This window comes from Desmodus rotundus, chromosome 2 (assembly GCF_022682495.2).
Source record: "Desmodus rotundus isolate HL8 chromosome 2, HLdesRot8A.1, whole genome shotgun sequence".
NCBI lineage: Eukaryota > Metazoa > Chordata > Mammalia > Chiroptera > Phyllostomidae > Desmodus > Desmodus rotundus.
Genome location: NC_071388.1, coordinates 183,605,277 through 183,677,365, shown reverse-complemented (window position 1 = coordinate 183,677,365; position 72,089 = coordinate 183,605,277). Strand labels below are relative to the sequence as shown.

Genomic DNA, 72,089 nt, shown 5'->3' with positions numbered 1-72,089 from the left:
AAGTTTTATGAAATTACCTTACACATGATGAGGCAGAATACCTAAGCACAAAGGACACAAGTGATTAAAAATACTGAATTAGGAAACGGGAACAAATTATAATTAAAAGTTCTGGTTTTTTAAATCATTAACTTGAGCATGCTTAATTATGGGAAACTGAGAAACTCAAATAAATTTGAAGGAAGTCAGGACTCCTGCTATTTTTTCAATAGTCAGAAACCTATTTAAAAGAAATGTGCTATACATTTTTAAAAAGAGGATAAACATTGATCAAATATTGGTTCTGATGTGAATGATTACCAAGAAAATCCAAGAGAACGAACTAGAAAAGTATTATGATAATTAAGGAAATTAAGTAAGGCAGAAATCAAGTAAGGCAGTTGAGAATAAAATAAATATTAGAAAAACCAAAGGAGATCCAAGGTAGCAGCAGAAGGAGATCCAAGCTGGCAGTGGAGTAGGTAGAAGCTACACTAACCTCCTCCCAAGACCAAACTGGAATTACCACTAAATTATAGAAAATCATTCTGAATAAACAACTGAAGACTAACTGGAGAGAAGCCTTATATCCGAGGACTTACTGAAGAAACCACAATAGCACATCAAGTCCAATAGGAAGTGCTGAGGCACAAGAGGGCTGGCTGGGCTTCCACAGGCAGCAGCTGGAGTTCTGAAGGGATATTTTAAGAGCTGTGGGTTCCCCTTGAAAAGTGTGGTGTCTAAACCCCGAGCTGGGTTCCCCAGCCTAGAACACCAGAGCCAGGAAAGAAACCCAAGTAACATCCAGCTGTGAAAAGCAACAGGGTTTCTGTCCACTAGGGAGAGACAGCTAGAGACACAGACAGCCTCTTGAAGAACCAACACAATAATTTTTCTTTGCAGCCACTTACCCTGGGCTCCAGCAGAGTGATGGCAGAGTGGACTAGAGCCATGTGAGGAGAGTCTGGGGTTAATGGCTGTAGGGAGAGAGCTGAAGGGTCAGCCTTCAAGATTCATTCCCCATACTGCTGAATCATTCCCCATACCGCAGAAGCCATTTTCCTCAGGTAGGATACTCCCCTCCAAGTGACATCAGCCTGGAGAGAAGCAATAGCCCCACCTATAGGAATCCCTCTTGCCCCACCCTATGTAGACTAATTCCTGCTGCTGAGGATACCGCCAGAGGCTCTTCGAGTGACTAGCCTAACGGACAGCCTGCAAGAGGAAGCAGATCTCTTGGAGCTTTAAGACTGTAGCTGACCAATCCCTGGGCCCCATGCAGGTAAAAGCTGGCCTTGGTGTGCACCTTGGTTCTTTCTGCACACACCAGACCCAGCAGAGGAACCAAATGCCATGGATTACTGATAGTTCCAAATAGGTTGCCCACAGCCACTCACAGGCAGCATCTGACATAGGTCTGAAGCAGTCTTTGCAGATTTACCTAATATATAGAAACAAACACAAAGAGGCAGAAAAGTGGAAGACAAAGAAACAGGCCCCAAATGAAAGAACGAGAGAATTCTCCAGAAGAACTTAATGAAATGGAGGCAAGCAATTTATCAGATATAAAGTTTAAAGTAATGATTACAAGAATATTCAACAGCATAAAAAAGACATAGAAACCACAAAAAGGACCAGTCGGAAATAAAAAATGCAATATCTAAAACAAATGATACACTGGAAGGAATAAACACTAGATTATTTGAAGCAAAGGGTTGAATCAATGATCTGGAAGACAAGGTAGAAAAAAAAAATGCCCAAGCAGAGCAGCAAAAAGAAAAAAGAATTTTAAAAAAAGGATAATTTTAGGGACATCTGGGACAACATGAAGCATAACAATATCTACATCATGGGGATACTGGAAGGAGAAGAGAGAGAGCAAGGGAATAAGAACCTATTTGAAAAAATAATGACTGAAAAATTCCATAACCTCGTGAAGGAAAAAGACACACAAGTCCAGGAAACACAGAGAGTCCCAAACAAGATGGACCCAAAGAGGCCCACACCAGGCCACACCATATTAACATGGTGAAACTTAAAACAGGGACAGATTCTGGAAAGCCACAAGAGAAAATCAGTTATTACCAACAAGGGAGCTCCCATAAGTGTGACATCTGATTTCTCAAAGAAACATTTCAGAGCAGAAGGGACTGGCAAAAAATATTCAAGGTGATGAAAAGCAAAGACCTATAACCAAGGCCACTTTATCCATCAGGATTATCATTTAAAATTGAGGGTGAAATCAAGAGCTTCCCAGACAAAAAAAGGTTAAAGGAGTTTGTTACCACCATACCAATATTGCAACAAATGTTAAAGAGTTTGCTTTAAGAAGAGAAAAAAAGGACCAAAAAAAAGGAACAAAAGAGAAAAATAGTTAGATACATATTTATTGCTATTCTATCCATAATCACTTAAATGTAAATGGATTAAATGCTCCAATCAAAAGATACACAGTAGCTGAATGGATAAGTAAATAAGACCCACTTATATGCTGTCTACAAAAAATTCCCACTTCAGAACAAAAGACACACAGAGACTAATAGTAAAAGTATGGAAAAAGATACTTCATGCAAATGGAAAGGAAAAACTGGCTAGGATAAAAATACTTATATCCAACAAAATAGACTTTAAAACCAAGGCTATAGTAAGAGACAAAAAAGGGCACTACATAATGATAAAGGGAACAATCCCACAAAAGGATATAATAATTGTAAACATTTACACACCCAATGTAGAAGCACTGAAATATCTTGGTAAAACAAATTATGATAGACCTAGAGGGAGAGGTTGACAGAAACACGGTCATAGCAGGAAGTCACTCCACTGACTTCAATGGATAGATCTTCCAGACAGAAAATCAACAAGGAGACAGCAGCCATAAATGACACACTAGATCAAATGGATTTAATTGATACCTTAATAGCATTTCATCCCAAAGCAGAAGAACATACATTCTTTACAAGGGTACATGGAATGTTTTCTAGGATAGACCACATGTTAGGACATAAAACAAGTCTCTATAAATTTCAGAAAACTGAAATCATATCAAGCATTTTCTCTGACCATAATGCTATGAAACTAGAAATAAATCACAAGAAGAACACTGAAAAATACAGACATTGAAGCTAGAAAACAATGAATGAGATCAAGTAAGATCAAGTAAGAAATTAAAAGATACCTTGAAACAAATGAAAATGAACAATTATATGCCAGCAAATTGGACAACCTGAACAAAATGCATAAATTCCTAGAAACATACAATCTTCCAAAACTATCAGGACGAATCAGAGAATCTGAATAAGCAGATTACACCTACTGACATTAAAGTAGTAATCAGAAAACTCCCAACAGACAAAAGCCATGGACCAGCTGACTTCAGAGGTGAATTTTACCAAACATTCTGAAAAGAACTAACACCTATTTTTCTCAAATTATTCTGAAAAATTCAAGAGGAGGCAAGACTCGCAAACTCATTTTGTGAAGCCAGCATTATCCTAATTCCAACACCAGAAAAACACAATACAAGAAAAGGAAATTATAGACCAACATCCCTGATGAACATAGATGCTAAAATACTCAACAAAATACAGCAGTACATCAAAAAGATCATACACCATGATCAGGTGGGATTTATTCCAGGGATCCAATGTTGGTACAATATTCTCAGATCAATAAATATGATTCACCACATAAAAAATAAAGGATAAAAACTACATGATCATATCAATAGATGAAGAAAAAGCATTTGATAAAAATCTAGCACCCATTTGTCATTAAAAACTCTCAGCAAAGTGGAAATAGAGAAAACATACCTAAACATCATAAAGGCCATATATGACAAACTCACTGCCAGCATCATACTCATTGGGTAAAAACAAGCTTTCCCCTTAAGATTGCAAACAAGACAGAGATGTCTGCTTTTACCTCTCTTATTCAACATAGTACTGGAAGTCCTAGCCACAGCAATCAGACAAGAAGAAGAAATGAAAGGCGTCCAAAATGGAAAGGAAGAAGTAAAACTGTCTTTATTTGCAGATGACATGATACATACATGAAGAACTCTAAAGATTGTACCAAGAAACTACTAGAACTGATACATGAATTCAGTAAAGGAACAAGATACAAAATGAATATCTGGAAATCAATTGCATTTTTTTTTAAGTCAATTGCATTTTTATATGCCAATGACAAACTCCCAGAAAGGAAAATTAAGAAAACAATCCCATTCGCAATTGCTTCAAAAAGAATAAAATACCTAGGAATAAATTTAACCAAGAATGAAAAAGACCTGTACAAGGAAAATTATAAAACACTGAAGAAAGAAACTGAAGAAAATACAAATAAGTAGAAATATATACTATGTTCATGGATAGAAACAATTAACATCATTAAAATGTCCATACTATCCAAAGCAATCTATAGATTCAATGCAATTCCTATCAAGATACCAATGACGTATTTCACAGAACTAGAACAAATATTTCAAAAATTTATATGGAACTACAAAAGACTCTAGATAGCAACAGTGATCTTTAGAAAGAAGAACAAAGTTGGAGGAATCATGCTATCTAATATCAAACTATACTATAAGGCCATAGTAATCAAAACAGCATGGTACTGGCATAAAAGCAGACACATGGACCAGTGGAACAAAATAGAGCAACCAGAAATAAACCCACACTTTACAGTAAATTAATATTTGGCAGAGAAAACAAGCACATACAATGCACATATAAGCAGAGATAGCTTATTCAATAAATGGCATTGGGAAAATTGGACAGATACATGCAGAAAAATGAAACTAGACCACCTTCTTATGCCACACACAAGAACAAATTCCAAATGGATTAAAGACTTAAATGTTAGACCTGAAAACGTAAAAATCCTAGAAGAAATAGGCAGTACAATCTCAGACATTGCTCATAGCAGTATTTTTTTCAGATATATCTCCTCAGACAAGGGAAACAAAAGAAAAATAAATAAATGGGACTACACCAAACTAAAAAAGTTTTGCACAACAAAGGAAACCATCAACAAAATAAAGACAACACACTGACTGACAGAACATATTCGCCAATACATCTGATACAAGTTAATATCCAAAATTTATAAAGATCTTATAAAACTCAACACCAAAACAACAACAAACAATCAAATTTTTTAAAAAATGAGCAAAGGACCTGAATAGATACTTCTCCAAAGAGGACATGAGAGGGGGTGTTGGGGGTAGAGGGATGGAGCAAAAAACAAAAAGGACTCATGGACATGGACAACAATGTGGTGATTGTGGGGACAGAGGGTGGGTGGAGGTGAAAAAGGGTATAAGGGGGATAAATGGTAATGGAAAAAATACAATAAAAATAAACTATTAAAAAAAAGAAAGGCCAATCTTTTTTTATATGTCAGAGGGAACATGAGTAGTTAAAAAACTGTAAGGGAACAATAACAAGGGGTATACATAATCTTATCAAGAAAGCTATGAAACTTGCTAAGGGACATACAAAAGATTTAAATAAATGGAAATGCACACAATGCTTCTGGAAGACTCTCTGTTATAAAAGTATCAATCCTCTCTAAATTAATTATAAGTGTAACATTTTTCAAACCAAAATACCAATTGGATTTTTCAAGTTTGAGATTCCATCCAAATAATCCAAGAGTTCTTTTGAAAGACAAAATCCAGGAGCAGATCCACATAACAAAATAATTTAGTAAAATGATAGAGACATGGAATTTGAAGTCGGTGGGGGAAATTTGTACTTTTCAGTAAATAAGAATTAGGAATAATTAGCCAACTATTTGAAAAAATATTAAGTTAGAGTATTACATGATATAATACAATATAGCAAAACAAATTCATGATTCAATATTAAATGTAAAAAAATAAAATCAAAAAATAATTTGAAGAAAATTTAGATTAGAAAAGTATACCCCAACTGCTTGGAAGGATAAACGCCTTCATAGTTATTTCTCAGGTATTTTCCTAATATGTATCATCTTTTTTAAAAAATCAAAAATTACATGTTAGAAAAAATAATAAAGTCATTTTTTGACAAATATATAGATAACTTTTTGCCTCTGCTCAGTGCAAAGAAAGTATCCTAAACCAAAAGCAAAGAAAAATTTTTAAATGTTAAAAACTTGATAAATTAAATTTATAAAAACTCACAAATTTCCATGCATCAAAAAAACTAAAATTAAATTCAAATGGTGAGGGCAGAAAAATATTTGCAACTTATTTACAGCAAAAGACCAATGTGATCAATATATAAAACTTCGTACAAATCCTTCACAAAATGGACACTCTAGACCCAGCAATTCCACTTCTGGGAATATGCCCAAAGAAGCTCAAAACACTAATTTGAAAGAATATACGCATCCCCTATGTTCATTGCAGCGTTATTTATAATAGCCAACATTTGGAAGCAGCCGAAGTGCCCATCAGTAGATGAATGGACAAAAAAAGTGGTAGTATATTTACACAATGGAATACTACTTGGCCATAAAAACAAAGGAAATCTTACCTTTCCCACAGTATGGATAGACCTGGGGATTATTATGATAAGTGAAAGAAGCCACTCGGAGAAAGACAAATACCATGTGATCTCACTTACATGTGGAATCTACTGAACAAAATAAACTAACAAAATAGAAACAGGCTCATAGATACACAGATACAGAGACTGACAGCTGTCAGAGGGAGGGGGTAAGAGGGCTGGGTGAAAAAGTGAAAAGGTTAAGCAAAAAAACAGGAAAAAACTCATAGACAACAGCATGGTGATTTCCAGAGGGAAGGGAGTAGGAGAAGTAGGAGGGGGTGAAAGGGGGATAAATGGTGATGGAAGGAGACTTGATTTGGGGTGGTGAACACACAGTACAATATATAGGTGATGTATTATAGAATTGTACACCTGAAATCTGTATAATGTTACTGATCAATGTCACCCCAATAAATTTAAAATAAATAAATAAAGTTTTTTAATAAAATGGATACTCTAACTTTAAAAAATAGATAAAAGATCTAAGTAAAGTAATTCACAAAAATAAGAAAGGCAGAAGTCCAAATCCACATTAAGAAAAAAAAAAGGTTGAAGCTCACTAGTAAGCAAGGGGAAATGAGATACATAAAACCATGAGATACATTTTTGTCCTACCAAGTTAGCAAAGATATTTAAATAACATTTTAAAGATATTAAATAATATTTGAAAGATATTAAATGGTATCTAAAAGATATTAAGTAAAATCTAATGTTTGGTTTTGGTAAGGAAGTAAGTAATGGCATTTTTATCCATAGCTAGTGGGAGTGAACACTGATACAACCTTCTGAAGGGGAATTTGATTATAAATATCAGTCTTACAGCACATTATACAGTCACCTAATCAAGCAGCACCCTCCCAGAGGCCTGCTCTACCACTTTATTAGACACTTCAGACAGGTGAGGGCCCCACTGAAGCTCCAATAGACCCCAAACCTCTATACAGTAATGCAGCTACATTACAAGTTATGTCTAAACAAACTCCAAACATTTAATTGTTGTTCAGGTACAGTTGTCTCCATTTTCACCTCACCACACACACCTGCCCCACCCACCCCTGCCTCCCATCTTCAAACCTACCCCCTTTGGCTTTGTCCATGGGTCCTTTATACATGTTCCTTGATGGCCCTTCCCCTATTTCCCCCCATTATCCCTCTCCCCCTTCTTCTCTGGTTACTATCAGTTTGTTCTTTGTTTCAGTGTCTCTGGTTATATTTTGTTCACTTGTTGGTTTTGTTGATTTTTTAATCTACTTTATATCTATTTGGAATCATCCAAATGATTGAATGAATTTTATTTTTTTAATTGTTTAGTGTTGGATGGACAAGGCCTGAACAGTAATGTGGCAGAGTGTATACCTATTCCACCTTTGAAAATTTGCATTGGAAATAGCCTTAGAAAGGTGTCTATGACCTGAGAGAATAATAGCAGCACAAATAGAAATTGTAACAGGAACTATTGTTTCCTTCCCAGACCGACTGAAGGAGGTCTTGGAGTATAGTTAATGCAATGCAACTGAAAGACGTGTGATAAACACAAGCCACTTCTAAATGTGCTATAGTTTTAATTGCTCCAGTAGACTTGTTGCTATTATATTTTTTAAAAAACTAAAATTAATGCCACATATTCTTGAGGTGGCCCATATCTGCATTTTACATTATCTCATCAAATAAGTATCATATTCTTTGCATTTGATAGGTGGCTTCTATTTCCAAGAAAACATGCCAGCCAATGGCCTGTAAATAATTTTATTTTTGTTAACAAATGTATTTTAAGCAGTGCTAATGCCCCATCCCTGCAGCTCAACACTGAAACACAGACCAAGCCATCCAATAGTAAATAAGATATGCAGACCTCAATGTAAAGTAATATTGACTTCAAAGTACAGAGAATATATTGTTCAGGGATTTCTATTATAAGTCACAGAAACCCAGATTGGCTTAAGAAAAGAATCATGAGTCATGAAACTAAAAGTTCGAGAGAACTTCAGGTATAGCTAGATCCAGGAATTGACCATTCAATTGATCCAGGAACTGAAGCAGGTTGTTCCAAGGAACTCCTGCTTTATATCCTTCCACCTTTTCAACTGTGACAGTTTATAAAAAGAGCATATAGCACTAGCAGAAGTCCTATGTCTGATGCCCTACACTGATGGAGCACATGTCCTTCCTTTTTTAATAATCCCTGTGGCAAAGAAGATGTAGAGCCCTTGACTGACATTACAGTGATTGCAGTCTCAGAGACAGGAGCCCACAGGTAACGGCAGCCTCATCCCAACACCATGAACACAGAGTTGGGAAAATGTGGCCCCTAAAGGAAAATCAAGGTGCTGTTACCAGCAAAAAGGAAAAGGAACTTTGGGCAGACAAAAGCAGCAGAAGTCTACAAAGATGGGAAAATGTTTCCTTCACCTTGACACTGGGGACAAAATAAATGTTCAAGGCACAGTATGACAACTCATTGTGGTAGGATGTAGAACCAGACATCTAGACTAAATCACTGACAGTGATTAACAGAAACCTTCTCTTAGTCATTTCATCATTCAAAATAGAGAAGGAGAAAATGAGAACTTATAATTAGCACTCTTTGTTTGTTCCAAGGCCTTTAGTTTACCTCATTTGCAACAACAACAACAACAAAATGAAACATTGAGGAAAAGGATCTTTTCCACTCTTCTCTGTGCTTTAGGAGGTTGAACCTACGACCGCATCAACTCTGTCGGCCTCTGGCTTCCATTAGCTTTCAGCTGTGGGAACACTGCTGGGAGACTGCAGGGCAGGAGGAAAGTCAAGTCGAGCAGCTGTTCCCTAGGCCTCCCTTCAAAACCATAGCTTCCAGTACAAAGCCATCTCTCGCAGCTACAGCTACTCCTACAATTCTGTCTGGATTCCGGTAACATTCCCTCTCCTTGGCCTTCAGATCTAGAGGTGGTGATGGCTTCCTTCTGCTGCTTGCCCTGGTATGTTTCTCCATCTTATACTGGTTTTCTTTAACCCTGCTTATTTCTTTCTAATAATCTCTTTATTAAACTTCCTTCAGTTATTCCAGCTTGAGTTTACTGCCTATTTCCTTTGAGAGGGAAGGTGCCCCATAGATCTAAGGACCAATTTTGTAAAGAGATTAATAGTAAGTGCCTGGCTGCATATGTATTGTTAGTTCAGGAGTGAGGCAAGGGAAAGGCCTTCATCTCACCGTGCCCACCCCACCCTCCGCACCCCCATCCTATTGACCTGCTCATTAATGGGTGAATTTCCTTTAAGTGAAGATTAAGCCTTTCCTTACACTATTATGGAGAGGAACATAACATGCAAATTCTCTGGCTTAAAGTTTCTTCACTCTGTAAATGACTGCTATCAGATTCCTTCTTGAGGGATAAGACTGAGACAGAGGGAGACAGAGCAGTGAGGGGGAATCAGATAAAGAAAATGGTGACAACACAATGAAGGATCCAGGGGCAATAAAGAACTTTGTGCACTAAAGATGGGCTTTTTCAACTTAGAATTTTGAAGACTAACTCTAAAGCTAAGAATCTCTTCCCTACCCACCTAGAATAAATGAGGCTACCCATGGTCAGGGACTGAATTGTTTCTCCCTGAAAACTTGTATGTTGAGGTCCTATCCACATCCCCGCTCCTGGACCTCAGAATTTGACTGTATTTGGAGACAGGACCCTTAAAGAGGTAGTTAAGGTAAAATGAGGTCATGTAGGTGTGCTCCAATCCCATATAACTGGTGTCCTATACGGAGAGGACATTAGGACAGACATGCACAGGGGAGACACGATGTGATGACACGGGGAAATTAGCCATGCTACCTGAAAAGGGGTGCCTGAGGCATTGTTCTGGGTTCCCACCCTAACATAAAGGGAAGCTTTCACAATGTCTACAGACCTTGATGTCCTGCAAATCGAAGAGGATTTCCGCCAATTCCTTGCAGCAGGAACCCAGTTAGGTGTCACCAACCTTGACTTCCAAAAAGAACATGCATCTACAGAAGGAAAAGTGATGGCATCTTCACCATAAAGAGAACCCGAGAGAAGCTTCTGCTGGCGGCTCATGCCATTGACCTGGCTTGGGTGTTGTCACATCCTTCAGGAATCCCGGCCAGCATTCTGTGCTGAAGTTTGCTGCTGCCTCTGTAGCCTCTCTGATTGCTGCCACTTCACTCCTGAGACCTTGGCTAACCAGGTCCAGGCAGTCTTCTGGGAGCCACAACTCCAGTAGTTACTGATCCCCATCAAGACTGACCACCAGCCTCTCACAAAGATGTCTTATGTTAATACACCTACCAATGCCCTGTGTCACAATACGCTCCTCTGCACTATGTAGACATTGCCATCAAGTACAACAACAAAGGACCTCACTCAGTGACTGTGATGTGGTGGATGCTGGTCTGGGAAGTTCTGCACTGCATGGCCCCATCTCCCAAGAGCACCTATAGGAAGTCATGCCTGATCTCTACTTCTACAGAGATCTTGAAGAGATGGAAAAGGAAGAGCAGGCTGCTGCTGAAAAGACTGTGACTGAGGAGGAATTTCAGGGTGGATGGACTGCTGCAGTTCCTGAATTTACTGTGACTCAACCCAGGGTTGCAGACTGATCTCAAGGCATCCAGGTGCCCTCTGTGTCTGTTCAGCAGCTTCCTACTAAAGACGGGAGTGCTCAGCCGCCACTGGAGACGGGTCTGCAGCTCCTACTGCTCAGGCCACTGAATGGGTGGGAATAACCACTGAGTGGTCTTAAGCTAGTCTTCCACAGATTCTTAAACAGAAAATGGAAAGACGGTTAATGGAAAATAAAGTTACTAAAAAAGAATTTAATTAAAATAAAAACCAAGGATCGAGGCCTAGAAGAGTGCCTTTCCTCATGATTCTCACAAGAAGCCTATCCTGCCAACACATTGATCTGGCACTTACAGTGTCCAGAATTGTGAGAAATTTCTGTTGTATAAGCCAGCCAGTCCATGACACTGTGTTAGGGCAGCCCCAGCAAACTAATATACCTAGAACCTTCCTCCACCATATTGACAAAACCAAATCAATCCACTCTTTTAGCTTCGTGAAGCTGCAACTTTCACATATAAATCCTAAGGGGAGGTAATCATTTTTAAAAGTATATCCATCAATATGCGTCATTAAGTCCATCATTCCAGGCAACAAAATTGCTAGTGCATTTATTTCCTGGCCACTTTTTCAAATTAAATTATGGTTGGACTGCTGTCTATCCTACCAAATACTAGAAAAAAGCTCCACTCCTAAGCAAGGATTTGGCATTTTAGGACTTAGCATGTTTTCTCTTCTCAAACAGTGCTCACTGAACAAAGAGGAAATTCAACTGATGTGAAGAGCAAGAAACAAAATAGAGTAAGATGAGATCCCTGGAATATTGAGATCAGTTCCATACCTAACTCCAACAAAGCGTGGTTATAAAGCCTTATCTACAACTTCCGGGTCTCCTTCAGCCCATACCCTGAGCTACCCCAAACCCCTTAATTTGCAAGGATTTGCTTGCTAAAGATCGGTCTGTTCAGTTTGTTTTGGGTCAGTGCGTGACATGAATAGGGAAATTCTACCTCAACAGCAATGGAAAGCAAAGCAAAGAAAGAGCTGCACACAGTCACATTTGTTTTTTCTCTCGGTGGGAATAAATACTGCCAGGGTCTCCCCTGCTCCCATGGCAATTGTGAAAAATTAATAGAACGCTCCTTTGATATTTTTGCTTGGGAACTCATTGCCTTAGAAATAAATGTAAAAGCATCAGGTAGATTTGGAGCTGATTAAAAAACAAAACCAAAACCAAATTGCTGAAGTTTTAGAGAATTCAGCCTCAGAAATGGCAATAACATATGTGACAGAAACCCCATTAATGGAGTCATTTGTTTCACTGTCTCATTTTAGTCCCAAGTTCCAGAGTTGTTCATTTTTATTTAATTTAGTGAGGCTCCATGTTCTTAACAATAATTTCTAGGAGTCAGTTTTTCTTTCAACTACATGAAATTAGAAGTTTTGTCACATTCTTAAATGTGCTATTTATTACACCCCATGCCAAGGAATGTTTCCAATAAAATACAACTTCATTTCAAAACACAAAAACCGGATTCCCTTCACAGACTGTTGTTAGCTCTCAGCTCGGTTGGTGCAACAGTGCTTCATCCAGGGGGTCCGCCTGCCTGGTGCAGAAACTGAGATTTGCTTCTGGAACCAGGCCTTCGGGATTCAAACCCACCTTCTGGTCTTACTAGCTGCTGGCCCATAGATGGGAGACAGCTTCTAAGTTTAGTTTTCTCATCTATAAAATAAAGATAATGACAGTACCTGCCTCATTTGTTTGTTGTGGGTATTACATAATGTAACGCAAATAAAGTACTTCCACTAGTATCTAATATGGTTTATTTGCTCAGCAGGCATTGGCTGCTGCTGGTGTTAAGGGAGCAGGGAAATAGCATGAGTTCTCACCTTTTATCTGCAGGCCTCAGCTCCACCTCCTACGGCAGTTAAACAGCCAATGAAAGGACTGGGAATGCCTGTGTGAATCAAGGGGTGACTAGTATGGTTAGCCGGTCAAACCTCTAGCTGTCTCTGAGGGGCCCTAACCTAGGCCTGTGGTGGCGGTGAGGTTTTGCGGCACCAGCATTCTTAGTGGGTTTTGTTTTGAAGATGCAGAAGTGAATTACCATTTAGAAAAGTCACGTCAAACTTTCTCTTGCTTGACTTGTATTACTTAGTAAAAATTTAAAACCGCTTCTTATTATGTGTACTCAAAAGCTGAATATAAAAAGATGACTGATATGAAATGTAAGAAAGGAGAAGAGTTCGTGAAAGAAGCTAAAAGCAGAACTTGATATTACTTTCAGGTCTGAGATGGAAAGTTCTCTTATATTATCTCATAGCGGGAAAAGTTTCATTGAATCTTTCCTTTCTATCATACTCCATCCATAACTGGTAGAAGAGAGAGAAATTTTTTTTTGCCTAAATCATTTCCAAATCCACTGCCTTGTTGGATATAGTGAGTTTTGCATTAACATTGGTTTCCCTACATATCCCCAGAATTTGACACAATAATATCCATCAAGGACATAAGTTATCCAAGCCAGATTCTAGAAGTATCATTTTGCTGCACCTTGGTGCATAAAATAAGGAAAACAACGTGCATCATAACCTGGAAAACCCACCTGTCTGATCCAGGGAAGCCATGGGAAGTGTTTCCCTGTATGGAGAACAGTACCCTCCAGTGGCCCAGAATTTGAACCCAGAAATTGTTAAAGTAAGCTCAAAGGGATTTTTAAAAAAATATCCAGGATCCTCTTTTAAAGATGACAGAGGAAACAGAAAGCCCAAGGATTCAGGAGCTGCATCCTGATCTGTCAGATGTCAGAACACAGAAAGTCAGAAGCGAGCAGTGATTGGTGGGTGAGGAGAGTCAGAACTTTGGCCAGAGGGTGGGAGACGAAGGAGAGGGCCGTGCGGAAAAGCACACCAGGGAGGAGGAATAATGTGAAACCGGGGGTTGGAGGGGAGGGGAGTGGGAGACTATAACATGGAAGGGAGGACTGTAAGAAAAACAATCTTTCTAGGAAAAAATTCGATGAGGGAGCTAATTTGTTCAATCACCCCATTCTGCCTCCCCAGACTTAATTGTTTTCTTAGAGGTTTCTTTAAGGGGGCATCTCTGAATCTGAGAATTGATCTACAAGTTCCCCAAATTTTAAACATTCTTGTAGTCACTTGATGATTTGAGGAGGGGTGTTGGTTTTGTTTTTGCTTCTGTTTTTGCTATTTCCCAAGGCCACTTGGTTTACAATTATCTTAACATTTTTCTCTGTATTAAATTCATTCCTATATTTATATTTTATTTAAAACTTAAATAAATTAATTTCATATCCGTAATTAAATGGAAAGCATTGAGGAGGTGCTAAGATATAAGGGCACTAAGTGAGACTTGATCTTCGGTATAATCACAAGGAATAAAAGAGAATTGAAATAGGAAAAAAAATTCTCACGTTGTGAGTCAATGTAATTTAGTGGAATGTCTACATACCACCTGAAGTCATTTTTTTTACACACCTCTTAAAACTAGTGGTATTTATCCCACACTTTTTTTTTAAGATTTTATTTATTTATAGAAAAAGAGAGGGACAGAAATATCAATGTGTAAGAGAAACATCAATCAGTTGTCTCTCACACACCCCCAACTGGGGACCTGGTCTGCAACCCAGGCATGCACCCTGACTGGGAATCAAACCAGCAACCTGTTGGTTACAGGTCGGTGATCCTGCGGGTGAGCCACACCAGCCAGAGCTGTTTATCCTATACTTTAGAAAACACTGGAGCTGTGAGCACTTCACTCCCTAGAAAGGACCATGCTCTTTACAAATTAATACATTTTCTCATTAGACCAGCCAACAATGTTATGAGACTTAGGAGCTAATCACGTCTGGGAGTTCTAAGAGTTACAGGGGAAGGCCCAGGGCCAGAGTTGAGAGACACGTTACTCCAGAGAAATGCTAACAAGGAGTCGATGGAGCCCTAGATAACGTCCACCACTGCATCTACCCATGTGCTGTCCAGTACGGCAGCCTCCAGACACATGTGGCCACTGAGCAAATTGAGGGTTGAGGTCAGTGTAAAACACACCAGATTTTTGAAGACAGTACAAAAAAATGTAAAATCTACTACTAAGAATTTTATGCTGATGACATTTTGAAGTGATAATACTTGGGATATATTGGGTTAAGTAAAATATATTACTAAAACTAAATTCACCTGTTTCTTTTTAATTTTTAAATTATTTTATTTTGAACCAATTTTAGACTTATAGAAAGTTGCAGAATTGTAGAGTTTCCATATACTCTTCAGCTAGCTTCCTTTTAAGTTAAGATATTATAGAACCACAGTGTAATGACCAGAACCAAGAAATTAACATCAATACAGTGCTATTAACTAAACACCAATCTGTAACCAAATTGTGCCACTTTTGTCCACTGATGTCCTTTTTGGGGTTTCAGGATCCCAGTCAAGATACCACATTGAATTCAGTTGTCAGTCTCTTCCAGTCTATGACAATTCCTCAGTCTTTCTTTGTCTTTCGTGACCGTGATGGTTATAAAGAGTGCGTATCTGTCACCTTACAGAATCTCCCTCAAATTATGTTGGTGTTTTCTCATGGTGGGAATGAGGTGATGGCTTTGGGGAAAGAAAAATCACAGCTTAGAAATGTCCTTTCCAGTGCATCCTTTCAAGGAGTTTATGATGTCGCTATGTCTTGTTACTGCTGGTTTTTACTTTTATTTAACATGGCGACTATAAACATTTTAATTACATACATGACTGAGAGTATTATTCTATAGACAGCACTAGTTGATACCATACATAAAATAGTAAGTATATGACTTAAAAGAGCATGTTCATAACAGAAATACATGTATTTAATTGTTTTTCTACACTGTTTTGACATTTTCACCTTTTAATACTAACAACAACTAACATTTATTGAGAACCTACTCTATGCCAGACTGTTTTATAAACACTTCCCTCTAATAAACCATTTAATCTCTAAACAGTCTGATAAGATAGATGCTGTCCTCATCCCTGCTTTGCAGCCAAGGACCCTAAGCCGCAAAGAGGCTGCAAGTTGCACAGAGTCCCTTGGCTTGTTCAGGGGCAGGTCCAAAATTTGACCAGGAGGAGAGAATTCCAGAGCCAGGGTCTATAACCACTATACTTTTTTAATGCCACGGCAGCAGTTAAGTCACATCCCATAGCTCAAGCTTTCCCAACAGTAAATTCTTTTAGCTTTTCTCTCTTTTTCTATGTGACATAGATAAGGAGAATTGATACTTAAGCTTCTATACACTGTGCTAAGAATTCAACACACAATATTTCATTGCTTATAACAATTCCATTTTACAGATAAGAAAACTAAGGCTCAAGAAAATAGTAACTGTCAGAGGCTGTGATTCACCTACTTCACTCACTCTCTCTCCATTATACTCCACATTCTCCAGCTGGATCAACCACTTAAGTTAGGGGTGTCAAACTCATTTTCACTGGGGGCCACATCAGCCTTGCAGTTGCCTTCAAAGGGCCAAATGTAATTTCAACTCCTTAACAGTTAAGGAGTAGTTACATTTATACAGTCCTAAAATTATTTTGGCCCTTTGAAGGCAACTGCAAAGCTGATGTGGCCCCCGGTGAAAATGAGTTTGACACCCCTGACTGTTTCATTTCATCAGATTTTAATGTTCAATTTTTTTTTTAAATCAATGCTATATTATAGACATTCTATCCGACAGCAGGTTTTATAACAAAAGGTAATGACCCTGATGCACCTGTTCGGTTACCAAAGGGAAAAAATGGTGTCCGTTTAGTACAAAGTACAAAACGGGTTCAGCTCCGAGTATGGAATTCACCTGGTCGTCCGTGTAGGCAGTATAAGGTAACTCTTAGTTAGCTAGAAAGTCTAATGGAGAAACCAGAGCATCTGGCCTATTTGTAATTATCTGGGATAATTCTTTTTGCAAGTAGCACCAATACTTAGCAGCACAGCTTGGAAAGTGATTATCAAAACAGAGCTGCCTGTGGTTGCATACAAAGTCCATTGTGCTCACAAGGCCTATTCCAGTGGCTGAATGACAGAATCTTCTTTAATAAAGGAGTAGAACTGGGTACCACTTCCTGGGGCTGTGCTGCTTTAGTGGAGACAGAGAAATGTGGCCCAAATGGAATGTTCTGATGACTCCTGGGACCAAAAGCACAGGGATGCAGTTGTTCCTCTTTGTTCAATTGAATCACTTTACAAAAAGTAATGAGGTGATTAAAAAGAGTTCTATATAATTAGACATACTTGGAGTGGCAGCCATGGCTCATATTATGAAGTGTTAAAAAATATTTAATTTTTCTCTTAGTTTCCTGCTTTGAAGTCCCAAGATTCTTTCACATCTCAGAGCCTTCTACAGTTCCCAAATACGGCCACTAGGGAGTGCTGCTGAATCGTAGTTCACACAAAATTCCAAGCTTTAAACTGCTTTTGTTTCTTTGCGGGTGGGGGGAGTGGCTCATTTCATAAGCACGCGCTCAGTGCAGTGTAAGGAGCAAGACTTGGAAAAAAAACAAAAAACAGTTTCAATACAGACCGGTAGAGCAAATTTTGTAAATTCCGGAACTGCCATCAGAAGCAAGCAAATCTCAGCAAAAGATGAACACACTATTTCATGTAGTGATATCCTACCTTGAATTATTCCCTCAAAAATATTTTGTGTTTGCACTGAAGGAAATGACTGCCTGTGCAGTTTTTGTCTTGGTTTGCTTTGGGGATTAGTGAGAGAGCTTCCCCTCAGATATTTGAGAAGAAAACTGAGACCTTCTTGGAGGGCTGCCTATCCCAGTGAGAGCAAGAAAGCCAGATGAAATGGGCGTGCATGCAGCAGGCTCGTCTTGGTCCCACTCTCACACCCTCTAACTGCAGGCACACCTCCTCCTCCTCCTGAGCTCCTCTGACTGCAGTGAATCTGTTCCCCACACAGCAAGTTGAGTAACTTGAAATAAAACGCATATTCACACATACAAGAAGGGAACAAAAGGAGGAGGCAGGGGCTGCTGAGGACAGCACGGGCCCCCAGTGTCCACTGGGCTGTGTCATGACCACGTGAGAATGGACAGCCAGGAAGCAGGTATGCCCCAACTCACTGAGAACAAACATTCCGAACGTCCACTGGCAGGCCCAAGCGAGGTGTATCATTGCCCTTGTTTCACAGATGAAGACGGGGACCACACAACGCATCAAAATTCACCCCAAGTCACACAGCCAGCAAATGGCGGACGGAAGCCGATTGGCTTCAAAGCCTGTACCCTTTCACGGTACTCGCCCGTTCCTTTCGAGTGCTTTCAGTGTCCCAGGCACTCTTCCAAGTGCGTCACATGCACCATTTCATTTACACCCACGATAGGGCTAACGGATAAGTACTGTTATTATTTCCATTTTAAAAATGAAGCAATTGAAACGCAGAGAGGGTAATAAACTCGTCCAAGGTAAGGAGTGTCGTGAGGAAGTCATGGAGATGGATTCAAAACCAGGCCATACGCTCCAGGAGTGCTGCACTGAACCAAACCACCACCCAGGGTACCTTCACATCAAGTTCTCAGGCATGGGCTGAGTTATGAATGATGGGGCCAAAACCATGACTGCCACAAGGGAAAGGAAAGGTCGCTGCCCCTGAGTGTAGCATGAGATCAAGTAACACTTGTTTAGAGCCAGATTCCATGTTTACTACTTTATATACAAGGGGGGACTGAAAACACTGGAATTTAATTATAAAAAATCGTGTATGTTATAAAAAAAACTGTGTTTAAACTTTAGTCACTTTCAAAGTACTCTCTGTTTGATGCAATACACATATCAAGACCTTTTTTTCCATTGCTCAAAACAGTTTTTGTACTTGTCAGTTTTGCTGCCTTTTAGTGCTTCTGTCATTTTTTGTTTTACCTCTTCCACATCAGCAAAACAGGTGGGGTTTTTTTTTTTGAAGACTTTTTTCATCTAGGGAAACAAAAAAAAAATTGCTTGGTGTGAGATCCAGTGAATAGGAAGGGTGGGGCATGGGAATCATGAGTTTTTTGTCAAAAACTGCTGAACACTCAGCTTGGTGTGGGCAAGCATGCTCGTAAATCACTTGTCATGAAATGCGCAAACACACTGAAAGAGTTTTCCAAAAAAAATTTACTAAAGCTGAACACAGCCTCTCACAACAACGCCAGCTGGCACACTGATACATATGGGTTCCTAGAACACACCTAGCAGGGAATGCCTGTACTACAAGGACTATAAGGGACCCACTTTCCAGAAGATAATTCCTTTTTTTTGGTCCCCCACTGCCTTATATGGTATCCTGTGGTTCTCACAATAGTCCTGGGACAGAGGAATAATTATCCTCATGTTCAGTTGGAAAACATGTACCGGAAAGGTTACTTAACCTACCCAAGGACACGCAATTAATAAATAGCAGAGGCAAAACTAAAATGTAACATTTGTTTAACTTGGAAGGATTTCCAAGTATTGTTGTATGAGAAAAGCAAATTCTAAAACAGTATAGACAATGCACGTATACATAGAATTACATCATTATGGAAAAAACATGGAAGAGTATATCTGAGGTTGTTAGTCTAGGTTATAGGAGAAAATGTGGTAAGGATGTAAAAAGTACATATACCACACATTTATGCATCTAGGAAAATTACACATATGCATAAATAAATGTACATATAGTTATAAAATTCATACAAAAGTTACAATAAATAAAATTAAATAATTTAAATTAATAGATATTTGTTAATTTCCATAGTCATTTCTAATGCAATCTCTTAGTATACTTTATTCTTATGGATGTGTCTTTCTAATCCTGAGCTGTCAACAGAAATAAAAAGTAAGCATTACATTTCAGATTGAAACTCTGTATGTATTCAAATTAAAGTCAGGAACAAAGCTAGGAATACAACATTATTCTAGAAGTTCTAGTTAATGTAACAAGAAAAGAAAAGGAATTGAGAGGGAAAAGTATCAGAAAGGAAAACACAAAATTATATGTGCTAATGGTTGTGTTATAGAAGGATATACATACATCAAAACAACAATCGCATTGCATGACATAGGGCCAACCCTAGACACCATATTTAAATTGGCAAAAATTAACATCAGTGCCATTTTAACTCCTCTACTTTGTACCACTTACTAATTTCCCCTCTAAGTCTCAGTGCTATTATGTTTCTCTAAACTCTAAAATTACTATCTTCTTCCTTTCACTACCCGTAATCAAGCCCACTTTTCCCTGTGGTAGAAGAAAAATGAATCCCCCTCCCACACAAACTAATTCACACTAATTTGTGAATAACTATCAAAATTCCCATACTATCCCAAATGTGTACATGTTACAGGTATGTGTGTATACACATATGTACATATGTATGTATATATATGTACATATATATACATGATTAATACACTTTATTTTTAGAGAACTTTTAGGTCCACAGCAAAACTTAGTGGAAATTATAGTTTTTACATCACCCACATTCCCCACACATAAACAACCTCGCCTACGATCGCAATCTCAGAGTGATACATTTGTTAAAAATCAATGAACCCCCATGGGCACATCATTCTCACCCAAAGTTCACAGTTTACAGCAGGGTTCACTCTTGGTGCTGTACTTCCTATGAATTTTGACGAATGTGTAGTGACATGTAGTAACATTTTAGCACTATATAGATTAATTTCAATGCCCTACAAATCTTCTAAGCCACGTCTATTCAACCCTCCCTCTCCCGTAACCCTGGGCACCACTAACCTTTTTATTGCCTCAGTAGTTTTGCCTTTTCCAGAGTGTTGTACAGTTGAAACCACACAGTATATAGCCTTTAAAGATTGCCTTCTTTCATGTCATAATATTAATTTAAGTTTCCTCCATTTTCTTATAGTTTGATAGCTCATTTCTTCTTTAGTACTGAATAATTTCCATGGTCTGGATGTGCCACAATTTATTTATTCATTCACCTACATGACAGCTTGATTGCTTGCACATTTTGACAATTATGACTAAAACTGCTATGAACGTCTGTGTGCAGATTTTTTGTAGACATAAGTTTTTGATTCATTTGGGAAAATAACAAGGAATACAACGGATGGATTATATGGTAAGAGTATGTTTAATTTTGTGAAAAACTGCCAAAGTGTCTTCCAAAGTGTTGGCAGCATTTTGCATTCCCACCAGCAATGAGTGAAAGTTGCTCCACACCCTTGTCAGCATTACATATTGTCAGTGTTCTGGATTTAGGCCATTCTAATAAGAATGCAGTGGTAACTCATTGTTGTTGAACATCTTTTCATATGTCTACCTGTATACCTTCTTTGGTGAGATGTCTGTTAGGTCTTTGCCCCATTTTTTAATCAGGTTCTTTTGTTGTTGTTGAGTTTAAAGGCTTCTTTGTATGTTTTGGTAAGACATTTGTCATATTTGTCTTTTGCAAATACTTTCTCCCAGTTTGTGGCTTGTCTTCTCATTGCCTTGAAATTATCTTTCACACAGCAGAAGTTTATCATTTTAAGGAAGGAATCTATCTTTATCACTATACTGGGTAATTGATTATTTCTTTCCTGGACCATCCCTTTGATGCTGTACCTAATAAGTCATTGCCATACCCAAAATCATCTAGGTTTTCCTCCTATCTTATCTTCTAGCAGCTTTACAATTTTGCGTTTTATATTTAGGTATATGAGTTTAAGGTCTGTGTCTAGATTTATACTTTCCATGGGGATGTCCAATTGTTCCAGCATCAGTTTTGAATAAACTATTTTTGCTCCATTGTATGGTCTTTGCCCCTTTGTCAAAGACCTTTTGATTACATTTGGGTGGGTCTATTTATGAGGCCTCTATTTCATTCCATTGACCTACAGTCATATGCTGATTAATGATGGGTTTACCTTTTGAGAAATGCATCTTTAGGTGATTCTGTTATTGAGCAAACATCATAGAGTGTACCTACACAAAGCTGGCAGTATAGCTTACTACACACCTAGGCAATATGATATATATTCTGTTGCTCCTAAAATACAAGCCTGTACAAAATGTCACTGTACAAAAAAAAAAAAAAAAAAAAACAAGATCAAATCATGCACAAGAGAACATGATGTAACCAAGAGATGTGGTAAACATGAGATGTTGATGTCTGGGGCTGCTGCCAGTGTAACACAGCAAACTTTTTTAATAACTGGAAAGAGTACACTCTGATACGATCATAAAAAGTATAGTAAATACAAACCCAGTGACATAGTCATTATCAAGTATTATGTACTGTATACAATTGTGGTGCTATACTTATATATGACTGGCAGCAGAGTAGGTTGGTTTACCTGAAGATCACCACAAACACATGTAATGCATTGTGCTCTGACATTATAACAGCTAAGGTGTCACTAGGCAATAGAATTTTTCATTCCCATTAAAATCTTATGGGAGCACCATTGTATACAGGAACCATCGTCGACTGAGCAGTTGTTATATGGTATATGACTGTATTTGTTAATTCTTTCACCAGCAATGCACTGTCTGATTACTGTAGCTTTAAAATAAATCTTGAATTCAGGAAGCATCAGTCCTTTAACTTCATTCTTCTCCTTCAATATTGAGTTGGCTATTCTAGATCTTGTGCTTCTTCGTATAAACTTTAGAATCAGTCTGTCCATATTCACAAAACAAATTTCTGAGATGCTGCCTGGGATTGCATTGAATCTATAGATTAAGCTGGGAAGAATCAATATCTTGACAATATTGAGTCTACTTATCCATGAACATAGAATATCACTCTGTTTACTTTTCTTTGATTTTATTCATCAGTTTTGTACTTTACCTCATAGAGATTTTGTACATATTTTATTAAATTTATACCTAAGCATTATATTTCATTGGGGGGGTGCTAATGTAAGTAGTAATGTGTTTCCCCGCACTATAAACTTTTCTACTGATTCTCACATTTTCTTTTTTCCACTTATATGGGATAGGAGGGCTGGAGGGTTGGTTAATTCCTTCACCAAGAAACTACATGAAAGGCTAGAGCGGGCTGGAATTTGGTATTTCTTTTCACCCACGTAAGTGAAACTCTGACAAAATTCCAGCAGATTAGGCTCTGGTGAAATAGTTTCTCCTCAGAGCAGGAGAATAGACTGTTCTGGCCTATTACCAAGTGGTTCCTTTTCCCATTTCTCTGCCAGAAGCACATGAGAATTTTTCTCCAAGATTTACTGTGAGACATGATAGAGCTCCTAGAGATAAAACTCATAAAACTGTAGGCACTTCCCTATACCCTATAACCGGGTCTCCCTTGGGTTTTAATTCTCACAGTTTTCCACACTGAGCTTCCAGCGATTCATCAATTACAATTCAGGTTCTCCTACCCTAGACCTGACTCTCAAAGAGGTTTCTGCTCTGGTTAGTGTGCTCTCTGCATCTACCCATCTCTCCAATTTTAGGGACAGCAATGCCCCTGTGACTTCAGCTCTCTGAAGAATTTATGAAGAGCTGTTGAGTTTTTAACTTGTTCAGATCTTTACTTGTTATGATGGGATGGCAACTTCTAAATCTCCTTGCATGCTGGACTGAACCTGGAAGTCTGTTTCTTTCTATTTTTAAGGAAAATGCTTGATAAACTAAGTGAGGCACTGGTTGGTTAGTAGAATTCCAGTGCATGAAGAAAAATTAATGTTAAAACATACAGATTCATGTAATTTTGAAAATCTTTGTATTAGTTAGGGTTCCCCAGACAAGCAGAACCAACAGTGTGTGTGTGTTATGTGTTCTTGCAATTATGGAGGCTGACAAGCCCCAAGATTTTCACTCAGCAAGCTAGGGACCCACAAATGCTGATGGTGTAGCTCCAGTTCAAGTCCAAAGAACTCAAAACCAGGAGTACCCTCAGTATAATACTAGCCCAGAGACCAGCAGGCTGTCCACACAGGAAGAGCTGATGTTTCAGTTCAAGTCTGAAGGCAGGAAAAAGCCCATGTTCTAGTTCAAAAGCAGATAGGCAATCAAAAGGAATTCTTTCTTTCTTGGGAGAAAGCCAGCCCTTTTGTTCTGTTCAGGTCTTCAACTGATTAAATAAGGCCCACACTGATTGGGGGTGAGGAGCAATCCACATTACTCAGTCTACCAATTTAAATGTTCACCTCATTCAAAAACACCTTAACAGATACACCCCAAATAACGTTTGTGCAAATATATTAGCACCTAGGGCCTCGTCAAATTGAAACATAAAATTAACCATCACAACCATATGGGAATAGGAAGAATTGTCCTTGCTAAGACTCTAGCTTCAAAATCAGCTCCTGGTTGTTCCTGCTTTCATAGCGTCTGCCCTTCCTGTATCACTGGACCCATAGATTATTTAAAAGCTCCAGGTGTTTTTTAGAGTGGGTTCTAGGGCAGCAGCAGCAACAGCAGGGAGGGATGGATAACACTGGCTGCTGTGAAAGTGAATCATGCCCCTGCAGAAACAGAGGTGAAATAAGGTCCAAAAAGTATGGGCTGTGTGGAATGCTAACAAGTTAAGGGTGATAAGGAATGCACATTTTCATTCACATACACAAACTTAGTGTGTCTTTTACACGTAATACAAATTACAAATAATAAAGGCCAAGCATGTAGCAAAAGGAATTTTTTAAAACTTTAAATCAGATTCTGTCAGAGAGTGAGAGAGAATATATGTACTAAACTACTGTGGCAATGACAATATGTCTTCAAAGTGCTAAAAGAAAATTATTTTCAACTTGCATATATATAATCAAGTATGAAGGCCAAATAAAAACTTTTTCAGACTTACAAAGAAATCAAATATTTGACTTACACACACCCTTTCTTAAGAATTTACTTTAGGATATAATTTAAGAAAACAAAGTTATTTTCTCAATTTCCACAGAGGTAACATGCAGGCCAAAGACCAGGCCTTTGGTCTTTCAAGTGTTCATCATACAGCCCAATGTTCTAACACCGGAGTCCCTGGGGTGGGGAATGAGAGAGTGAGACAGACCCCAACACCTGCCCCACTTCAATGGCAGAAGCTTTGTTTGGAAGCGTTTTTGGTTTTTTGTTTTTTTGTTTTTTGTTTTTTGTTTTAATGGATTTCTATGGAAGGTTTCATTTGAGGAATGTGTTCTGGAGCTTTGAATCATTTGAAGCTTCTAGATTGGGCAATCTCAAAAGTCCCCCAGGTTCCAACATTTCACAAGTCTGTGAACACAGGCTAGTTTGATCAAACAACACCATTTGTTGAAATCCAGAGCACCAGAGCTTCGTTTTGCAAACTAAATCATAGCATCCTTCATCAAAACTGAAAAGGCTTCCAGGGATACGCCACAATTTCTCTTACCCTGCTTGAATCTTTTTCTTTGGGGTTTATTTTTTTCAGAGCAGAAATCCCGAGGAAGATAGTTTGATGCTATGGAAGGAGTCCTAGGCTAGAAATCAGGAAATCTGGATGCTAATCCTTACTGCATTGCCTTGAGCAAGACAGTTAACCTCTGTGGACCTTCATTCCTTTCCTTACATGGAGATATGGAGATCGTTTTCTTAGCTCAAAAACAACAAACCAGAGTGCCATTCAGAGCAAGATTCTAAGTCCAGTGTTGTGAAACTACATAACTTTTTAGATAGAGAATATATTTAGAAAATACTTAACTTTATTTCACTATACCGAAGACACCGAAAAAGCACCTCAGGCTCTCCAAAGTTTTTGTTGGCTTACCAGCAGAAGTTTTACCAGCTGTTGTCATTATGAGCAAGATAATCATGAAATAATTCAAGTCAACAGAACATTGACAATGAAATAGTTCAAACTCTGGACACTGGTTTTGGGGGTGGGGTCACTTTATTGTTTGACCCATTTTCAAGCCCATGGGTCAGTGCTGATTCATGGACTTGACTTGGAAAGTTCAAGAGCACATGTAGTGATGTAAAAATCATTTAGGAATGTTGGGTGGGCCATGAAGATGTTTTGTAATTAGATGGCTAGAGTGATTCTCCAGGGATTCCCAGGCCAAGCTTTAATATCTGAAACTTGGACAGATGTGAATTGACCTGGCCAGCATTCCACAGGGATGAAAACTGGATCTCAGAAGGCAGTTCCAAGGTTAATAACTGCTCTGTTTCATGAATTTCCTCTAGCAATTTTAACCTAGTTCTTCCTATTTTAATGACTAAAAATATTTAAGGTCCATGCCCTTCATATTACAACTTTGCTATTTCTGAGGAATGATATTAAGACTCCAAGATCATCAATCTCAAACCTTTCAAGCTATTTTCTAGTTTTTCCTACTCCAACATTTTCCTAGTTCATAAGAGACAAAAGAGGTGAGAAGGCAAGCTTGTTAGATAAACTAAAGAGAAGAAGCCAAAGAGGAAGATGAGACTAGGAAAGAATAGAGATACAGTTAAGATGAACTTAGAGAGAACCTGAAAAACAGTAAACATAGTAACATAGTTTCCACATATGGTTCCCAGAGTCTTGAATTTGACAGAGTAAAGTTTCAAAAGTAAATTGATTAATCAGTGGGGAACTTCACTTTGCCAAGTAATAAAATTAAGTAAATGAATTTTTAAAACAACAAAGATCGTAGTATAAACTACTAGACAAACTCATAGAAAGAATATATTCTCAAAATAACAGTTTTTTAAATGGAGTTAAAAGTGTACTACATCAATCATGTTTTTCTCATCTAACTTCAGACAAGTGAAACTTTGTCAAAGAAAAGTACTCCTTCTTGTTCTGACACTTGAAAAACACTAGACTACTCCATTGTGAGCATGAAATTAAACAGAAAAGCCAAAATGCCGCAGGCGGAGGGTGGTTTCATAGTGCTGCAGGCAGAGGGTGGGTTTCATAGTGCTACAGAGGAAGCACTCTGAAGAGCCTTCTTAGAATGCCCACTAGAAAGTGTATTTTCCAGAAGAAGCAAACTACCAACCTTCACCACGCTTTGAGTAGCCGCAATGGATTTTCATATATTGGTCCTACAACCTTGCTGAACTTGTACATTAGCCCTAATAGTTTCTTGTGGATTCTTTATGTCATATGCAAATGAGAGAGTTTTCTTTCTTCCTTTCAGATATGAGTGCTTCTATTTCTTTTTCTTCCTTAATTTCTCTGGCTAAAATGCCCAGTACAATGTTGATTAGAAGTGGCAAGAAAAGACATTCTTGTCTTGTTACTGGTCTTTGGAGAACAGCCTTTGGTCTTTCACTCTTAAGTATAATGTTAGCTTGGGTTTTTCACAGATGGCCTTTATCAGGTTAAGAAAGCTTCCTCTCATTACTAGTTTGTTGAGTGTTTTTATCATGAAAGATAATAGATTTTTGTCAAATGCTTCTATTGAGACAACTGTTCATTCCATTAATATGGTTCATTACATGGACTGATCCTTGTGCGTTGCACCAGCTTGTATTCCTGGGATGAACCCCACTCAGTGTCAGTGTATGATCCTTCCTATGCACTGGTGGATTCAGTTTGCTATTATTTTGGTAAATATTTTACAACTATATTTAGAAGGGTATCGGACTGTAGTTTTCTTTTCTTGTAACATCTTTGTCTGCGTTTGGTATTTGGGTAATATTGGCCTCATAAAATGGATTTGAAAATGTTCTTTGGGGAGCTACTGAAACAAGAAACAATGGCCAAAAGCAGTAGAAAGATCTCAGAGTGAAAAAAAAAAATAAAGAGAAGCTGAGCCTTACTAAACAAATGGCTGGCAGCAGGCATTTTGTAGACTATACCATAACCAAATGTATTTTCAGAAAACAAGAGTTTTACACAATTGGTAGATACAAGATACAAATTGGACCAAAGGAAATAACCATTGTAGCACAGTAAATGGCCAATTTTGGCTAATTCCTAATGGGGAAAAAGCTTAAGTTTAATTTTAAATTATTTCTTTTTTTTAAATTTAATCTTTATTGTATTTTCCATTACCATTTAGGCCCCTTATCACCCTCACCTCCCAGCAATCACCACACTGGTGCCCGTGTCCGTGAGTCCTTTTTCCTTTGTGCTCAGTCCCTCCCCCTCCTCTCCCCACCACTAGCTGTCATCCTGCCATCTATGAGTCTGTCCCCATTTTCCTCGTTAAAATTATTTCTTGAATATAATTATGCTCAAGTTAACTGTATACAAAAAATGTATCAAGTTTTCACTTCATAGCCATTGTTTAGTGGTTTTCAATCAATCTTTGTAGCAGAGGTTGCTAATTATCCCCCATTATCTTGTCCCTCTTTCATTTTTAGTAACAGTAAAATTTAGCTGGACACATAACTGCAGAGCCAAAGCCTCCATTTCTCAGCCACTCTTGCGCCTAGGTGTGGCCATGAGACTAGGTTCTGGAAGTAAGAGAAGGTGATGTACAACTTATAGGTCACACCCTTAAAAAAATAGAAATGTCTTCTTGCCTTTTCCTGTGTGTTGAAATGTGGAAGTCAGGGTGGAAGTTAGCGGGGCCATGATAGACCACAAGATGCGAGCTGTGTGTGGAGCGCGGTAGCGCAAGGAGGACCCCAGCATCGCGGGTCACCGTGAGTTTCTTCGCTGGGGCCATTAAGTCAGACAGAAAAAAATCTTCATATTGTCTGAGCCACTGCTTTTTTGGCCTTTGTTACAGCAGCCAAATTAACATCCCGACTAATACAATCTTTCTCTAAAATTCCAAGTTAAAAAAAAAAAGAAACAAAACTTCAAGAGCTGATGGAAGTCTAGTATTTTTATCTAACAGGCTGCTGATTTCAATTATAGTCATGATATTGATAAAGTCATAAGTAAATGAACAAAAAGACCAAATAAGTAATATCCTTTGCTGAATGTTGCCTTGATATTTAATTATTATTATTATTATTATTTTGGCCATTTATTTGTCCCTTTTCTCACTATCTTGAACATGCTTCAGTCAAGTCCTTTCTCCCCAGCCCTCCACCAAAACTGGTTGTATCAGGATCAGCAATGACCTCCGTGTCATGAAATTCTATGGTTAATTCAGAGCCTTCATTGTACTTGCCTGTTAGCATTTGATCCATTTGCATATTTTCTCCTCTTGAAACACTTCACTTAGTTTACAAAACACCTCACTCTCCTGGATTTCCTCCATCTTCACTAGCCACTCTTTCCTACCACATATTATTGGTGTGCTCCTCAGTCCTTGGAAATCTCTCCCCTACTACATTCACTTTCTTGGTGATCTTATCCATTCTCATAGCTTTAATACCATATAGAGACTGCACCTGCTCGATTTTTTCCAGTCTAGTGAATGTATAGCCTATGAGGGTAGGAATCCTTGTCTGCTTCTTTCCTGGTGCATCTTCAGGGCCTAGAGCTGGACCTGCCACATGTCAGTGCAACAAATAAATATTTGTTGAATGAATGAATAAATAACTAGAAGCTGCTTTGCTTTATAAATAATCTCTTTAAAGTGTTTAATATTTACTTTCCTCTGGAAAATCTTACTAGAGGGCTGGAAAAACCATATCCTTCTTCAGCATACTGAGCATATGCAGAATAAATTCCAACTATGAATTTCTGGTGGCACAGCCAGGCTGTTTCACTCTCTCTATTCTGGGCCAGCTATGCAGAGGCTGTGATGATGACATTCTCAGTTGGTTTTCAGAGTTTATAGCACTGCAGAATATAGAATGATGTGCCAAAGTCAAGAATAGGCTTAAAGAAAATGTGTGCTTATTAGTATTCCACTCTTCACATCTGTGAACTCCAGTCCCCAAGACAAACTCTGTTAGGGTCATAAACAGTACTCAAAACCCAACACTTTCAAAGGGTGTTTACAGGGTTCTCTTTGCTTCTGGGCATATTTAACAACCAATTATACTCAGTGGGATACCAGGAACTCAGAAAAGAGCACATGTGCTTAATTAGAAATATTATCAGTTAAATGCAGGCTCAGTTAGTCCTGATACAACCTAGGCTTACCCGAAACAAACCCAGAAACTAAAATTAGCTTTTTCCTTTAAAAGCCATGATAGTAGTGTGTACAAGTTTGTTGAATGGTCTCTGAGTGGGCAGCTCGGGCTGGCAGGGGATGTCTCTTTGTATGTCTTTCAGCGAGTTTACATGCACGTGAGAGGCTGTGCCTGAGAGAGCATGTCAGCCAGAGTCTGTGTTCTGAAACTTCCGTCTTCAGATCTCCAGAGGAGAAAGCAGAGCTGACCATTACCTGAAAATCTGTTTATAAACGGAGAAAGCAGAACATTCATGAGACAAAATACTTTCCATCTGGGAACCTAAATTTCAGAAATAAGGTAATATCATCAGGTCTTGTATTTGACAGATTGTTGCCGGGGCTTCAGTCTGGCAGTGCGACTCAACTGCCACACCCGAGAGAAGTGGAGAGGCCGGGAAGAGGTAGCATTGTGAACCCAAGTGGCTGCCTGCACAACCAACATCTGTTTCTGCCATCTTCCTCCTAACAGAACTCAATGTTCAGGTAGCCAGTCCTACCTTTTGTGCAGCTCAGGGGACAGTGGACTCAATTCTCAGATCTAGAGGTAGACTGTGATTCATCTAATCTAGGGACCAGCTAACCGTTGCTATAAAGAGCCAAGATAAATATTTTAGGATTTTCAGCTATGTAAGTTCCTATCCCTAATATTCTTTGTTTTGTATTTTTATCTTTTATAACCCTTTAAAAATGTTTTAAAAAATTCTTTTTTTAGATCATGAATCATGTAAAAACAGGCCACAGGCTGAATTTGACCCATTGGCTATAGTTTGCCAACCCTTTGTCTAATCCATAACTTTATTTCACCTTGTCAGTAGGTGTTATAGAAGATAATAGCGATCCAATTCTAGCCAATGAGATATAAGAAACACTCTACTGAGGTCTTTGGAGAGAAGTTTCCTTATCTCTCCTGCCCCCAAAACACTACTGCAACCATCTTGCCATATGAACCAATACAGGGAGACAGAGCCAGGGGGCTGCAGGTAGATACAAGATACAGAACCTTAGTTGTACCAGTGTTTTCAGTTACCTGTAGCCTCGAAGCCCAAATTTTAACCAGCCCAGTGATAATAAGTTCAGGGAAGATGAGAGGAAGAACAAAGAGAATACTTAGAATGATAAGATGTCAATGTTTCCACACAATCCCTAGGTATCCCATCCTTCCCTTTATCCTTGTTCACCCCTGTTGGGAACTGCCCTGCCTGGTTTCAGATGCTGTAACCCCCTTGGCTAAGGCTGAGTCAGAGACCTTGGGACCACAAGCCACTAAGGAGACAAAGCTTATCTCCCTGGCAGGGGCGCTGCCTCTGCCCACTTTACCCTGCTTGGCCCTGAGCCTGACCAGTTAGCCAATGACGGGTAAGATTCCTCAAGGGAGGGATGACCTAAAACAGGCATAGTCACGAAAAAGGCCTGCAGGGAAGGCGTCGAGGGGCTATAGATAAAGGGGGTGATGGACCCTCGCCCTTCGGCTTTGACATAGCCTGAGTCCTCATTCTGTCTGCAAGGAATCTCCTAATCTCTTGGCGGCCTTACTTCCCCTGCCTGACTTAAGCCTGAAACAATGACAGAGGGCGGTGCAGTCCTGTGCTGGATTCCCCCAGGTAATCAGGGCTAAGAAAGAATACCTTAAACCCTTTGAAACCTGCTTTGCTAATACCCTCAATTTAAATGATGAGGGTCCAAGCCTGAAATGAGTGTTTCCCAAATCTTATAGCCCTTTAGCTAACTGACCCTGACTCAGAATAAGCCCACAGAGTTCTTTGTTTGTTATCTATTGATCCTTACTCCCTGACAATGATTGATGAGCTTTACCTGTATTCCTGTGCAAATTGAACCCAATAAAAGCCCATTGAGGAAAAGGCTCTTGGCCCTTCTCCTTTGAAAGATCAGCCATCTTTCCTCCCCAAACAGATCATGTCTTGGTAGACTTATTCTCATCCATGGTGGCTGGTGGGGCGGGGGGAGGGCTGCGGACAGAGCCCCCCACACACACCCTCTCAGATTTCATTTTATAAAGATGATCTGAATGAATATTAATTATTTTAGGGTTTTTAAATAATTTTTTATTGTTGTTCAAACACAGTTTTCTCCATCTTCCCCCCACCACACCACACCCCCACCCCACCCTTGAACCTACCCCATGTGTCCTTTACACATGTTCTTTGATGGCCTGATTGCTTTAGTTTTAAATACCAGAGGATTAGAGATTAAAGAGACATTGAGAATAACCTACTGCAGTTCCTTCATACAGTGGATAAGAAAATGGAGCACAGAGAGAAGTCATTTGTCTCTAATTACACACCTAGTTGGTGGCAGATACAGGAATAAACACCAGGTCTCAAATTCAAGTCTCTTTACTAAAACAAGTGATCCAGTGTCTAAACCCTAAGAGGGATGGTCTCCTAACAGTGCTTATCATGAAAATCTAAAAATCAAGATTTCCATCGCAATATCAAGAGATAAACACAACCAACAGGATGAGAGAGAAAGAGAATGAATAAGGAATCGCCTCCCACCATTATGGAGGCTGACAATCCCATGGTTTGTAGTCAGCAACTGGAGACTCAGAAGAGTCATCACATCCCTCCCCTCTGAATGCTGGCAGCCGTGAAACCGAGAGCGAGCTGGTGTTTCAGTTCAAGTCCTAAGGCAGAAAAAAACCAATGGCCCCAGTCAAGGCAGTTGGGCAGGAGTTCTTTCTTGCTGGCAGAAGCATTAGACTTTGCTTTCTATTCAGACCTTCAACTGATTGGATGAGGCCCACACAGATTAGAGAAAGCAATCTGCTTTACTCTATCAATTTAAATGTTAATTTCACCTAGAAATATCTTCAAAGACACACTCAGAACAATGTTTGCTCAAATATCTGAGTACCCCATGGCCCAGACAAACTGATGCAAACTTAACCCTCATAATCTGCCATCACTGAATTTCTGGAATTTTGGGGTCTGGGTAAAAGGGAGGCAGAGGTGTGCACACAGCCCCCAACACATCTATCTTTGATGATTGCCCCTGGCTCAGGAGCTTTGGAGGATCATGGTACCAGAGGAAGAGGAAGTACCAAGGTCTCCTTTCTGAGAAGACCCCTTTCTGAGGCATCTGAGGAGACGCCTTTTTTTTTTTTTTGGACTTGGGGAAGAGATGGATAAACTAGTGCTAAATATAATAACCTCATTTACAGTAGAATTTGAAATACAAATTCTGACATTTAAGAATTAAATGGAAGATATAATAAAAAGGTAAGATGTGGTTTAGAGAAATGTATTCTTAAATGAAAAGGATTTTGAAAAGCTTAAGAATTTTATGAGAATAGAATGATGTCTTTGCGGGTTTTCTAGAAAGGAAGGGTCCCCAAGTTTTGATGACAGGAGCCATTTTTCATTTCCCCAAAGTCTTGTGTTCTCACAAGTATCATGCAGCAAGAAGGGGGAAAAACCATAACATAAAATAGAGTGGAGGAAGGGGCTTTTCCTTACTGACTGGAATTTTGGCAAATCACAGACTTCTCTGCTTGTAGTTATAAAGATCTTAAAGTCGCATTATGAAAGATTAAAGTCCTATGGTTGAGGTTAATTGATGTTGACACCTAACGCCCTGCAAATGTTCAGAAAACAAAATAACAGGAAGAAAAAATAAGAAAGAGTTCTATAGAAGTCTCAAAGAGTAATCAGTATACAAAAATTTTAAAGTAATGTCAGCACTTTCTAATGGGAAGTGAAAGACACACGAGGAACTCACTATTTAAAGAAATCAAGAGAGGCCCCACAAGAATGAAGGTTCCATTCACAGCCTTAAATAAAATGTCCTCTGAAACTTCTGAGTGATGAACAAGAGTGATATTTAGGTGAAGTACATTTTGTAGTTTCATTTGCCTGCATTACATGGCCTAGAGCGTCCAAATCACAGGCAGGAAGGAGGCTTGGCCGCCATTAGAGAGTGTGATTCTATGGCCTGTGCCAGCATGAGTGTTAGGAAGAACACCCAATAAGACCACAAATGTAACACACCTGAACAGCAATATCCTGTTTTTAAAAAAATTAAAGAGAGGTCGGTTAATTACCGCACTTTGGAGATCAAATCTGGTTCCACCCTTCTAGGCTGACAGCCTTTTCTACCAAATAATGTATCTGGAAACTGCCCAAAAAGGGTGCAGGTGACCCCCATCGTACCTGAGAATTCATTTCTTCACCTTCTGCCAGATCAAAAAAAAAAGAGGGTGGATCTGATTCTTGAGGCCACAGAACTGGCACATTGTTAGCCTGGCCTCCTTCAAAACTGTGGCAAGGGGTAGAAAGATTAGAAGCAACATATTTGGAACTAGGCTATAAATTAAATAAAAGAGCCAGAAGTAAAAATGCACAGTATCTACTTACTGTCCAAGCCATTGTCAAGGAACTGAATTATTATCAGCCTAGCAGAGTTAGCCCTCAAGATTCGCCCCTCTGGGGCAATCTTACCATGTCTATAACTGGCACATGGCTCCAGAAACCAGCAGGAGCGAACCAGAGGCCCTAAGCAAAGGGAACTGAATGGTTGGAGAATGGGGGGGGGGGAAGGGGGGGCATCAGGAGTCTTGGCTGATGGTTTCCCAAGTCATATTCTTACAGTAAAATAGATTATATACAGGGTCTGGCACAAATAATGCCCCCTTTTTATTACAAACTCTTTTATTACAAAATCATAAGCTTGTAATTCTGTAACATAACAATATTACATTCATGTACACCATATGACATTTTAGGTGAAATGTTCAAATTAAAACTGTATATTATTACACCCATATTATTACCCTACCAACCACCCTCAAGCAGGCGTTACTTCTGCCGGACCCTCTATGTATGTATGTATGTGTGTGTGTGTATATTTTAACCTCAGGAAATAAAGATGGATTTTTTAGTAATAAATACTGTGGTGTTTGAGGACACGATTGTATAAATTGTATATGATAAAAAGATCTTTCATGATCTGACTGCTTAAAATGCTTAAAACTACTGTCAAGCCCAAAGACATTACTACACTGAATCCACCCAACAGCACTGGGTAGTAGGTACAATTATTTTCTCTGTTTTTTATAGAAGAAAAGAAAGTGGGGCTCAAAAGTGAATCAAACTGTCAAGCAGAAATTTAGAGGCCTGGCCAGGAGCTCAGGCTGACCTTCGGATTCCAGAGGGTTTAGATTGATCCTCCAGTTACCATTGTACTTCTTTTCAAAATTGACAAAGAGAAGAGGAAAAGGAGAAAAAACACAGGAACCTTTAAAAGACATTTGTTTCATTTCATTTGGGTTTTTTTTTTCTAGAATTTTTACATCTCCTAGGAAAGTGCCAGACGTTTTGTAAATAACAGCTAACGTGCACAAGTGTAAGCAATCTAGTACTAATGATGTCCTACATTTTTAACAACCCCTAAAATAGCTGCTTATCTATCAAGTTTACTTTTTTTCTGGGTCAAAAGTACAGAGAACATAAAGCTATAGATCTCTTTTGCTTTACTAATAAATGTGCTCCATTAAAGATGACTTTAAAGGAACTGTTAATCCCAAACTCCATTGGTTTTCATGATAGCCAGCAAGAAAGAGTCCCAGGAGAAAAGATATGTGGGAGAAGCTGAGTTCATGACCCTCAGCAGGAGAGGAGTTATGAGCTGCTTCTGCAGCCCAAACTGAGATTGGAGAGTGTTAGTCCAGTGTATTCAGGGCTTGAGCCAGCGAAATTCTCAAAGGGACAAGTTAAGGCGTCTGATGCTTGGTCAGCAAGGCACAGATGATGGGCTAGGAGAATAGGGTCGTCTGCCAGAAAGATCAGCTGGTGCTAATGGACAAAGGATTACCAAGCAGATCTTGGGGTTAATAGGCATTTGGGGGAATAGGCGTAGGCTGTTCAGGAAAAGGGAGTTGAATGAAGTAATTCTCCATTTGTGTACATGTGAGACAGAGAATAGCACTTGATGTAGCCGAAGTCCCCATGTCTCATGCTTCAGAACATGAAGCATTTTAGGTGGTGAAGAGGGTATAACCATTATGCTCTAGCCCTCCTCTTGGCAGGTCACTCCCCATCTTAAGGAACTTGTTTATTCTAAAAAGATGGAGGCTTTCTGACCACATTCCTCGGAAATGGTGTAAGAAAAGTCTGTCACATTCTCAGCTCAGCTGGAGCTGTAGTCAGAAAAGAACTCAGTATGAGAGCCCATGTGCTCAGTGACCCAGAAGAGAGATAAAAAGTCTCAGAAAGCTTACCTGGCTCCAAGGAATCTTAAGTGTGCCTTCCCAAATGTTGCTGAGTAATCTTCAAGCTCCCAAGTCTTCCTTCCTAACTCACGGTCATCGGCCTTTCTTACCCAATACATTTTCTTTTATGCCTAGGTGTCCTCTGAGCCTATTCCTTCTTTTCTTTATTTTTAAGATTTTTTTATTCATTTATTTTTAGAGACAGGAAGGGAGGGAGAAAGAGGGAGAGAAACATCAGTATGTGGTTGCCTCTCACGTGCCCCCTTTTGGGGACCTGGCCCATAACCCAGGCATGTGCCCTAGACTGGGAATCAAACAGGCAGCCCTTTGGCTTACAGGCTGGCACTCAATCCACTGAGCTACACCAGCCTTGTCTCTTTGCTCTCAGCACCCCTCTTTTTGACTGGTCCCATTTATCAAACCTAACAAACCAGAAATGTAATGCCCCACTTGACCGCATCATGCCATAATAGATGACCTAAAGAATTCCTTATGTTCAATGTGTCTGGTGCTGAAACATACAATTATCTTTTCTCATACTTCTCCAAGTAAACATTTTTAAATGAATTACTTTAAAAAGAATTCTGGAAACATAAGGAAGAAACACAGAAGGATTACCCTTCTAGCTTTATTCCACAGTGGTCCATGACAAGAAATGGTCAATTGTACACAGCAACTTGTTCTGATGAAGAACTTTGTGGTTCTCAGTCATGGCTGCACATTAGAATCACCTGGGGAGCTTTTAAAAATTAATGCCTGTATCCCAGCCCTGTTGGTTCTAATTCAATTGGTCTGAGCTGGAACCCAAGCAACAACAGGTTTTAAAAGATCCCCTAGGTGGTTACAATGAATAGCTCTGGCTGAGAACCACTGCTAACTTTATAAACAGCGTTTCACTGAATCCATTTTTATGAGTCAGAATTCTATGTTCACCTCTGAGGAAAGTGTCTCAGAGGAGATGTTTCCTTGATTCACGGGCTGCTCTTGCCTGTCACGTACATTTTCTTCATAACTGACTTAGATTGGTGCTATGACTCATTTCTCAAAAGTCAAAAAGCCCAAACTCCATTTTTGGTAGATCTGAACAACTACAATTTTCATTCTCTTCCTTTTGAAAAGTGTGTTGTACTTTACTGATCAATTTCCCAATGCTCTCATTCAATCCTAACACGATCCTGAGGTAAACACATCAGATCTTATTCTCCCGTTTTAAAGAGGAGGAAATTGATGCCTAAAGAGAGGGAATGATTTCCCCAGGGCCACAGTGATGGGAAGTGGCAGAATGGGTCTAGACCAGGCCTCATATCTCAGTTTTGTCTTCTTCACTTCCCCCTCTGCTGCCCCCAGCCACGATTGCTCCCTAATCCTACTGAGCCGGAAATAAAACCTGATTTTGTTTACCTTTTACTGTGCTTCTCAGTCCTAAGGTATATATGAATCACCCGGAAATCTTGGTGAAAATGAAGAATCTGAGTCACTGCGTTTGGGGTGCAGCCTGAGACTCTGCATTTCTAACCTGCTCTAAGTGACACTGATGATAGCACCCTTCAAGTAAGAAAGCTGTAACAAAATCACGAAATGTGTCCCTTCAAATAATATTGAAGAAAAGATTTAAACTGAGCTTCACCCATCTTCTTGTTGCTCATGAGACAGCACACACTTATTGAAGCAAATCTTCAGAGGCTTGGGAGTTCTCTCTCTGGCAGCCACTGGCTATAATTTCTCTTTCTCTCCCTCAGCTCTGCTCTATTTCTCAGGCCAACAAGATAAGTCCAGCGGGGCCACTGGGCCATCTGGCCATGCAGCTGGCCTGGGCTTCTGAATCTGAGAACGCAATGGTGATTCACTGCATAAAATCCAAGTCCTTAGATGACATCTTCACTTCCTGGAAATAAACTCCCAGGAAGAGTTATATTGACAAAGGGTTTTGTCTTGAAACTTGTTAAAATAGTGTTATATTGACATTGATAGTGTTCTTTTTCAGTTTGTTCTTATCCTTAAAATTGTAACCTAATTGTTAAAACCTTTACAATATGTAAGAATGTCCCAGGGAGCACAAAGAACTAGGACCCCCAAGACCTGGGTTTAGTTCCATTTTTGCCATGAACTAGACAACTTAGGGCAAATGTTTTATAATATTTCTATACTTTAAAAAATTAAATGGTGAAACTATAGGCTCTTCAATCATCTTTTTTTTTTTAGCAGTAATATTCTATGAGTCAGTGGTTCTATCCTCACAAAGTAAAATGAGATGTGATTTTAGGGAAATTTCATCTTTTTTTTTTTAGCAGTAATATTCTATGAGTCAGTGGTTCTATCCTCACAAAGTAAAATGAGATGTGATTTTAGGGAAATTTTATCTCTTCCTTCTACTTAATTCATCTCCCCCCACCCCACTGCCAAAATGTACCCTACATTCTAATTGTCCCACAGGCCATCTGATCATTGCTCACTGTACCATGAAGCCATCCAATCTTAAACAGACATTTTTAAGAGCTACCCATTGTACGCCATCCAATTTTTAACAGGCACCATTGAGAATGCACAGCTATGTCTGAATGCATAAAAGATCCTCTCAATCATGTCTGAGTTGGATTCTCCTTTCCTCGTAATGCCCTGTGCTCCTCCCTGTGCAAGCATTTTAACAAGTGTGCATGTTTACTTCCCTAGGGTTGTTAAAGGATAATATTTTGATACAATCATTTATTTTTCCCTCCCAGTATTATTCCCTTTCACTTCTTCTCTCTACCCCTTTTGCGTGTTCCCATAAATTGCTCTTCTTTGTCTTAGAGAAAAAAATGCACCAGAGAAAAAGGCAGAAATACTCCCCTTAGTCTTCTTGCTTTTTGTTTAACTAAAGTCCTCAGTGAAAGGAAGTCTCTCAAAGAAACCTGAACAGAGAAGGCTGTTCCTCAGACCCTAAAGAGACTTTCCCAAGGGTCAGTGAAAGATAGGGCAGGTCAGGGAGCAGAGGGTACCTATATCTCACCCCCTAGTGCAACCACCTGGAAGGCAGCAAAGCCTCCCCAAAAAAGAAGGGAATAACCGTAGACTATCCAAGGGTCAACCCTACCAGAGAGAGCCTCACCCAGGATATCCCAGCCCCAAGCTAAGTAATTGGGAGTCACTATTCCTGAAGGGTGAAGAAGACAGAAACAACGGAACTGGGCAGGTGTGAGAGGGTCTGATGACAACCTACCGCAGTTGTCTTAACATTGCACAAGATCCAGAAGTATGACACAGTCCTGGGGACAGATGGGGAAACCCCAGAAAGGACTGAGGTTAAAAAGTTTCTTTCCACTAGCCTAGCAGAATGAAGCTTACAGTCAGAAATTAAAATTGGAAATTGAGTTAAGAAATGAACGGAAATATACACATTCCTTTCTAAGATTCATACTTGCTCTACATCCATAGGGTGTTGTACTGCATTGCCTTGCACAAACAAATCCAGTTGGAATCTACTTTTCAAAATCCAAGGGAATCCACTCTTTAAAATCCGGGGAAATCCAATGACTGTTCATTTAGTATTCCTTTCCAGTTTGGTGTCCTTGAAGCACCTAGAGCAATCAGTGCATGGTGTCCAGCAGCCCCTAAGAATATTGGCTGCTGGCTGAGAAAACCAGCATATTTAACAAAGCACCAAAACAACTCCCTTCTTCATTTTGTGCTAGTTTAAGTGGGAAAAGATAGAAAACTATCTGAATCAGTAAAATTTGAGCTAAGTGTGGGCCCTTAATAACAGCTTTTTCCAGATTCATTTCCTCAGATTACTCCAAAGATCTAGCCTGTAAAAATTCAATCCTTCTCACCAGAGCGCTAACCCTGCCTGACAGGTAGCTGCTACGTGTGGTTGTACAGGGACTGTGAGGGCACTCACATCTCGGGGGCTGTGAAATCTGGGGCTGTGAAACCTGGGATGCTATGTTTTGAAGTAAGAAGTTCGCCCTTGGCAGTTATGCTGTAACCAGGCATGACCGGTTGTTATCTGAAATTGAAAATAGCTTTCAACAGCCCTAGGTCCTTGTTATTTTTAACATCATAGTTCATGTTGCTAAAAATATTCCCAAATCTCTTCCTTTAGATCATTTGAAAGGGGAGGTATTATATTAGGAAATAGCTGAATAATAACTACCTCCCCAGTGGAAGTTCAGAAGAAACCCTAGTGAGGGCATCAGACTCCCTCTGAGTGGCAGCTGTGCTGGATTCTGTGTTGCTGCAGAGTTCTGTCTCCTCCTGGCTAAGATGTGCTTCAAACAAGAGCTTCTGTGTCTCTTCTCCTCTGAAAGTGACATGATTTTTCACATTTCAGATCTCTGACAGTCACTACTTAAAAGTAATAACTCACCACCCACGAATTCTGTTTTGTTACTTCCTTTCTCTTGATAAATATTTCTTTTTTAATATAATATCTTTATCGTACTTACAATGCAGATATTTCTTTTAATGGGGCTTGGAATATAAAGTATAAACAAGAAAACAGAAAAGGGACATGATTTTTGTACTCAATCACAAATGTCAAGGTTTTGATATTGGGTCTTATTTTAATGTGAATCCTGATGCCTGATGAGAATGCCTTCCTTACTGAAATTTCAAATCCTAGCTATATTTGGCTGACTGGACAGATGGTTTTACTGGTTGCTCTATACATTAAACCCAAAGCAAACATTAAGCCCAAAGCAAAAAAAAAGGAAGAAGCGAGATCAATTTTTACTATCCACTTATAGCAGAATGCAAAGGACTCCACAGATGCTACATGACCGACAAGAAACTCCTAAGTTTCAAAGACAGCAACTAGAAAAGGAGAAGCCACAGTCCCAAGATTTTCTAGCAAGTCGTAAACCCAAAGATTGGTTATGGGGCAAGGATAGAAACATTCTCAGCCTACCTAGCCTAGATTCTCTTCCACAAGCTTAGTTAGGACCCTTGCAATTAGTTGTTCTGCCTCTGAACACCCACCACAGTCACACAGTCTTGGCATTATGTGTATACCTGCCCCCTGGCCCTCATTCAGATATTACAAGTGAAGGTAATAATGTTCCTACTTCATCTTATAAAGATAAACTAAATTCAATGTTAAGGGTTTAAAACAGTTTTTGGTGCATAATTATACTAAATTTTTGTAATTATTATCCCTGAAAACTGAAAAATTTTTTCTTAAACACACACAGACACAAAGATACCACTTACCAACATTACAAAAATTCCATTTTCAATAGATATGGCATGATTATTCTAAAACATGTAGGTTAATTACATGTTCTTGGTCAGGGCCTTATCTTAGTATGGTGAGTCCATCATTTTCCAGGAAGTTCCTTGGACAGGGCAGCCTTTGCGATCACCCACTCACTTAGTTTCCTTACCAGTCAGTAAGAAACTCATAGGTGTCACAATTGAATCTAAGCTTAGCCCCATTGACCCATCTCTCTATTTTCAGTCTGAGAAAGTGCTCTCTGCTTACCAACCCACAACAATAGAAAATGCTGACTCCGCAACTGGACAGAGACCACTCGGCAGCTCAGAGCTCTTCAACTAGATGCATAATCAGTGAGCAGGTAGCTGACCAATATTTTTCAGGTGTAGCTTTGTCACTAGAAGCTGTCCCAGGGAATCTCAAAGCATGGCTGCATCTCAGCAAAACTGGCCAGTGTTCATTCCTCTCCTCTCTTTGCCCTCTTCTCTTAGGCTAGGACTGGGAGCCAGACTACCAATGGTTATAACAGCAGATTTCTATAGCAATGAGGCTATAATTCCCACTTAAAAGTGTTGTTAACATAAACAGAAATTTTATAAAATTGGGACACCTCCAGGGTAACTAAAAAGCCAAGCTTGTTCCTGCTCAAAAATGGCTGCTAGAATATTAAATGGACCCCAAAGGTGCCCAGTTCAGTTTTTCACAGGCTTCCAAGGGTTCCAGACAAACAGGCAGCCCAATTCATTTCTGACAAACATTTGATAGTAATTTTTAGTGTGGTCTATCAGGGTTATAAACATTTACTTAATTCTGACTTACTAAGCCGCCACAAGTTACCAAATGACCTTTTGCTTACTCCCTCAACATCCTCACTCCACTAGCCCCATCTCAGCACTTCTCTTCCTTCTACAAGATTGCATGCCTCTGCTTTTCTTCATGCTTCCCAGTCCCAAAGCTGTCTTGAGTTAATGGCTGATGACAGGATTCTATGCAACTTTCTTAAGGGAGAGAAGTAACCCAGAATATGTTTCTGCAACATGCCCTTATTAAGCATTATTCAGTACTTACTCTGTTAGCACTGTGCTGGGTACTATAGGAAATACAGCAGAAATAAAAGGCGTGGGCTTGACCTTAGGAAGCTTATAGTTACTATTAATCTTCTCTAATGGACAACACCTCCCACTTTCTTGTGTTCTAAGAAAATGACTAGTAAATTCCATGTGTGTAGAATGATGTTATGGCATAATATGCTGACAATAAGTGGATGCTAAATAAGTCCCCGACTTTCCCAACCCCTGCCTAGCAAAAGCACTAAGTATATCTGGTAATGAGTGTGTCTTTGAATGAGAAAAGCCATCAAATCATATGATGACGCTGTCAAATGCATGTGCATACACAAATGAATTAGAAGATTTCCCTAAATTATGAATTTGAAGACATTTTGCTAATTCATGATAAATGGGCCAAGTTCATAAAGGATATGTATCCTTTAAAAAAAAACGCACATCTAGTCCTTGTAATTCATTAAGTGGCAAAATGCCATTCTATTGGTTCTACACACCTATTTTTTAGCTTGCCTCTGTTTTCAGCAGCCTGAATGGGGTTCTTTCAGACAGACAATGTGTTTATTCATGTAACTGTAGCTATTCTCTTATTAGAAATGTGTCTTGAAAACAGCATTATAACATCTGGAAGGAAAGAAAACACCCAGAAGAAAAAAAATTAAACATATACCATTTTTTTCTTAATGCTCTTTTTAGCCCTATAAATATTAAACACATCATACTCCTCAGAACATCTTTATAGAAGGTGTAGTTACCAAAAGAAGAGAAGACTATTCTAAGATTGAACCTAGGGGGACAAAGTTCTATTTTTTATTGCTTAAACAGTGATAGACCTTCACTTGATGCCTCTGTCCTTATGGAAGCTAGAATAATGGTTCTGTTCATCTTATAATAAATGGCAAAACAAATCCTCTGGCTCAAATGAAATGAATAGTTTTGTTGCCATAATTTTTAGTACAACATCTTCACATTCAAATCATCATTTTGTAGTGAGGGTAGCCAAAGACTTTGAATGGCAGTATGGAAAGAAATTGGAGAGCACTTCCTGATAGAATATTTCAACTGTGATGAAGGGAAGGATTGTTGGGTCTACCTGATAAGGGTTCAAGATGGGAAAGCTGAATGGTGACTCTTGGGAGAAGAGACTTTAGCTTAATGACTTCCTGAGTCCTTTCAAGCTCTAGTGTTGAGTGATTCCATAATAATAAGGTGACTGTATTTTTTAAAAGTACTGTGGTGACCAGATTTGCTAAGGAGATAACATAAAGGAAAATCTGAGTAATGAGTGAAGCTGTCTGTCAATCACAAGGGAATTCAATAGGTGAAACAGAAAGAGGTCTCTTGAGAAATGGTTGGCCACAGGGTGCAACACCTCATCAAATTTCTAGCTGTCGAAACCCTCTTGCTTTGCTGAGAAGAGCTCATTTGCTGAGCTTTCACAGATGTAGAAATATGGACTCAGCAGGTTGCAAAGCCAATTGGCAGTTTCAATCGTGTCACTTACAAGAAGAATTTGATAACCAATTCAGAAATGAATTGTGCTCCTTTCCTCTCTTGATTAGCGCACCTCACCAAACCCATTCTGACTGTTCCAAGTGTGCGGTCTGGAGTCTATTTTGTTGTGGAGCTTATATATTGAGTTCTTTCCAGAAAGCAAGTTCTGAGGCTTGGGGGTGTGAGGGGGGAGGAGAGATGGGCATCTATTAAAAATCACATGACTTTCCTTTCATTCAATAATAAAAATTAACATTCTAGAAAGAAGAAACTAGGACTAGAGCCTGTGTTGAGTAAAATTTACTTGCTTGTTTTAAAACTTATAGGACAATAATTATATTAATATGTATGTTCCTCATCAAATATGTCATAGAAATAGTCCCCCAATAATAAAGCTGAAAATAGAGTGAACAAGTACACGCATCCTATAAGAAGTTCTCTGTTTCTTAACTAAGTTAATTAACATCCCTAAACCTTGACCTTATCATCTATAAATTGTGACCAGTCACACTACCTACTTCTTAGGGCAGTTATGACAATCAAAGGAATTATCATTTCCTTTGACTACTGCATTTCAGCAATGTACATGAGAATGCTTTTAAAATAGAAAAGTGTTCTTGAAATGGAAGGTATTGAGAATATTCAGGCCCAGGGGCCAAATGACTTGCATGAAACTGGCAGCCAATTAACGATGAATATGGGGCTCTGTCTTCCTTTGTTATCCAGCAATATTTCCTCACTAGAATCTATTACCTTTCCAGTTTTTCCTTTGAACCAATTGTATTACCAAAATAGCAATTTTAAAAGGCTTGTTTTAGAAACAAGCACTACACTCAAGTCTTTATCACCCGAAAGGAACATAAAGGATTTAACAACAAAATGTGGAACAGACGTATTCAAGTGGTCCTCTTCTAACTAAAATGACTGAATATCTGCTTTGAAACCAATGTTTATGTTAGAACAGAACAGAACAGAAAGAGTTTGTCCACTTCATGCTAGCAGAGCCAAACACTAAACGCCAAGAATTGCAGTGGAGAAATATTGGCTATTTTATTATAAATGGTGCCATCCAGAAGAATGGGAAGATAATATTCAAAAGCTTGAACTCCCAAATAGCATGTAGGTTACAGATTATTTAGGGAAAAATCACAAGACACCGTGAGGTAGGAGTTTGGGGTGGTGCTGGGTGCTGATCAGTCAGAGGTGAGGTAAAGCTAATGAATAATTTCTTCAGGTCTCGAGGACACCTCTGAGGTTTTTCCCAGTATCCTTCTATTGGTCTCATGGGAAAGCAGCCCAGGAGTGGTTCCACTTAAGGGCTCAGGAACTGAAACATAACTTAGGTCAAGATGTTATCTTAAGTCTGCCAGAAGTCCAAACACTGTGTCCATTGGTCAGGTCTTCTGCTGACTCAGGGATTGCTGATTTATTTGGGGGAAAAGCTAGGTATCTGAGGGGTGTAGACAGGAAGAGATATACTATTTCTAGAGCTAGGATTTAAAACTAAATTTAATCAAAGTCATAAGGACCCTCGGTTTCAATTGGAGAAAACATAGACACAGCCCTAGGTTGTCCTTCTATGAGTGACATACTCCTCCTCCCTAATTCATCCACTAAAGAGGCTTGTGAATTTCTGTCCCTCCCCTCTCGGCCCATCCTCTGCTCTGGAATGGGCCACAGGCCTGGTCTTCTCCCAGCCACTTGAGGGATTTTGTTAGTGGAATTTTGTAGTTGAGAATTGTTCGTAAGATATGCAGAATTCCAGAATACAACATACTTTCCTAGGAAGTACGTTGTAGGTTCATACCTATAAGTAAGTATTCAGTAACCCTTTGAGGTTTGCTCTTCATATCGGTCTTAAGCATTCAATGGTGCTCTTAACTCCCATTTTCATTTTCTTCTTTTTAAAGTATATTTTATCGATTATGCTATCACAGTTGTCCCAATTTTTTCTCCCCTTTATCCCCCCTCCACCCTGCACCCCCTCACCCACGAGCATTCCCCTTCCACCTTAGTTCATGCCCATGGGGTGTACATATAAGTTTTTTGGCATCTTTGTTTCCTATACTATTCTTAACCTCCCCCCCCCATCTATTTTATGCCTACCAATTATATTTCTTATTTCCTGTACCTTTCCCTCCCATTCTTTCCCTCCCCCTCCCCACTGAAAACCTTCTATGTGATCTCCATTTCTCTGGTTCTGTTCCTGTTTTAGTTTGCTTAGTTTTTGTTTTTGCTTTTTAAGTTTGGTTGTTGATAGTTACGAGTTTGTTGTCATTTTACTGTTTATAGTTTTTGATCTTCAATTTCTTATATAAGTCCCTTTAACACTTCATATAATAAGGGCTTGGTGATGATGAACTCCTTTAACTTGACCTTATCTGGGAAGCACTTCATCTGCCCTTCCATTCTAAATGATAGCTTTGCTGGATAGAGTAATCTTGGATGTAGATCCTTGCCTCTCATGGCTTTGAATACTTCTTTCCAGCCCCTTCTTGCCTGTAAGGTTTCTTTTGAGAAATCAGCTTATAGTCTTATGGGCACTCCTTTGTAGGAAACTCTCTACTGTTCTCTTGCTGCTTTTAAGATTCTCTCCTTATCTTTAATCTTGGGTAACTGAATTATGATGTGCCTCAATGTGTTCCTCCTTGGGTCTAATTTCTTTGGGACTCTCTGGGCTTCCTGGACTTCCTGGAAATTTATTACCTTCACCAGATTGGGGAAGTTCTCCTTCATTATTTGTTCAAATAAGTTTTCAATTTCTTGCTCTTGTTCTTCTCCTTCTGGCACCCCTATGATTCGGATGTTAGAGCACTTAAAGTTGTCCCATAGGTTCCTGAGCCTCTCCTCATTTTTGTGAATTCTTACTTCTTCATTCTATTCTAGTTGGATGTTTAGTTCTTCCTTTTGTTCCAAATCATTGATTTGAGTTGTGGTTTCCTTCCCTTCATTGTTGGTTCCCTGTGTATTTTGCTTTATTTAATTTTGGGTAGCCTTCATCTCTTCCTTCATTTTGCAATTGAGCTCAATCAGTTCAGTGAGCATCCTGATTACCAGTGTTTTGAACTCTGCATCAGATAGGTTGTCTGTCTCCTCATCGCTTAGTTCTTTCTCTGGAGTTTTGATCTGTTCTTTCATATGGGCCATATTTCTTTGTCTTAGCACACCTGTTATGTTGTAAGGGGTGGAGCCTTAAGTATTTTCCAGGGTGGGGCAACACTCTTTGCTGTGTTGTGGCACTGTGTCTGGGGGAGGGGTCAGAGAGGGAACAATGCCCTCTCTTGCTCAGCTCTTGCCCCACTTTCCAACGAACTCTCTCCTGTGAGACTGGGAGTTTCTCCCGCCATCGCAACCCCCACAGCATTTTACAGCTAGTTTTGAGTCTTTAGTTTCATGTTCAGCCAGCCCTGCCTCAATGGAGCAGTCTGCTGCCTTGCCGCATGTCCTCTCTGCTCAGCTGCTGTCTCCCGCCTCTGCCCCTCCTACTGGTCTAGGTGAATGTTTTAACTCCTTGGTTGTCGGAATTCCATGCAGTTTGATTTTCTAGCACTTCTAGTTGTTTATTGTTTTTAAATTGGTTATTATCCTTCTTTTGGTTGTGCAAGGAAGCGAAGCATTTCTATCTACAGTTCCATCTTGGCCGGAACTCCCATTTTCTTTTACAATCAGGAACTTGTTCTACCAGAGATATTCATTGAAAACCTACTCTGTGCCTGTCTGCTCAGTGCCAGAAAAAAAAAATGAGTAGAGTGGAAAGAATGTTTTCAAAACCTTAAACCAGGAGTGACAAATCCATTAATAACCTGACCATAGGATTTAAATCCAGGATTACACTCATAATTAGCCAAAATGCAACTTCCTCAGCATAGTTCATTTATAGGACATAGAGATTTGAGATATTCTTTTATACGAATGAGGACTGCTCCTTAATTCTACCTTCAAGCTCTTAACAAAGGAAGGAAGAAAGGAAAGAAAAAGAAATTGACCTTTTAAAAGCCATTTTTCATTTCCAATATAACTTTGGGTTTACTTTTCTTAAGTACCCATTTTTTAAGTTACTGATCTGAATCAAATCACAGCACCCAGGCCTGGTGTGTGCGGTGACAAGCAACTCCAGGGATGGCCTTGCACTTCTTGCAGATCACACTCTGTGTATGTCCCCCAGATTTATTCAGTTCAAGCAACACTGTGAACAGCTTACTTGTCCCTGAGTCTTTTGCTGAGGTGCTCACACACCACTGCCTTTATCACCTGGAATTTCTATAACTTGTTTTTCCTCCCCAAGTGCATTTCTCTATACTTGATCTTCATTGAAATTCATCTTATTTATATCTAAAAATCTCTTCAGCTTATCAAGGTAGCTCTGAGCTCTAATGACAACTCTGTAGCTCTCAGACCTACCAGGGACCTTGCAGATAACAAGTCTGACCAACTCTCTTATGCCACAGAAAAGGAAATTTGTCTCTATTTTCATCACTTTTGAATACAATTTAGATTCTTGGAGTGAATGATTACAAATACTTTTTTCACTATGTCTCTTAGAAATATGCAATATTTAATAAAATGTTAACAGAAGTCTTTTGTTCAATGAGAAAGCAAGTAATTTTCTTTACATTTTCATATGCATTTTGACCTTGAAGGGAATAAACACCACATTTGGTTTTATAATGTTGCTATGTGGTTTTCAGTTAGGTTTCTGTTATGTTCTACAAACAGAAAAACCAGCCTATATCTAATTTAATATCTATAAATTTCCACAGATGGCTGCAGAATACTGAGTAGTCTAGTGGATAAAGATTTGGCTGCATGTTTTCCAATTCATAACTTAAAATTGTGTTTTTACCACATATTTTATTAAAAATTTCCATTGACTTATTTTTTTCCAGCAAGTATAATTATAAAATAATTCTCTCAGTTTCTGTAGGCATAAAGACATCTGATTTTAAAAAGTTTGAAGGTTAGGCAGCCAAGCTAGACAGAAATAGTTCAGCCACAGCTGAATAAAGGCAATAGTGTTATGATGGTTGTCAAAAGTCAGATTCATCATGACTAGTTTGATCTCAGTTTATATAATGTACCACAGAAGATGGAAGTTTCTGAGGTTGGAGCCGAGACACCACTTTCAGAGAAGTCATGAAATTTCTTTGATGTCTGTGAATGCTCACAAATACAACCTTGTTCTCCTTCTAACTAAGCCTGTGCCAATGTGCTGAAGGGCATAGAGTGGAGTGCAGGGTTTAAGGAAAAGAACACAGAATTTAAATAAAAGACTGACTTGAACTTGAATCTATCTCTACCACTTCATGTGATAAAATCTTGGCCAAATTATTTAACAAAAATAGAAATAGTATCTTCCATTCTAATGGCTGGGTAGATAGATATGAAAAAGATTCTTCCATTGCCCACAATGAGCTCCATTGAGAGAAGTTAAAAAGGCCGTAAACAAATGTTGATACTGCAGAGGGATAAATAGCTAAAAGAGGGAAGAACGAAATGCAGTAAGAGTAACCAGGTGTGAGAGTTTAATTTAGGAAGGCTTTACAGAGAAAAGGACATTTGAGCTGAGTGTTGGAAAAGGTAGAAGTGGTTAAAATCCCTGAGGTTATCAATAACATCTTGAATACCATCTGTGATTCCCTAGAGAACTGTGTTGAAAAGGATTCTGAGGTTCCTCCCAGGATCAGTGGTCTAGTGGTTAATCCCAGACCCAGTCTATGGCAGTATCTCCAGACCAGGTCTCAAGGAGAATGTAGTCTTCCTCATCTTATGAAGTTCACCTGGACTTTGGCCTCAGTTTACTTACCCAGCATGCCAATTCTCCCAACACCTGTTCAAGTCTCCCCCAAACATGAGACCCTATTCTCCATACTTCCAAATATCTGAAGGAGTCTTAACATGAACCAGCTAACATACCAGGACATCAATAGCCATCTGGCTCTGGGTATTTTCTACCATATCATTTCCTGCTACAGCACCTGCCTGCCAGGTTAGCCCTCCATTGGATGGTGATTCCTGCCTTAACAGAGCCTGAACCCATCACAAGTCTCAGATGCTGTCTGCAGGAGTGCTGCCTGCCAAACAGGAGCTGATCCTTCAATCAGGTCCATTTCCCCAACCCTCTGCCCCACCCAATCCCCTGGTTCTTTCTCTTCCCCACCAGTTGATGTTGAAAATCCAGCAGGCCTGTCCCAAGCCAATCTGCAATATCACCAAATAAAATACACTCTCCCTGACTCTAAACCCAAGTCTACATACAGGATGAAAAATCGTGCTAATCCCCGTTTCTATCATGTTCTCCAGTGAAACACTAGGGCTAAGTGCTCCAGGAAACCCACAAAGCAAATCTAATTCCTCTTTCATATGATAGCCCTTCACATCTTGGACACAGCTATCATGCCCTCCATGAATCACCCTTTCAAGCACAAATTACAAGCACTATAAATACTCAAACTGTCACAAGTGCAGTCCATGCTGCTCAGCTCTGCACAGGCCTAAAGCACTCAGCAGTTCCTTTGTGATGTTCCCCAAAACTACTGCCCCAAAGCAGCTTTTACCCCTGCACAGTGCCCACCCCACACCACACATACCTGCCTCCACTGCCACACATCCAGAGTGGAACCATTGCCTTTAATACCCATTCCTAGAAGGGAAGGTCATTTTGTGTTTGGCCCCAGATATTGCCACACTGTGACTTCTGGTAGAAATTATTTCTGTGCAGTTACCTCCATCATGGTCTCAGCTGGTTCATCTCCTGGTTCAGACCTGTGCTTCTCTCAGATAATTTTGTTCACGGAATACTGGTCCGCTTTATTTTTTTTATTTAACATTGGGGATCTTCAGGCCTCTGTCTTCTGCTTTTTTCCCTATTTTTTTCCTCAGAAGGACTCATTTCTATTTTCCAGCACCCCTCACCCCCAACTCAAAGCCTCCCTTCTCTTTACCCCTACTTCCCAATCTCATCTTCTGCTCTAGGTTAACTATTTTTCTTTTACAAACTAGCCCCATCCCAAGGGTCACAGATATATATGCAAGGTAACTGCCATTGCCTTTCACTGGCCATTACTTTTTATTACCTCCAGGCTGTTTTGATCAGGGAATTACCCCATTTTCAGGGAACTGTTGGTTTTGTGAACATAGTGTTTCAAGGAACACACTCCAGGTAAGGTGAAAATCAAAGCTTGCTGCTGGCTATATCAATGGTTTCTGTTTTCCCCATCTCTGCTGAGAAGCCATGTTGCCACACTGAGTTGGGCACCAGTGAGTGGGAAACAGCTCCTGCTAACAGTATGGATAGAAACCAATGGTCTACTTTTACATGTCTTCACCTTCCTGTTTTCTTCTTTCTCTGGTTACAACTCTCAGTTGCTGGAGGTAATCTCAGCATGAGCATCTTCAAAACACCTTTCAAAATATTTGTCCAGCTCTCTTCCACATGGGCACTGCTGCCATGTCTCTAGGGATTCCTAAGACATTTCAGCACATTTTGCAAGTAATACACCAGCATCAAGGGGTGGTGGAAAATAGCCCTTGCCATCGCTGCAATGAAGAGTGTGGTATTGAGGAAAGCAGACATCAACCTTGCCAAGAGGACAGGAGAGCTCACTGAGGATGAGGTGGAATACATGATCACCATATGCAGAATTCATGCCAGTACAAGATTCCAGTCTGATTCTTGAACAGACAGAAGGACATGAAGGATGGACAATACAGCCAGGTTCTGGCTAATGGTCTGGACAACAAGCTTTGTGAAGACCTGGAGCTGCTGAAGAAGATTCGGGTCCACAGATGGATGCACCACATCTGGGGTCTTCGTGTTCAGAGCCAGCACACCAAGTCCACAGGCCACTGGGGTCACATTGTGGGTGTGGCCAAGAGGAAATGATTTGTAAGCCTTTTCTGTTAATAAATAGTTTATAAACTTAAAAAAAATTGTCCAAAGATTACTTGCTTATTCTGACATCTATTTGCAACCCCCATGATACGTGCTTTACTTCTCTAGCACTTCCGATTTTCCCCTTTTCCTTTGGCAAGTAGCTCCCAGAATTTAGACATGGTCATTTAAAGAGAATGTGGGCTTTGGAATTCAATATCAGTTCTAATCATAACTCTGCTATTTACTAGCTGTGTGGCTTTGGGAGAGTAATAAAACCTCTCAGAACCTCAGTTTCCTCGTCTATAAAATGAGGATAAAGGCACTACCTCTTCTGCAGGGTTATTGTGAGGCTTGCTTTAGCTAAGTACATCCATGAAATGTTAAAGGCCTCTCAAGTTCGTTTGCTTTCCCACTTCATTGAGAATAAGCAGCTCAAGAAACTGTATCCAAATGATGGCTTCCTAAATAGGAAAGGAGTACTAGGGAATACTGGTCTTCATTCACAAATCCGAGCTGTCTCTCCTTAAAGTCCAGTCATAGTTAAAGATAACTTTGATGTGCCACAAGCCAAAAAAATATATTCATGGGAGACAAGAGACTATGTCTGATTTGCAAATTAACTACAAAGAAGGAAAGCAAGACTCATTTTTAACAAGGTGAGGAAAATATGCTAATACTGGGATGACTGCAAATGGACTAAAATGTCAAGGTGAAGCAAGAAGAAAAGGAAACAACTGAAGAAAAGTGCTGTACATGAGAAATTGTTTGCGTTGCTTTCTAAAATTTGAAATCACCTTCTGAAATGTATTTTCTACAATTCTTCCCAGAGAGAGCCTCCCTTTTGTTGTCGTCGTTGTTGTTGTTGTTCCAGTAGATGATATCACTTTGTGTGACTGTGTTTTTTATAACACCGTTGGTTGCTATGGTAACCTGACTGTGCAGGATAAAAAGAGCATGCGTCCTTTCCCTGGCTGTTACGTGACTTTCAGCAGAATGTGGAACATTTCTCAGTGTACTGCAGGCAACACAGTGGCTGCCTACTGCAGTGGTTGTTTTGTGTTTTCTCTGCAGCATTTTCATCTGCAGAATGACTGAGGATAGGCTGAGGCACCTGAGATTCAGGGAGAGATAGAAAACATGGAGTCAACATCATGCCAGAAACCATGGTAATGATCACACTGAGGCTTAACAGAGCATCTGGGGTGGAAGCAGGAAGAAAAGCAGCCTGAAAAGAACAGCTCCTGGGCAGAAAGGTTCACAGCGTTACCCACTGCAGAGCCCTGACGTGAAAATCAACAGACCTGGCCTCTCAGCATGGCTCAAATTCCGCCTCCTTCTGTGACCTTAGACAAGTTTCCTAATGTCTCTGAGCCTCATTTTCTTCTAAAAAAATTTCCAAGATTGCTTCTCCGGTCCTAATTGTCTGTGGTGGTGGGATCCTGAGTTAGATCAGGGCTTCTGGAAATATGAACCAAAGACTCATTGGGAAATTAAAATCTTCAGGCCCTGCCTCCAATCTTACAAATGAGAAGCTCCAGGACTGATGCAGCTCAACCTGCATTTCTCCCAAGTGCTCCGGGTAATTACTGTACATAATAAATGAAACAACAATGCTGATAGAGAGCACCCATGAAAGCAATGATTCCCAAGAAGGGGCTGAATGTCAGACTCCTAACCATATAGACCAGAGCAGGTTGAATTCTTCTAAGAAAATTTTTTTAGAAGATTAATAGCTGCCCCCTTTGCAGGATGCATTAACACCAGTGATATGAAGTCAGCATCAATCCCACATGTACCCAGGAGTGGCAATAGGAGATTGTGTTAGAACTGAAACAGCGGCCATAGTCTTAGCTTGTTCCTGCCCAGAAACTCCTGGGAAGGGGTCTCCAGGACACATTTTATTCATACCACAATACAAGTCTAAAATTTCCTCCTGATAGGCTGTCAGATCAAACACAAGTCATCCTGGTTTGGAGATGGGGGTGTTTTGTTTTGGTTTGTTTGGTTTTGGCTGAATCTACAAACCCCTACCCCCACCTATAGCCAAGAACACATAAAAGAGAAAGAAAAGAACATTTTCTCCCCATACATCTGTAGGGTGTGTCATTTTTTCTGAACAGAGAAAAAAATGTGTAAAATAAAACAAGAACTTTAAGGTACCTGAGTCATGGCTGTAAACAGGTGCAAAAAGAAGTGAAGCAATAGGAATAACTTTCCAGTGAAAGTCATTTTCTGCTTTGTTTTGAGATCTCCCAAAACAGTAACTTAAATTCCTAACTGGCTTTGCTCCAATTAGCACAGTGACATCACCATTTTACAAGTTCAATCCAAGTAAATTACCTGTGTATCAACTGTAGAGATGGAAGAAGGCTCAGACTTGGTATAAAAATATAGTCAGTTTTAGCAACAACTGCACAGTTCAAAAGAGACAGAAAGATAGAATAAAAATGAGCTTTTTTGCCTTTACACCAAAAAAAAAGAAAGAAAAAGAAAAAAGATTGGTAGGCTGGATTGAAATAGAAGTAGAACGTGGTGCAGGGTAGCCAGTTGGAGATCATATTCCAGAATCTTAAAGGTTTAAGTCAAGAGATATATTGACCTACACATAGTTCTGCAGGTCAAAGGGGAAAGCTGTTAGGCTGAGGCCACCTAAGAAAACACAGCCATGTCCTGCAAAAAAGGCAGTTGTCCTTCCCATAATCCCAGATGTCCTAGCTCCTCAAGTCTGCAGGACATTTATTTGAGCATCTATTGTGTGCAAAGCTGTGATGATTCCTATGCTGGAGAAGTTTCCACTCAAGTGAGAAAGAAAAAACATGCACATTTGAAGTTGGAGATGAAACTAAGTATAGTTGCAAAACAGAAGGGGATAAATCCGCGTGGGCTTGAAGTGCCAGTGAATCTGATGGAGCAGGCAGAATTTCAGATTAGCCCAAGTACATGTAAAAATAAGGAATAAATATTTGGGGGGAGAAAAATATGGAAACAGGAAGTAGGAGAAATAAGAGTACCATGTTGGAAGAAAAAGGAAGATGAACAGAGGCTTGTGCTGTGAAGTAGTAGGAGTTGGGGCTGAGCCAGTTAGCTCTGTCCCTCTTCTCTTGTCATCCACACTCCTACCTGGGACCAGTGGTTCCAGTGAGAAAAGTTATAGTGTCTGGGCTCCCCCTCCATGATGGACCAAGCCCCATTTAGGTGAGCAGAATCTTAGGGTCTTCCCAGGACCCTGATCGCAGGGAGGGAGACAGTGATGACAGTTGGAATGCCATAAAACAGCTGGTCCTCTGATTTGGGGGTCAATGACTCTTTGAGTGGTGCAAGAAAAGGACCTGCAATCTATGCTTATAAACAAAATAGGGATTAGAGGAGGCTTTCATCTAGTGGCCAGATGCCCTTGCTCCATATTTTCTTTCTCCTCTTTCAGGGGAACTTCAGATCACAGTGTTTCTTGCCCATTTATTTTGCTATAGGGGAAAATTTTTGAGCTAAGAAGTACTTTACTTTTTAAAGATTGAGACTGAGTAAAGGAGACAATGTTCAACTCAATGAATAGCTAATAGCAGAATAGCACATAATAGTAGAGGAAATATTAAGCTTATATAAAGTAGACTATCATCTAACGGTGTCTGAAAGATACTTGAGAAGTCCCTTATCTAAGGCCCTCTCTGCCATTTAGATCAGACATCAATTATGGAAAAGAATGATCTCTCTAAATACATTTGGAAGGGTAGAAATGGCATCATACTATCCATTGGGGCTCCTAAACTATGTTTTTCTCATGACTTCCAACCAAAGGCCAAGAGCATCAGAGGTAAAATCTTCAACATAGTAGGAGATTATTCTAGGTAACTGCTATACCATGTACTGAAAGACCTATTCATTTTTATTTAACAAATCTTTATAGAATGTTCATTATGTGCTGTCTCATTTGTTTGTTAGCACTTGCTGGAAAAAAGAGAGAGAGCTATAGTGAGCAAGAGAAGAGAGTTGCCTAAGCAGTGATTCTCAGAACTCTATGGTCTAAGAAGCCCTGAGAGTCAATGCTGGGAGAGCAAACTCGGCTCCATTGCCGAGAAGATTCTGATTTAGTGCATCTAAAGTCAAGCACTTGAATCAGCATTTTTAGCAAGTTGATTCAGTTACAGGTGGTCCCTGGCCACACTGAGAAACATTTCACAAGACAATAACAGGATGTGGAGGTCAAGAATGAGAAACCTTGTGTGGAAACCAAACAGGCTGAGGCTACAATTGGTTAACCAAGAACCACAGAGGGCTCAGTGGGCCAGGCCTGCCAGGTGATAATAACACAGGACCACAGGCATGTTTTCCTTGCAGTTGTGAAACAGTCCATTTGGAAGCTACAGGGAAAAGCTCTATTAGCCATGGAACAGATCAAAATGGCTGCAAGAGGCACAGTTCACAACACTGGAGTTGCCATGGCAACTGCAATGGGTGGCAGAGTTGAGCTGAGAAAGCTGTGGGTTAGAAAGAGGAGGTGAAGAACCTGTGCCAAAGAGAGTGCTATGTGATTTATCAAAGACTGCTCTGTCTGTGGTAGCCACTTTATAACTCGAATAGCTGTGAAGAAATCAAAGGACAGAGACTGATTCTGCCAAGAATGGCTTACAGGTAATGAGATGATAGGCAGCTAACTCATGAAGCATTACTTGCCCTTTTGGATTTTTTTACTTTGTTCCCAGTGTTTCTAATAATGGAGAAGCCACCTACTGCTGAATGAATCAATCAAAAGCAAACTCAAAGACAATACTCAAATACAAGGAAAATAATAACTTCAGAAAATGACCACCACAGATTTTATTTAATTAAAAATATTATACATGTTGTTGCATTTTCATGGAAAATATTGAGTTTAAAAACACCAACAGTGTTAGCTGTCAGAAACCTTAATGCACCCTGTTCTGCTACCTGCTTCTTTTTTCTGGTTGTGGTGTTAACCATGTGTAAGGAATTGGGGCCCAGTGTAACTAGAGCTTCCTTGAAGTTCACACCCATAGGACTGTGGGGATGAACCATTCTCTCCACAGTGGTGTTCTATCACGTTAACTCAATTACTACTAACTTTGGTTTCCTTGCAAACCATTAAAAGGATCTGGCATAAAAGCCCAAAGTACATGTCAACACCAATTCAACCCAACATGTCTGCAAGAATCTGCTATGACCTCATCCAGTTTCCAAGCCTGTTAGCAGGTGAGTTTATATTCTACCTGGTGTATTAGTGTCCTGAGCCCTTCACCCAACTTCCCCTGAACCCATGGTGGGAAGACACTGCCATATAGTGTTTATATTCAAACTATCAGCAAGTACACAAAAGCACATGTGGCCCCATGCACAATACTATCAAATAAAAAAATACATATTGGTACAATACAACCCTTGGAATCACTGGCTAAAATATAGCCATGTGAGTATTTTTTAACTAGTCATTTAATTATACACTTGTTAAGAAAAATAACACAACATAAAAATTTAACTTGAAAACATCATTTCAGCTAGAAACTTCTCGCGTGTAAATACAAGGTGTGTACAATATCACCCTCACCCTTACTCCCTTCCTTTGCTTTCCCAGGACTGTACCATCCCCTAACTTATTTCCTTGATTCCACATCATAATGCTGCATCTGCATATTGCTCCCAAGTGATGCTTTTACTAAAATCGGATCTGATGTAACAGAAACATCCTGGCTCTGTTTTTCTGCTCCTTTGCTTTAAACTGTAGTACACTTAATTTGGGTTCTGCATCCAGCTTTACGTCACAGAGAGATTAGTCTCCCCCAAAGTATACAAACAAATGAAAATAACTGGATAGCAAAAAGATAGAATTGCCTCTGCTCTTAGAAATTGGAAAATGGTCTTTCTTCTTGATAGTCTCTCAATTGATGGGAATAAAATAAGGCTGAAATTGTTTTTCACATTCTGGCTCAGTTGGGGGCATTTTCACATAGACCCCTGTAGTAAGAGGGCTTCTTTTCTTTATCTGCCAAACACAAAAAAGAAACAGTAATTATTATTGAGGAATACAGAAGCCATTTTTAACCATCATAGGACTCAACAACTATTGGGTCCCTCCCCTATTGAAAATTGAGTGTTTAAAATATACAGAATTATAAGCCCAAGGAGATTTTCCTGATTTAGCTATTCATTTTTGATAAATAACTCTGTGCTATAGATGTAAAATAGCAATCATTTCCCCTGAATGGAAGATAGAAGGAAGAGTCTTGAGAAAGGTTCAGAAAAAAACACCCCAAACGCTTATGGTAAGTGATTGGATGTTGTCTCTGGGAGGGATGAGGGTGATAATAAACTTTAGTTATCCTGTTTGAGAGCTGTATTTCTCATCTCCACTCCTCATATACTCTTTATTACTTTTTCTCTGTCCACATCAGTTCCCAGTTTTTATCAACTCCATAAATTGAGGTCTGGCATACTAGTCTGTGTGGCAGTTTGTAGCAAATGAGATGGGAAGAAGCTACAGCAACAGAACAGGTTCTTGCAGTGGAGAGAGGGAAGCAGGGAGAGAGGAAGGCAGAGAGAGAAAGAGAATTGGGGTGGAAAAGAAGGGGGAGGCAAGGGGAGAGGGAGAAAAGAGAGGGAGAAGTTTATGATAAAACCAGCCTTAAACAGAGTTGGCTGAAAAAGACTTTCAGAAGGAAATCTTAATAGGAGGCCAGATTCCATACCTCCTTCTCTTCTGCCGCCAGCTGTAATAAGTGAAACCTGAGGTTCTCTTTTACTGGGTTAGAGAGGAGGTCAAAACTTCCCAGTCAAGCTGACTGGGTAACAGGGAGCCCTGAAGAGGTATTTTGTAGATAATTACAGTGTAGACAAGGAAGACAGGAGTTGGGTAGCACTGAGAGGTGGCTTACTGGTGAAATAGAGAGACATTAAGAGAGAAAATAAATTCTACCCAGCTGGATGATCTTCCCTAGCAGCATTTTGCCTAACCTAATCTTGAATTTCAGGGTTATTAACCTAAGCACAATTGTCACGAAGAGAAAGAGCAAAACAGCTGCCCCATGTTGTTCAAACGGTTACTCAAACTGAAACCCTGGTCAGCAGCATACAAATATTTGATGTCAAACACATTCATCTAAAATACCAGTCATCCTGAAACCTCAAAGGCCAATGCCATGGGTTCTAGTGTGTTCTTTACCGCTGCCCTTCCCCTTCCTCATTTATTGGTTCATCTCAAGAAAACTAAACTCAAAAGCGTCATCTGGTCAGTTGTCATCACTAAAGGTATCCCCACCGAAAATGGTGTATTGTCAGAATCCTACTCACCATTTTGCTCAAAGAAACAGCTGTGATGAGGAAGCTGTAAAAAAACAACCCCGAACTAACTGCTGCAAGGATCCAGAGGAGGAGCTCAGAATCGGGGCATGGTTCGGGATCTGCAACAGAAAACAAAGCACAGCCTCCCTGAGACACTCTAAATTTTAAGGCCCTACTTCCCCATTGATGCAAAATGAAGAAATTTGAGCTTCCAGATCTCAATAATATTGCTAGCCCACAGGTATGTCCTACTATTCGGTGCTACTTCCCCAGCAGTGTCATATCAAAGGCATGAGGGCAACCTTGGTGATGGTTATCATTCCAGAGCAAGTTCTCCAAGCTGTCAATAGAAAAATGACCTTCTCCAACCCATTTTATTTTATAGTCAGATTGCTGTGTGTATGGATTGCCACCCATACTTAAAAAAAAAAAATGGCTACCATATGGTATGCCAGAGAACTCTTAAAGAGAATTTTCAGTCTTAAAGATGAACTACCTGACATTAAGGACCAAAACTATTTTCACGCTAAGAAGACAGCAGTGCAAAAGTGTCAGTTTAGTGATATGGCTTTGCTCACCAATGACATAAATCTGTGTTCCATTGCCCATGCCCGCATAGTAGGGAGGTGGGTACATGAGCTCCACCTTGCAAATGTAGAGCCCCGTGTCCATGGCCCTCAGCCCTTGGATGGTGAGGTTCACTTTGTTTCCACTGGAAGTGCCAATGCAGGTGGAATCATCCAGGAAGGTCAACTCATTCTCCACGACGTATGTTGTGGCACATACTTCAATCATCTGGCTGCCAACCTGCCGCAGCACTGTCACCCGGACCTCTTCGGCTTTTCCTGAAGATGCGTACTCACACACAAAGTTGGCGACACCCTGGCTGCTGGCCAACACCACTGCAGGCTGGGCCACGTGCATCCCTACCATGGAAAAAAAAAGGAGACTCAGTAACTCATGCTCACCCACCATCAGGCCCCAGTAAAAGCCAGAGAAGGTTTATCTCTGATGGGCATCCTCCAACATTACCTTTCAGTTATTTTCTTCCCTTTAAATAAGTGCCTCACTCTCCCATCCCTTTCCTTCTCCACCCATTCCAGCTTTCCCTCCACCTCTCAGCCATCTTCCAGTTGCTCTCTATAAAGGTGCTTTCTTATTGGAAAATAGTTTCTTGAAGGCAGTTGGTTGTAACAGAAAGGCCATTGATGTGACACACCAAAGGCCTGACTCTACCATGAAATGTATGATTTGTCACGCCTGCCCTATGGGCTTCATTTTCTCTCACATGCAGGAAAGGGGGATTAGATCAGATAGTATCAGGGTTCCTCCAACACTGGTATTCTAAGGTTATAATACAACTAGAGAAACTATAGTTCAGGAGCTATCAATAGTAGAGGACACTTTGGAGGCTAAGGTACAGATTACTGCCTTATATCTCAAAGCATACCTCAGAAACTTTTGCCCACATTTCCCGGGCCTTAAACCTCCATTACCCACAAGTAGCTGCATGTTCACTTACTGCACCAGCCAACTCCTTCCCTGGCATATTATCTTAGAGTGAGGGGTGCTGCTAGATGAAGGAAGCCACAAAGCAGAGGGCACCAGGTCGTTTCCTCTCCAGGCTGAGGCATCCCTGCTGTTAACTTTTGTGGGCTTCCCCTGCCACTGCCACTGCCACCACGTCTTCCGCTGCCCTCTCTCCTCACTTGAACACCCTCACGGGGTGTTCTTTTTCCCTCTAGTTTCTACAGAATAAGAGAGGCTAGCTCTCCATGCAAAAAAGGCTCACATCATCTAAAATGTGGTGGCTTCATGTCAAATTATTTTCCTTTAACTAACCCCTCTCCAGTCAATTATACGAGTGACACCCCCAAAATGGATTGAACCATGTCACTCATTCAACTCAAACCTTTTGATGTCTACATAACACTCACTGCAAAAACAAATAAAGTAAATAACATTCAACATCCTTCATGATCTAATCCTAACCTATCACTCTAGCCTGAGATTCCAGGACACCTCTTCTTGTGTATAAATTACTCTGTATTGAAGGTGCTAGTCCTTTTCCCCAGGAACCTGTACTCGACAACATCTGTCCTCAAATGAGACAATAATAGGACAGCCGCCATTGCCATAGTTAATCCAGTGGTCCTGGTCAGACAATAATCTCCTTCTTCAATCTTCATCTGTGTCTGTCAGAGATGCCATGCCCTCTGAACATCCTCTGCATTGCTAAAACTTGATTATAATACTTAATCAACTTCTGCCCTATGTTAAGCTTTTTTGTCCACTAATAATGCCTCCTCCAGTGTATGCCTTTGGCTGATAAACTCTTGGGAGAAGCCATTATATCCTTCCCAAATGCACACTCAATAATCATTATTGTGTTGACTTGAAGCTTAAAGAAGACCAAGTTTCCTGCCCCACCCCAGACAAACTCCCAATTATCTCTACTAAATCTGGTCGTGCTTAGTTTCCCAGTATTCACCATGGAAGGATTTATAGGTTGGGTTAAATGTCCTTAAAAGGAAATTTGAATACTTCTAAGACTACTTAATCTTTAATGTTCAAAATATGTGAAATAATAAAAAGTATATGAATATTTCTTATCCAGTAAAAATTAAATTAAACATCTTTTGACTTTATACAAACTATATAATTTCTTAGCAAGAAGTTCTAGAGAGAGATAAGTTTGAAATTCACTGGGAATGCTTATCATTTTACACTGTGTAACAAACCTGGTATCAGCATCTAAAGAGGTTTATTTTATCTGAAAACTGGAGAATCCACAGATAGATCAGGCAGCAATTAAATATCTTATGCCTGACTTACGGCTTTCTTTCTTCTTCTTCTTCTTCTTTTTTTTTTTTACTTTACAATTTCAGACTGCTTTAATTTTTTAAATAATTAGCTAACTAGTTTATAGAGTTGGTTAAGAAGATCTTAAAATTTTGAATTGAGTAAAGAAGATTTAAATTTTAAACAAGCTGGCTAATTAGTTTATAAAATTGAATTGGAGGACCTTAAAACCTTGAAATGGGCAGAGAAGAAACTTTACATAATTTGCTTCAATTAATGTTTTTTAAAAAGAAAAACCTTGAGCTCGCCCTGATTCCAAGTTGAGATGTATTCAGAACTGCGCATATCTTTTCTCTCTTAAGTCACTTAACTTTACGGCATTTTCTTTCAGTGATATAGAAGTGTCTGAAATTGTTCATGTCTCCCAAACCAACTTAGATGTATTCATTAAGCCTCTACTCAATAGCTGACACTCTGCTATGAGCTATATCTCTGCTTATTTGCTGCTGCCAGCTGTGCCCTGCCTGCCTTGGGAAACAGAGCTCTCCAAGCCTGGAAACTGGAGTTTTACCTTTAGCTTCTGGCTTTGCTAGAAATCACTGCCCTTGACTGCTGAAAGCAATGAAACCCAGGTGGGAGAAACACCTCCTCCACCTTCATGTTCCAAAAGCCTCACTCACCTCTGGAGAAGACAGGGATGAAAAGAAGAGAAAACAGGGCAGTGCAGGGCCAGGTCCTACAAGGCTGGTCCAGCCGAGCCTCAAGCCTCCGGAATCCAAAGCAAGCCATGGCCTTATGGGAGCAGTGTTCAGGTCTTCAGGAAGCAGAGTGAAACCTTTCAAGATCCTGAAGCTTTGAAATGTGTTTGAACCCACACAGAATCAAGGACTTTATATAGCTGGCTTTTATCCCAGCTATATACACTCGGTACGTGTAGAAGGCACCTGAATAGAAAGCCTTTTTGTTTTGGTTTTACGAGAAAGGAAGCCGTGGGTTTAGCTGTTACGTCGAAATGATAACCTCAAACACTCAAACTAAAACTGAACAAAACAAGCCAATCCAAGAATGGAAAATGAATTCAATTTGAAACTGAAGCCTTTTCTTCATTTTGAGGATAACTAAGTGGAGACCTGGAAAATTTCCTGGAGTGCAGGAGTCCCCCTAAATCCCAACTTTATCCAATTGTCTAGGCATCTTTTAGCATCCTGTGCATTTCATTGACACCCCCAAACCGCTAAGCTGCTGGCTCTCTGAGCCCTTGAACTAATGACAGAATTAGTCTGTAGACATCATTAGTAAAATTTCTGCATTCTGCCTGTGAGGCACCATTCCTGGTATGCTTTACAAATAAGAGTTTAATTTCTCCAAGCTCCACTTAGCGTTTCTCTGGGAGAGAATACCAAAACCACAAAACATAAACAGATCTGCCTCTGGCTTTATAGATTAGGAAAGAATTGAAGTGCTCTTGAAAACCTTAACAAAGAGAAACCAGAGTTGGAGAAGGTCCAAAAAAAGTCAACCAAAATTATCCAAGAGATTCAAACCTTCCATAAGAGGATAGACATTGTTTTCATCGGAATTTTTCAAGCAGGAAATCTAAAAACTAAGGTTAAATATGACTGAAGTTCTTACATTTATGAAAATTTTAGACAGGACAAATGTTCATCTTATGAGAGAATACTAAGCACTGAGGACCCTTCTTTAAAACTGGGGAGTTTTCACGTATTTCAATGATGAGCAAGTACTTATTGAGAATCCATGATATTCCAGGTATTGTGTGGACTTAAGGCAAAAACAGAGATAATACTTTATTTAAGACTTCTAGAAGGCTAATAGTTACAACATGGAATATGGTGTTTGCCTACCCCGATGCTCCACGACTTCCTGTTGTCCACGCACCTCAGTACGGCAGAAGAGGTTCTACCAAATCTGTACCAAATACCTCTGTTTTCAGTCTGTCTTCCTGCATTCCCTCACATGTCTCCTTCCTCTGTCATTTCTCCAACACACCTCTTTCAGGTCTCATCACTGCCTTTTTTTCTCCTATTATCTTGTTTTCTCCTCCTTCTCATCCTCCAGGAGTTAACCAAGTTATCAGCTCCTCCAAGAAACCTCCCCTGGCCTGCCTTTTTTCTATATTCCCTTTTCACCTTATATAAGCCTTCAAACCCCAGCTGAAATGCCAGGAGGCAATAACAACCTTATGGGAACTGACTAAGGGCCAGATCCCAGACTGGGCACTGGACATACAAAAGTGGAAAATGTACATTCCTGCCCTTTTGAGGAACCCACAGCAGCAGGAGAGGCAGACAGCTAACCCCATGATTAGGACAGAGTGAAACTGAAGTATTGCACAAGCTGTAGAGGAGCCACTGGATCAGTCTGTGGAGGCCAGAAAGGGTTTCTTAGAGAAAGTAAAACCTGAGCTTATCATTAAAGACAATGGCAAGGGGCGGGTATTCAGACAAAAAGAGCAGCATGTGCTAAGGTTGGGAATAGCATAAAGCATTTATTATAGTCAGCAGAAAAGGCCAGTAAGGGGATCAGCCATAGGTGGAAGCTGATGTTTTTAAGAGTGAGGGCCAATGCACCATAAGGAGCAAATTGTCATGACTGAATTCACATTTTTGGGAAATTTCCCCTCACACAGGAAGAGGGCTGGGGAGGATGGGTTCAGAGAGGAATAAGATATAACTGGGAAAACCAGGAAGGAGACTATTGCAATACCCCAGGCACAAGGAATTGGCAAACGTTTTCTGTAAAGGGCCGGAGAGTAAATACATTAGGCTTTACAGGCCCTGTGATGTGTTCTCACTCCCTAACCCTACTTTTGTAGGGTGAAGGCAGCTACAGAAAATACATAAATGAGTGAGTATGGTTGTATTAAAAAATTATTTATGATGTCAATTATACCTCAATTAAAAAAAAAAACATAATTTACACAAACAGATCGAGGCTGGATTTGGCCTGTGGGCCACAGTTTGCCAGCTCATGGTCTAAACTAAGGCGATGACAGCAGTGGTGACAAGGTCCCTAAGGAGACTAATCAACAAGCAGTGAGTGGATGGAGGAGTTTGGGATAACACCAGATTTATGGCTTGGGAGGTACTGTGGTGCTCCTAGGAATTGTTCAAGTGTTTGTCGAATTTTATCTCATTCAAGTCTCAAAACAACTCTACAAGACAGGAATTGGTGTTTTGCTTAATTTATAAAGGAGGAAACCAAGGCATTGAGAGTTCAGGATACTTAGCCAATCCCCTATAGTCGATGGCAGAGCCAGGATTTGAAGCCAGTGAAGTTGTTAATCGCTAAGCAAAGACTTTAAAGTCAAGAGAAGTAAATTTGAATCCCAGCATAAGAACTTGCTAGCTGTTGACCTAGGCTGAGAACCCAATGTCCTCCAGAAAATGGTGCCTACTTCTGAAGGCTCTTGCAAGGACTAAATGAGATAAAGCATGTAACATGCATAAAAGACCTATTATGGCAGCTGGCCACTAAATAAATAGGAGTTCTATTTATTATAGAGTCACTGAGAAAACAGAGGTACAATTTACCAGAATAGAGAACATAAGAAGAATAGACTGAAGGTGATGAGTACAATTTGGGCACTCAAGTTTAAGGTATCCATAGCTGATAAGATGAAGAGACACAAAAGCAGTTGCCAATATGGATCTGGAGCACAGGAGAATAATCCAACCTAAAGACACTCGTTTAGGCAACCATGAAGCCACTGATGAAAATTTCACAAGGCCAAGGCACATAATGAGCACTCTATAAACATTTCACAAATGAAGGGATAAATGAATAAAGACCATTTAATATAAAAAGAAATGAGGGTTGTAACAGGATCTTTCAAGGAAGTCTTATGAAGTCCCCTAATTATACTTTTATGAAATTACATCTGCTGTAGCAATAAAATTCAATGGTTGTAGAAGCCACTAGGTGAAAGAATGTTGGTGAAAAAGACATATTCATACATATCATCTCATAGATTATGTGATCATTACAAAGGAGAAAGGTAGTGGATAAATCTAGCAGCTACTGCCTTAACCAAGCGATCAAAGTGAAGATCATCCATGATGGGACATTCTGACAGCATGTGCCCCCCGATACACTGAGAAGGACACGCAGTGTGATTGCCAAAGTTGTTCAAATTAAATCTAATTATGAAAAAATAATTAGACAAATCCAAATTGGAATCTTTCTGCAAATTAAAAAAAAAACCTGACCATCAAAACTGGACTTTGATTCCTCGAAAATGTTAATATTATGAAAGGTTAAAAAACCTTGAAAAACTTTTTTAGTTTAAAGGAGATTAAGGAGACATGACAACAAAATCCAATGTGTGATCCTTGACTGAGAAAAAATAAAACAACTGCAAAGCACATTATTGAGACACTTGGGGAAATTTGAATTAGATGATAATTGATAATAACATTGTGTTAATGTTAAATTTGCTGAGTGTGATCATTGTATTGGAGTTATGTAGGGAAACATTTTTTATTTTAGGTGATATTATTTAAGTATTTATGAATAGAGTCTCAGGGTGTTGGCAAATAACTCTCAAATGGCTAAGCAAAAATATGTATATATATGTTAACAGAGAACACTAGTAATATGATGATAACAATTGGTGAATCCAGGTGAAGAGTATATCTGTGTGTTTGTCGTACTATTCTTACAAATTCTTTGTAAAATTGAAGTTTTTCAAAATAGAAAGTAGAAAGTAAAAATCGTAAGGCCACTATTAACATGGCAGGCATTGATAAACTGAAATTTAGAGAAAGGAAGTGACTTGCTCAAAGTTATTCTTCATTCTCCTTCTTCACATCCATTCTCCACCTGGGAGACAGACCCTGGCACGTTGGCTTTGGGGAGGGATCAGCTGATGGGAGGCACCAGCAGAAGATCTGAATGCACAAGGATGGAGGTCAGGGTATTTCTTCCCTGCTCTCTCCCAAATTCAGGGCCCTGTCTCTGGCAGTAACAGTAGCTGTGCACAATTATAGCTCTTGTCAGGTAGCTCTGATCCCCCTTCTGTGATGCTGGTCCTCACCATTTCTTCCTCTGGTCCTTTCAGTCCTGGGAATGGCATCAGCTTCCACTGTTGCTAGCACCTGAGTACATTAACATCCTCTGCCCCTGACCGTCTTTAATATCTCTCAAACTAGAAGCCTTTCACCGAGTCTCTTATTTGAACCATATGTGTCCGCAGAGTCTTTGATTGATCCAGACATGTGTACAACTTGTAAATGGCAAAAACCAAATTTAACTCCTGGTCTCATTCCCATCCAGTACTTATTTTTTCCCTATTACCTCATGTGCAATAACATGTTATATCATACTGGAGTATTGATTGCAGTCAGTTGTGTGGAATTCTGTCTCCCCTGTTTTAGATTTTATTTCCATGACACACCCTCACCTCACCTCACACATAGCATTTAACTAGGTCTCCATTCTTTTTATTTTTCTTGCATCTCCTTTGCAGCTCTGGGGAAAGTGCTAATAAGTAAGGATTCAATGAGAGGACAGAGAGGCACTAGTGAGCCCAGCATAGTGGTGAAGAGTATTACCGGGGTCAGACAGACATGAGTTCAAGTCCTGGATCTACTGCTTACTAGATGTGTGGTCTCGGATGAGGTTTTTGAACTTCTCTTATCTTCAGTTTCCTCATCTGTAAAATATGATTAACTATGGTAACTATCTAAAAGGGTTATTGTAATGATTCAATGAGAGTATACCAATAAAATATTGAAAACTATGCCTAGAATATAGTATGTTCTCAGTAAAGTGTTAGCTTATATATTAAATACAGAAAAAACTATGGGTTTCAAACTTCAACCATTATACAAACCCTTCTTTTTCATTATATTGTCTAATGAGTGGATGGTATGTTACACTAAATATCAGGTGCTAAGTATTTGAATGCTCACATTAAGTATTGAATTTCTGCCCTGTCAGTGTCTCCAAATAGCTTATTATATGTCCAAATAATTCATTATTTGCCTACTAATTGAGTCTAAAAACTCACAAACCTAGGTATTATCTAAGAATTATGTATTGGGAGCTCCCAATTATTCAGTGGTTGAATATTCACATGTATGAGGGCACCACATCCTTGGATATTTTCATTTCAGCGTAGGAAGGGAAAAGTCAATTTTTACTTTTACTGCTATGATTTAAAAAAAAAAAGATTGGTGGTAAAGGAAATGAAAATAATCGGCTAAAATTAGGGCTTGGGGATTCACTGTGATTTCATTTTCTTATCTTCCTATATCCTATTAGGTTGAGTAAACCCCAGATTGGTTTTGTAGTACCCTTAGTGGTTTCTGGATTTGAAAGATCCCTCAAGATTTGCATAATTCACAGTGATGCCGACAGTGTAGTGTCTTCAGAATTCCAGACGTGATTTGGTTTGAGCAGGGTAACTGGTTGTTTTACTCAATTGTGAAACTTCTCTGAGTTTGTAAAACTCATTCTGAGTTTAATTAAACTATTCAGTTTCTTTAAGCTTTTCCCCGCCCCAAATCTCATCATATTATCCTTTCCTCAACAAGTACACCCAAAAAAACCAAACTTTTGTTGAAAGATTTGCACCTGGCATTCACTATGGTTCATACTGCAAAACATCCTTTGCTTGATGGTTTCAGATGTAATGGGAAGAATGAAAAGCCTAATATTTGCATAGTGTGCAGTTTCAGGACATCCCATTACGTTGAGCCTATAATCATGCCTAATTAAGGTTATATACTCTGTGTTTTTGTGCTAATTAGTTCCTCATAGTACAACTCCTTTCAAAACTGACTTCAAAGGAAAAAGAAAATCATCTACCAAATTAAGTGATTGCTGAAGAAAGATCTATCAATCATCTCACTTCAAAGAGAGTTAAAGAGAAAGGAAATGATATGCAAAGTGACTGGAAAGAAATTTTAGCTTCATTACCATTAAAGGGTGAAAATATGGGCTGGGCAAGAACTCACTTAAATGTGGTAGATGAATATTCAGTCCCTAGGAAACTGTGATCTACCTCGTAAAGTCAGGTAAAAATGAATGCTTATGAGCTGTGGACTTTCTGACAGTCCCTTAGTGGGGAAATAGAGTAGGCTCCTCCTGCCTTTTCAGTCTGCCTTGTCCCTTCGCTGGGGGATAAAGTGGAAAGGTCGTCAGGAAAACCAAGTTTTATTCACTGATCTAGATGACAAAATGAAATGCACAGGCAGCTTCAGTTGACAGTTGCTCCTCACCTGTCAGAGATTCACTTATGTAGAGATGAAAACAAATAGTATTTTTGAATAAAGAAACGACAAAGTCCACTGTGGTCACAAAGCAGCTTGTAGGATGATCTATGTTCTAATTGCCAAGCTCCTTGCTTTATCTGATAAACCCTTTTGGATATCTTATCTCCATTTATGAATGATAGTTTCTTATTATACTGCTGGTTTTAGCCATTATTATCTCTGATTGTCCCTCCAATCTCCTTGGCTTCTCATACCTAAAAGTAAGATTAAAGTTGGATTGTGTTTTGTTCTTAATTCTTCACCCCTGTTTCAGCACAGCCAGCCATGAATAAATTTAGGTAAGTGAATTTATCAAAAGCCAAGAATAGATGTTTTAAAAATAGGTAACCCCTTTATTTTACTGATTGGAAAACTGATACTGAGAAGTTTGACTTTCCTAGGGTCACACATTTACGTTTTAGTCTTCCACTTTTAGATATTATACATCATCAAGAAGAAATGGACAGAAAGGGAAGGGTAAATAACCCATTACTTGACCTGCGGTGCACCCCAGCTCATGTGTCCTTGAATGGCACACTCAGAGTGTACCTGGTTCCCATTTAGAACAAGTCAAGACTGCCCAGTACAATCTCCATTTTACGAAGAAATAGGTAACTTCACAGGTCATTAATGTTTTCTTACTCTAGCATAAAGAAGAGGAAACCTTGGAGAATGACAAAAAGTTTTCTTTAATAACCCATTCACCCAACACACAAAAGAAAGCTGTTAGGTCTCTGTAAGGAGTGACACATGCCTCCCATGGTGTTTTTGGTTGGCGTAATCTCAGCCTCTAGCACTTATTTCAGTTTCTTGGTTAGAGACAATCACTGTTTTCATATTTTGAGCTGCATTGTTTCAAGCCCTGCTGCTACTGCAGCATTTGAGTGATTTCAGGCCATGACCCTCTTCACACCTCCAGTTCACAAGAAACTGTTATGTTCACATCTGTGCATAGAAAAGCAGCAGTCTTTACTCCTTTGTAGTGTGAGTGATAGCAGTTGTGACAGAAAATAAAGGTGTGTTAGATGAGGAACACTGTGTTTGCACAGCCTATTGCAAGCATCAAATCCTAGAGCTAGAAGAAACCTTCGTGAGTTCTGCTCTCCCACTCTGTGGATGAGGAAACAAAGGCCCAGGGAGGTGGAATGATCTACTCAAAATTACATGCATGGCCTGTTGGCAGAGAACCAAGATCAGAGCCAAAAAATCCTTAACTCAAGTTTAATCCTATTCTCACTATCCTCTTACCATCAATTGTTATCTTCCCAAGACCAGTTCAAATAACGAATTCTGGTGCTAATTCCTGCTAGTTTGCAACTTGAAACCAGGAACTACCAAGCAGTGTTGTAGCTCTTGGAGACCCATAAACACAAATCTGCAAATTGGGATTTATTTAAGTGAAAAAAAAAAAGTATTATGGTCTCATAGCAGCACGAATCACAACAGCCAAAAGATGGAAACAACCCAAGTGTCCACCAACTGTTGAATGGATAAATAAAATGTGGTCTATCCATACAGTGGAATGTTATTCAGCCATAAAAAGGAATGAAGTACTAATGCATGATATAACATGGATGAACATTGAAAATATGTTGCATGAGAGAAGCAAGACACAAAAGGTTACATGATTCCATTTATGTTAAATATCCAAAACAGGCAATTCCATAGAGACAGAAAACAGATCATTAATTACCCAGAACTGGGAAAAGGAAGGAATGGAGGATGACTGATGAATACGGTATTTCTTATGGGGTGGTGAAAACGTTGAACTAAATAGAGATGGTGATGGTTATACAACATAGTGAATTTGCTAATTGCCACTGAATTGTACATTTTTAAATGATGAAAATGGTAAATTTTATGTTAGATGCGCTTTAGCATACACACACACACACACACAAATATGGTTATGCTGATAGACTCAGTACGCATCCACCATCTTAAAAAGTGTACCATTGGCCTTACCGTGTGTGTTAGTCGTACTTTTTGCTCTTCTCTAAATGTAATCTAGACAAAATCTGTAGCCAAATTCACTTCTTTTCAAGTACGAAAAGAATGAACTGGTAAACATATCCTTAATCTCTGAAGCAAGAGAAAAAGATTCTGGTTATTTCTCATCATCTACAATTCTGAACACGCATCACACTGAACCATCGCCAACCAGAATCTGAGATATGGATCATTTGGCTGTGCCCTCCCTTAGGAACAGATTTCTAACCGGTTACTCAGTTGTAGAGTAACTAAATGAGATGGAGGGAGGCCATGTCAGGAAACTTAGGCTCAGTGAACTCTATTATTCAATCACACCTTAGGAGAACATAATTTAAAACATTTAGCTGCTTTTCCTTTTCATGCTCTTCACCAGACCCCACTTCATGGGTTATGGTCTAAAAAGAAAATCTCTAGCCCAGTGCCTCATTCATGAGTAGGAAACTAAATAATTGTACTTACATGTTCACATCAGGGCCTGCTGAAGGCAGTAGGAGCAATGCACTGTAACTAAAACCCAGGGTCTTTAGCTTTAGTTTGGCATCTGCACAGAGCCCAGTTTCTGTACTCATCTACGAGAATCATGTTACCAGAATGACATGGTCTTTAAAACGCTGAGGAATCACTGTGTATGTCTTGTTATTTTTCAACATTATTTCAGTCAGTCTGATCACATGAAGTTCTTGCCTCGTGTAAATTTTGCGGTTCTAGCCATTTCTGTTACATCAATCAGAAATGCTGACAGGTAGAATATACCAGAAACATTTGTTTCCTGTCCTCCAAAATTGCGAGCAGTCAAAAAGCATCATTGGACTATATCCCCTGCATTTTACCCT

The 72,089-nt window shown here is 39.5% G+C and overlaps 1 protein-coding gene and 1 pseudogene across 3 annotated transcripts; one reads left to right on the top strand and one right to left on the bottom strand.

Moving 5' to 3' along the window:
- The first annotated feature begins 51,469 nt into the window (after positions 1–51,469).
- LOC112308073 (small ribosomal subunit protein uS13-like) lies at positions 51,470–51,904 on the top strand (annotated as a pseudogene).
- Positions 51,905–57,732: 5,828 nt separating this feature from the next.
- On the bottom strand, positions 57,733–71,791 carry CTLA4 (cytotoxic T-lymphocyte associated protein 4). 3 transcript variants are annotated; one of them, XM_045198611.2, is made up of 4 exons: positions 71,716–71,791; positions 59,764–60,111; positions 59,195–59,304; positions 57,733–57,890 (listed from the first exon to the last, which is right to left on the bottom strand). In XM_045198611.2, exons 2-4 carry the CDS (start codon positions 60,107–60,109, stop codon positions 57,786–57,788), a joined length of 561 nt encoding a protein of 186 aa, XP_045054546.1. In that variant the 5' UTR covers positions 60,110–60,111; positions 71,716–71,791; the 3' UTR covers positions 57,733–57,785. The 3 variants fall into 3 exon arrangements, with proteins under 3 accessions (XP_045054546.1, XP_024419955.1, XP_045054547.1); XM_024564187.2 differs by lacking the exon at positions 71,716–71,791 and adding an exon at positions 62,668–62,925; XM_045198612.1 differs by lacking the exon at positions 71,716–71,791 and adding an exon at positions 60,708–60,791.
- Between the last annotated feature and the right edge of the window lie 298 nt (positions 71,792–72,089).

Coding starts and splice junctions, on each gene's coding strand:
- CTLA4 (XM_024564187.2), bottom strand. CDS start 62,776: ATGGCTTGCTTTGGATTCCGGAGGCTTGAGGCTCGGCTGGACCAGCCT. Junction 59,305..59,763: donor AACACAGATTTATGTCATTG/GTGAGCAAAGCC, acceptor TTTCTGTTGCAG/ATCCCGAACCATGCCCCGAT. Junction 57,891..59,194: donor CTGTTTCTTTGAGCAAAATG/GTGAGTAGGATT, acceptor TGTGTTTGGCAG/ATAAAGAAAAGAAGCCCTCT.